Source organism: Phytophthora cinnamomi (genome assembly GCF_018691715.1).
Source record: "Phytophthora cinnamomi strain GKB4 chromosome Unknown Contig44, whole genome shotgun sequence".
Taxonomy (NCBI): Eukaryota; Oomycota; class Peronosporomycetes; order Peronosporales; family Peronosporaceae; genus Phytophthora; species Phytophthora cinnamomi.
In genome coordinates, this window is record NW_027150977.1 from 25,325 (window position 1) to 86,272 (window position 60,948).

Sequence of the window (60,948 nt, forward strand, 5' to 3'; positions counted from 1 at the left end):
AGGATAGGATGAAGCTGCAGCTGGGGAGGATAGGATGAAGCTGCAGCTCAGCACTTGTACGCTCCCTCCTCGCCTCCTCTCTCGGCGGCTTTGGTGTCGGCGTCTTCCTGGCGACTGGCCGCCAGCAGCGCCGGGTGACGGTGATGATTGCAACCCTGCTCAAGCTGCCGGTGTCCACGACACACTGCCAAGTTGGATTAGTGGTGTTCGTGAGTCTTGCCAACTCAAGCTGGAGGAGAATGAATGTCGTTCCCCACGGTGGGGAAATCCTCCTGAGCTGGTTGCTCACGGTGCCCACTGCCGGCGCTGTCGCTGCGTTCTTGACGATGGTCTTCCGCTCCTACCTCCACAACTAGCTTGCCTTGTACATTCCCGTCAGACATACTGTACCGAATTCTGTCACCCGTGGTAATCGGCGGCGGCATGAACCAGACCCCTAAGCTCCCATGAGTCGCCTCCGCTTGCGAGGAAGACCACTGCTGGGTCCTGGGTTTGCAGCCGCGTGCTGCTGTCAAACCACAGCAATAAATATCCTTCCTCCACGATTGCACGGCGTTATTCTCGAAGTCAACACTCAATCAAAAAATGCGGACTTTGAGATTTGAATGCTCGTGGCAGCAAAATCCGGAGGAGCTCCGACGGCGAAAGATATTTTTTACTTGGAAAATGTATCGAACGGATCGTCAAAGAGACCTGATGAAGGACCAGCATTCGTATCCCGACAGGCGATGGTCGGAAACTACATCTATTTACCCAATTGCAGCTAGCTGGAGCCAGCTGACACCCAACTTGGACGTACACCCAACCTTGGGTGCGAACCCAGTCAAGGAGGCGGCCCCAGGAGCTCCCTAGTGCATGCACGCAGTCAGTGTAGCGTTAGGATCACGGAGCGCAGCTAACTTTCAATTCTCAGTTTCCAATTTGCCCTATTCCTCGCATCACCGGTTCACAACCCGGGAGCTACGGCATTTGAATTCAATCCAACTCGGCATGTGGCATGGCGACGGCTTCAACGCACGCGGCACGCACGCAGCCAGAGCAGTTGGCGTACTATGTGACCTTTGGTTCAAATTTACTTAGACAAGACTCCAAGTAGCTAGTTTAAGGTAAAATGAGAACTGTATTGTTTGTAAATCGGTCTTCCTCCTAAATCTGCTAAAAACTGTTTATCATCTATGAATGGGGTTGACAGCGGCTGGCTGTCAGAGCCCCGCCAATATGCACGTCTCTAATTGGTAGAAAGATGCTGCTTTCTACCAATAGGATCTTTGGGTAGGTGTGGACCACTCATTGTGGTGGCCCACTTCAATGTATCCATTGATGTGACTTACACCAAGGCGAGGAAGTATCTAAAACCTATAACAGATATTTATCTGTTAATCCATAAGTGACAAAGTCACTTGTGTGTGTGTAACCCCGTTACACCATCCCCCCGTTAAGCTTAGACGTGTCGATATCGACACGTCAAGTAATATTGACTGCTGGTCAATTGTTTGTGCTGGAGGTTTCCGTGCTCATCCGCAATGAGCACGACCAAGCTGATGACTGTCATTGCAACAGAGTGTAAGCTCTCCGCTGCTGAGTACCATGCACTGTAGGGCGAGGTGCGCCGCTACCACAGGAACAGACAACGCAGTGTCTGTGTACGATTCTTCGATGTCGACCGCGTCTGTGCGTCGACATCTCTAAGCGAATTTCTGTTGCTTACCGTGGCCGGGTAAGCAAGCGCCAAAGCACTTCGAGTCCTTCTCGAGGTGAGGCAAGTATTAGCAACTCCACGCTGTTGCGGTGGAGGCTGGTGTCCGTGCGCACTGTCCGTCCAGGTGGCGGTGCGTATTAGCAACCGCGACCACAACATATATACTATATGTATACCTAAAGCTTCAATGGTCTCCGTGCTAATTATCTAGCACGCGAGTCGTCAGGCGTTGTAGATTACTACAGCGCTCGCACTACCTTCTTGCTGGTAGTGCGTGTTGGGCTTCGTATTGCTTCACCATGTCCGGAACGTCTTCCATCAGGACGTTCCGTGGTTCCCATGTGTCGTGCTGGGGAGGGAAACCTCTCCAGCGAATGCGAAAACAATCCGGACCTCGTATTGTTTTCCTATGATCAACAATTCGCTGGACGATCCAGCGAATTTCTCATGCGTGCATCTCGCAGCGATGGCGGAGGTGGTGGAAACACGCCCCGATGGTCAACGCCGTGTTGACCTTCATCTCGTGTTGCTCCACGACCAGGTGACGGTTGTGGAGTACCTTCAGAGCGCGGCGGTTGCCGCTCTGTACCTTCGTGTCCCGGCTGTGGCGGTCTCCCAGACCGCCTTGAACGTGCCGGCCGGGTTGTAGGCCCGACTGTATTAACTGCTCCAGCGCGACTACGCGCTGGAGAGGAGGGTTTCCCCTGCCGAGTCTGTCTCTTCGGGTCAGACGAGCCATTTGGCTCGTGCTGGAGGTATGGCTTTAACCGCCCGACGTAAAATGTCGGGTGGAGCCGCATGCTAGATGGTATGGCTAGCGTGTATGCGTTACCGTGGCGTGCCATCACCGTGAATGGCTCGATGAAGCACGGAACAAGCTTACTTGCTCCGAAATCGGAAACTGCATGTTTCGGCAGATTTTGCGTAGATAACAAAACCAATGAATCCACATTGAATTCATTTGTGTTGCCCCTGCCAATATTATCGGCGTTCTGCTTCTGTCTATCCACAGAAGCTGCAATCGTGTCCTGGACAAACCGAATTACGGTGTGTCTTTTATTGATGAAGTCAATCGCATCCGAGCTGAACTCGTTCAGCTCGCTCTCTGCAAGAGGCTCGGCCTCTGCGTGGTTCTTCGCGGTGTCTGCGCCCTGCGCAGACCCGTGGTCCTTGTTCCTTGTGGAGTCTGTGCTCTGCACAGACTCGTTTTTCTTGTTCTGGGGGGCGGCGCCCTGCGCGGACCCTTGGTTCTTCCTGCCAAGGTCTGCGCCCCGCGCAGACCTGGTTGTCTTGTTCGTTGTTTCATTCTTTGCGGAGTATAACTTCCGGGTCGAATACAAACCCGGAAGATTGAATGTGGTGGCCGACGCGTTATCACGTCGGCCGGACTACGCGGAAGCTGCTGACGTCAATGCCATTGATGTCATGCGATCGAGCACACCCACGTCATCCCTGTTGGATGATGTGAAGGCCGCGTACGCGCACGACGCGGACGCGAAACTCTTGTTGGCCTATGGCACAACACCTTCTGACGAGGTTCGTCAGAAGTTGCCCAAACACCTTCGTGCGCGTGCACACCGATATCGAGTGCACGACGGACTGTTTCTTTACAATGCGGTTGACGACAACGCGGTCCGCGTTGTCGTGCGAAATGACCATGACCTGCGACTCAGGATCATGTACGAGTATCATGATGCCCCGTCTGCGGGACATCTCGGACATGAGAAGACATATGTCCTTCTCACGCGTGACTTCTACTGGCACCACCAGTACAAGTGGGTGCGCAAGCACGTCCGTGCTTGCGAGGTATGCCAACGCGTAAAGCCTGCGCCGTTTGCGCAGTCTCCATTGCAATCACTACCGACTCCGTCGGAGTGTTGGAAGTCCATGTCTTTGGACTTCATCTTTGGTCTTCCCCCGGACAGCGGAGGGAATACCGGTGTTGTGGTCTTCGTCGACCGCTTCAGCAAGATGGTACATCTTGCTGCGGTGCCAGCAGAAGTGACTGCGAAGCAGACGGCCCGTCTGTTCGTCGACATGATGTTCAAACACCATGGCATGCCGACCGACATTGTGTCGGACAGAGACCCGCGCTTCACAGCGCACCTGTGGCAAGAAGTGTTTTCACTTCTTGGGAGCCAACTTTCAATGTCGACTGCGGACCATCCGCGGACGGACGGCCGAACCGAGCGCGTGAACCGCGTGCTCGTCGACATCCTGAAGAGCTACGCTCACTCGTTCCAATACTGGAGCGAGTGTTTATCGATGGCAGAGTTTGCCATCAATAACACAGTGCATGCCTCGACCGGGCATACACCGGTTTATGGGAATGCCATGCGACATCCACGTCTACCGAGCTTACTCGGAGTGATGGCTCCCACTTTAAATGAAGGAGGATCTACGACTGCAATACAGCAGCCGCGAAAAGCCGCTGACACCTGCACATTGTCAGCCACGACATGAAGTCGCCACACATATCACAAAGAATGGCGAGATGGCCATTCGTTGTGATATGTGTGGCGACTTCACTGCGGTGCGCAGTGAAGCGTGGTCGGTGTAGACCACAAATGGTCTACTTCCAAGCAAATACACTCGGAACTTTGCGAGTGCGTATTGCATGACAAGGAGTTCCTTGTCATGTACCGGATAATTACGCTCAGCTGCTTTCAGCTGACGCGACTGGTAATAGACGACACGATCACGGCCCTCGTGATCGTGCTGCATCAACGCGCATCCAATCGCGAAATCCGATGCGTCACGCACTACGTGAAATGAGCGATCTTGGTCAGCCACTGCCAAGATCGGCGCCTCAGTCAAGCCCCGCTTGACTGTATCGAATGCCTTTTGGCAATCGGGTGTCCAATTCCACACAGCTTCTTTCTTAAGAAGCTGTGACAGCGGGCGGATCTTGCCCGCATAGTCCTCCACGTACTTGCACAAGTACGTGGCCAAGCCAAGGAACTGCCTCAGTTCCTTGACACTTGAAGGCGTTGGCCATTCGTTAATCACTCTGACCTTTTCTGGGTCAGGGCGAACATCATTCTTTCCTACGAGACACCCGAGGACGGGTATCTCGCTCGCCCCGAAGATACACTTCTTCAGGTTCGCGTAGAGCTTATGCTTTCGCATAAGCTCAAGTAGCTTCCGGAGATGCACCCTGTGCATTTCAATGTCGGTCTTCCCGTCCACAGCCCGGCTGTGGATGAATACATCATCGAAGTAGCTCGGTGCGAAGTCGCGCACCGAGCGCAACAAGTGCGTCACGCACCTGTTGAAAGTCGCAGGGGCGTTCTTAAGCCCCTGCGGCATTACTAGCCATTCCCAGAGCATGCCGCTTGGCGTGCTCACTGCCGTGAGAGGGATATCGCTCTCACGCATTAGGATTTGATAAAATCCATCTCGCAAGTCGAGAGCACTGTAAACGGTGCTCCCGGCCATCGAATCGATGATAACATCTTTTCGCGGTATCGGCGTTTGCGCCGGTACCGCTGCATCGTTCAGCTTGTTGTAGGCATGAACGATGCGCCATCCGCCATATGGCGTTTTGGCACAGAACGTCGGAGCACTGTGCGGGGACTTTGATTCCCGCACTTGTCCTGCTTTACGACGACTTTCAAAGAAGTCGTCGATCGCTTTCACTTGCTCTCGCGGCAGTGGCCACTGCCGCGTGACACAGTACTTCGTGCCCGGCACGAGATCAATCTCGTGCTGGACGCCTTTATCCTGCGGAAGCTCCGCAGGAATCTCTTCCGGGAGTACGTCCTAGTACTCCCTTAATAATTCGTAATAGGGACTCGACTGCAGCGAGTTCCAACCTTATTCCTCGAAGCGCTCTCGCTTCGTCTTCGCACTGAGAATGTCTTCACTCACAGTGGTACTTCCCATGAAGAGCTGTCTCAGCTCTTCGCTCTCGCTCTCCGTTCTTTCGCTGTTCGAAAGTACGCAGACCTGCTCGATGCGTCCATCGTGCAAGTCGCGCGTGAAGCGCTTCCAGCTCATGACTGGGAGCGAAGTCAACTCCGACGCCGTCGTCGGAGGATTAGCAAGTTCCATTTCACGATACTGGAATCCAGTATCGGTGCGCGTCAAGACGCTTAGCGTATCGACGTCCGGCGTCACCGCCTCAGTCTGCCCAGCAGACGGTTCTCGTGGTGGCTCGGTCTCTGACCGAGGCTTGCGCAGCGTTCTTCGCATGCGCCGTCTTATTGTTGTGTGGAGCTTGGCTCCGCACAGTGGTTCTTCTAGTCTAGGCCCGGTCATGGACGGTTGTTCGCCGGCGGACCCTGTCCGCGGGCGCGCGATATCAAGCCCGGCTTGATCGCATGGCGCTTCGCCGTGCAGCCCGGCTGCACGACAGCATGCAAATTGCGTCAGTACGGGACGTTTGCAACCGTCCGCACTATTTGCAGCGTCAACTCCCGGAGTTGACACGCCTTCGTCACCTCGACGCCATTCATTGGCGGAGCCCCTCATGACCGAGGGTGCGTCGGCTCCCGGAGCCGACGCGTCGTTGTCGACCTGACCTCTTCGGGTCAGGGACTGTCCCTTAGACGCTTGAACGTTACCGGAACCAGTACGTCTTTTTCTCCTGACGACGGCAGCCTTGCCGACGTTGGTCTCACTTGTGCGCGCCCTCGCGCACTTCTTGGGCACTCCGGGACAGCAACATGAAGCGCTGTCTCGACTGGTGAGCCGCGCGCACCTGCTGGTGCGTGCGCTGCGGTAACAGGGTCATCGCTCTCTGTTCCGCTGTCGCGGCTGAAGCGCACGAGCGTGCGCTTCTTCTAATCTACTACCGGATCATGCCGTGCAAGCCACGACATGCCCATAACAACGTCGAACTTATCGTCCAGGTCCAGGACGATAAAGTGTTCGACAAACACCCGTTGTTTGTACGAGAAGCGCACGTTCACGACGCGCTTCTCAGTCTTCACGATGGCGCCTGTTGCCAATCGAACGTCCAGAAGACTCGGTAAACTCCGCAGTCGAACAAAGTTGTTCGACGCGCCCGAATCTACCTGAGCTCGGAGAGAGCCGCTCGCTCTCTTCGACGTTACCTTCAAGATGACCGGGTTCGGCCTGTCATCTTGTTTCTTGCAGAGAGAGCTAGTTTCACTGGGGGCTGCAGTCCTCAGTGTCGCGTGCCCAACGTCGGCACGCGTGACTGCATTACCAGTAGGGCGCCCCGCGCCTACTGGATGTTCACGTTTTTTGTTTGTTCGCGGCGATGGGCATGCCCGGCATCGCCACGACGGCCACCATTGTAGTGCACGGGAGCCGTGCACTCTCTGTCAAAGTGACCGATCCTTCCGCAACGGAAGCATCGCACATTGCTTCCGTGCTGCTGGTGACCAGCAGCCGTTGCATTCGAGAGGTCCATTGGTTCCGGACCTCCCGTGCTCACTACCGGGCGCGGTTGCGGCCTCGGTACATTTACATGGAGTTTAGCCTGCCGCAGGCTAAACTCTTCTTGCATGGCAAGGGTGATTGCAGCTTCGAGAGTACTCGGGTACTCTCGGAAGAGACAGGTCTTCACAGGCCCATCTCTCAGTCCCTTCATGAACGTGACGACTTTAGTCGCCTCGTCTATCGGGTTGGTCACGATGTTCGAGACCAAGTACCGTGCACGCTGCGCGTAAGCATTAACGTCATGCTTACCCTGCTACAGGTCGAGGAATTCCGCCCTCGACCGGAACTCGTTTTGCGGGGGCTCAAACGCTTGTCTGAGCTCCTCTTTGAATATCTCGTACGTGCTAAAGCACGTAGGATCTAAGAGTCGGCGTCCGTACGCCCAGCTCCTTGCGCGTCCGCCAAGGCAGGACATGGCGAACGCGACCTTCGACAGCGGGTCGACGATGCGTCGAGCCGCTATGGCTGTGTCGAGCTCGACAAGCCACCGAAGGAGAGGCTCGCCCTCTCTTCCCACATAATTGCTTACGCTCAACTTTAATGGTTGAGCACGCGGTGTCGTCCCGGACGACGCCGTCACTGAGGAAGCAGCATCACACTGCTCCTTCATGATGAACCCCAGAGCAACACCATGTTGCTCCGTCGGCGACAGCGTACGCAGCATCACGCTGCTCCTTCATGATGAACCCCAGAGCAACACCATGTTGCTCCGTCGGCGATAGCGTACGCAGCATCGTACTATCGCCGCTTCTCCAATGACTGTTGACAGTCGTTGGAGGGCTTCCCACTCTGGGTCAGACAGGTGGGGGCAGTCAGCGCGTGCAACATGCGTTGCAGGCGTGTTGGAGCTCTCCATGGGCACCTCCGTGTTCATGGGGTTCTCGGCTCCGCGTTCGTACACCCTGTACGAACGTCAAGCAGTCGGTCGTTGGACGGACTACAAAGTGCTACCAGGTGTAGTGGGTCTAACTTGACTCACTACTTTAGCTTACACGTCGCTCTACGTGTATGAGGAAGCGTATGTACTTCATAATAACTTGCGTTAATTATACTTGAGTACACAAGTATAATATAAATCAAATAAAGACTCCAAGTGACTTTAATTAGGCAAACTGAGAACTGTATTGTTTGTAAATTGATCTTCCTCCTCAATCTGCTATAACTGTTTATCGTCTATGAAAGGGGTTGACAGTGGCAGGCTGTCAGAACCCCGCCAATATGCACGTCTCTAATTGGTAGAAAGATGCTGCCTTCTACCAATAGGATCTTTGAGTAGGTGTGGACCACTCATTGTGGTGGTCCACTTCAATGTATCCATTGGTGTGACTTACACCAAGGTGAGGAAGTATCTAAACCGTTTTAACAGATACTTTATCCATTAAAATCACAAGTGGCTTGCAGCCACTTGTACGTGTAACCCCGTTACAATTCCCGACCGTACCCAATTCCTCACAGCCAGCTATCCATTGTGAAGAAGGGGATCCACCGCCTGGAAGGACTAAAGATCATCACCAGGTGCACAGCCAGCCCGTGGGGCAGTCCAACTTTCATTTTACCGGAGAAGGATCGCAGCTCACGCCTTCTCAACGATCTCCGGCGTTGAATGTGCAACTACAGCGTATCCCGTGGCCTTTACCAACGATCAACGACATGATGCGCAGTATACCGCACTACATCTACGTGACGGTGATCGATCTTACCATGGGGTACTACACGACCGAGCTCACATATCGTTTGTCACTGCAGACAGCCTTTGTCCTACCTTTGGGCAAATTTCGTTGCTTACGATTGCCAATGGGGATCTCAACAGTATCTGATCGCTTTCAAGCACGCATTGATGCTTTGCTCGGGGTTTTGGAATGCGTTCGTTGTTACTTGGACGATGTAATGATTGTGACGACTACAACCTTCGAGGACCATCTCCGTGACCTCAAGTTGGTGTTCGATCGACTACGTGACGTAGGCCTCACTGTAATCGTCAAAAAGTACCGTTTTGCAGCGAAGGAAGCAGACGATTTGGGCTATAAGTTGACCCCAGAAGGCATCATGCCACAACCTGTCAAAGTCGCTGCTATTCAACGCATCGCTACACCGCGCCACCGCAAGGTGCTTCGTCACTTTCTCGGAATGGTGAACTATTATCGAGATGTGTGGCTAAGACGAGCACATTTGGTTGCATCACTCTCTGCCCTGACATTAACCAAAGTATCCTTGGTCTGGCTCCCTGAACACCAGAGTGCTTTTGACAAGATCACGGCGATCATGGAGCGAGAAACACTCCTACACTACCCTGACTACACTAAAGGATTTGATGTGCACAACATTGTCGCTGACGCACTTTCGCGACTTCCGTACACAGAGAACACCGAAGAGCTTTGCGTTGTTTTAGCGGAAGAGTATTATCCTCTGAGCTACGAGCGACTGCCTGAAGCACAACAAGAGGATGCTAAACTCCAAGCAACCGTGCAGAAATATCCCCGCAAGTTTGTGAAGAAGGGGTTGGGCAACAGGACCATAATTGCCACGCAGAAGCAGCAACTCGTGATCCCAAGTGCCCTTCAAGACACTGTGCTGTCATTTTACCACAGTGTTTTGTTGCACTCAGGCATGACCAGAATGTACTTGACGATGGCTGCAGCGGTATATTGGCCTGGAATGAAACGCGCGGTCGAACAACTAATGAAATCCTGCAGCACCTGCCAGCTTTGGAACCGGTCGCAAAAACGTTACGGCAAACTACCTGTCAAGAAGCGCCAACAGGAAGCATGGACGGAAATCGCTGTTGATCAGATTGGGCCGTACACGTGCGCTGATGAACCCGACGCTCCGACATTTTACGCGCTAACGATGATGGATATGGCAACACATTGGATCGAGATTGCACCGCTTGATTACAAGACATCGGTTCTGACTGCTAAACAATTAGATGAATACTGGCTGTGTCGCTACCCGCGTCCTCTGCGTGTAATTCATGACGAGGGACCGGAGTTTACAGGTCGTGATTCCAGGAAATGCTAGAGTCCTACGGAATCCAGTCGAAGCCTACGTCCGTGGAGAACCCCCAAGCCAATGGTGTGCTAGAGCGTGTTCACCAAGTCGTCGGCAATATGATACGAACTACTCGTATTGACCAACAAGCCTGGATCGAGCTTCTGCCTGCACTAGCCTACGCAATTCGAGCCACCCACCACACGACACTGGACGCCTCGCCAGCACAACTCGTCTTCGGCAGGGACATGATGTCCGCCGTAACGTTCACTGCTAATTGGGCACGAATATTAACTCGCCGCGAGCGCCAAACCCGTCGTGAAAATATTCGTGAGAATGCAGCACGCATCGACCACGGCTACAACCCTGGAGATCAAGTACTCATTGTTCGCAAAAGTCGCAATCCGGCTAAACTTGCGCAACCTACTGATGGACCCGTTCCTGTCACCGCAGTCGGGACGAAGGGAACGGTTACCGTCGACCGTGGTCGCTATACAACGACTACCAACATGAGACACATCAAGCCCTACTTCACGCCTACGACCAACGAGTAACCTGGGGGCGGATGTCGTATCCCGACAGGCGATGGTCGGAAACAACATCTATTCACCCAATTGCAGCTAGCCGGAGCCAGCTGACACCCAACTTGGATGTACACCCAGTCAAGGAGGCGGCCCCAGGAGCTCCCTAGTGCATGCACGCAGTTAGTATAGCGTTAGGATCACGGAACGCAGCTAACTTTCAATTCTCAGTTTCCAATTTGCTCTATTCCTCGCATCACCGGCTCACAACACGGGAGCTACGGCACCAGCAGCATGGACGAGCTGTGGGCGCGTGGCGAGACGGAGTCGAGGAGCCGCAGCGGCTGGAGCCGGAGCAGCATGGCCGTCATGCGAACGCGGGGGAAGACCGAATGGAGGAACAACAACATGAACAAGCGGCGCGGCGACACACAGTGATGAGAAGGCGCAGATAATGGAGAAGCGTTTGGAGGCGATTACAGAGGAGGCCGCAACAAGAGTAGCGGCGGGGAAGCTAGTCCAGTTGCGCGCGGAGGCACTGTCGGAGATGCGAATGAGAGTTCTGGTGGAGGAGGCCACGACATGGACGGCAAAACATTTGACCGAGCTGCGTGCGAAAGCACGGCCGGAGATCATGACAATGGAAGAACTGTGAAGGACAAGAACGATGACAACGACCTCCCATGGCCGCATTTTTCACTACCCGTGTACCACCCTGACCGGAACTTTTACCCGGACGTTTTTTCGGGGTAAAAGCCCAAACGTCCGGGAAACCGAGAAAACGTGTCATGAGCAATTTGTTTTAGCGAGTTCAATGCAAGTTTTGTTGTCTTAAGGTATACGTACCGCGCTACGTGTTTACGTGTGCACCACCGACTAGAATGACCACTCTTCCACGTCGCTATCGTCGTCGAAACCGGTATCACCCTCCCGATGAAGGGAAAAGGCATCCGTATTTGCGATATCCTCAATTTCCTCGTGCACGTCTTCAGCAGCCTGCTCGTTTTTTGGAGTATCTTCATCTTCTGAAGAGAGGTGATCTTCGCCACCGCGATCAGATTCAATAGAGTTGACAGAATATACGGCTTCTTCACCAGCATCGACATCGTCTTCCGAATCAGGGGGGACTTCAAACAATGTCAAGTCGGGGGCAGTCGGTAAATTAATACGGGGAGGACGATATTTCTTTTCGCGGAGACTGCGTATGATACTGGTGTGACGCTGCGCATGCGCCGTGGACATCTTCGCAGTTGTTGAAACAAATTGTCGTAGTTAGGGTGAGGCTTCTTGAACGCCGCGTTCATCTCTCTGTTGGACTTCTATATGGGATTGTGCGTGCCACTGGAGTGTTTGTTAGGCCAAACCTGTTCCACTCACTGACAAAACACCGCTCGATCCAGGATGTTTTTGTTTGAGTAGGCTTTGGGCCTACTTAACAAAAACATCCCACCGCTTTGGTTTTTGGGAACCGAGTTTGTACAGTCGGGTGAGACTAAACTCAAAATCGCACGCAGGATTCAGCTTTTTGCCAGTGTGTAGTACATCGTCATACATTCCCTCAGTCTGAGATGCCTACAGCACGAAATACACCGGCGTGAATTGGTTGCGGGCTGGATCATCGAGCGCCATAATATTGGCACCACACACAACGGACACGCCTGACTACTCCTATGTCAATCCGTCTACCAGCTTATCTCTTTCTGCCATATAAATCAACTCAAACTTTCTCCTAGATTTCACTCTCCGGTACAGCGGGGAGCTCTGTAGCTAGCCGATCGGTAGTTCATTTCATCGCGTCGGCCTCGTCGGTCAAATGGTCATTAAAAACCAGACCTCGACGGCAACTGTGCTCAACCTATATACGCCATTCAGTACTTAGGCTTATCTTGAGTGTAGCTTTACACCTAGTAGACGTGGAAGTACTGCTGCGATAGACAATGTTCTTGATGAGGACTATGACCAGCAGTACCTAAATCCTTTGCAATTCTTGGTCGTTGCGGACCCTATTGTTTGCAGTGCTCAAGGAATGGAGTTTGGACGATATGAGATGTCATTGCGCCGTCACTGGTAACTTTGAGTTTGCTCGCACGATCTGGAAGCACCAGAAACTCAAGTTGAACAGCAATCTCATGCGCGTCGTCCACCGCCTTGCGGCGCACGGTGCGCTTCTTCTTCGTCTTCATGCGAGCGCTCTGCCAAGTCATTTTTAGCGCAAAGGGTGGCTTGAGGTCGCCCTGTCAGACAAAGGTGGGGGGAATCGTGTGCTTGGGGAGGATGAAGGAAATTGGTGTGCTTGTGCCGAGCTGGTACTGCGGCCAGGCGACGCCATGAGACTATGTCATGGGCTAGAATAGCTTTACAAAAATAGTTTTGCGATAATGAAGATGATATCCGTATTGTGCAAGATATATTACATCAAGCACAATACGGATATCATATTCATTATCGCAAAACAATTTTGTTCATGGGAGGGGTAAGCTTTTTCACTTCCCGTATACCACTCTTACCGAAACTTTTACCCAGACAAATTTTGGGCATGTTTTGGCGATGTTTTTATTGACCCCGAAGGTTATACATAATATGTATAATATGTATAATATTATGTATAACCTCCGGGTACTCCTCCGGTCGATAAAAACATCGCCAAACCATTCCGAAAATTTGTCCGGTTAAAAGTTACGGTAAGAGTGGTGTACGGGTAGTGAAAAAGCTTACCCCTCCCATGAACTATTAAGTCGGGGGCGTTTGCTTCTGACACACCTGCACGCCAGTCGTCTCCCATCGTAGCGTTGCGGTGATGACAAGTGCTCGGAGCATTGCCGTCGCCCCTCACTCACCAGCCCAGACAGGCCCGGACGCACCTCGACGGAGCAGTGTGTTAAAAACCATTCGAGTTGTTGCGGTATCTCCTCGAATTTCGGAGGCACAGCGTCAACATGGTAGCAGTGTACTGAGTACCCCTCCTGTGACTGCAGTGGCGACGCTGTGTACTATAGTATCGCTGTGTTGGTTTTGAATCACAACTTTGATAGGAGTTCGATAGGGGAATGTCAATTCACATGTCAAGAACGCTCAGGTGTGAGTGACTTTTCATACGATAAGAATGTTGCGTCAATATATATGTTATTGTTAATTTTAATAATACATTATTCTATTTACTTGACCCCGATGCATTCCTCTCGAGTATCAGTACGAAAGTCGTGCATCAGCCTCCTCCTTGGTGTCTTCTTTTGCACCAGGAAATCATCCAACTCGGCACAGAATTCAATCGGTAGCAAAGGGTTGAACATAAAATTCATCTACGGTTCTGACGCCTGACCGAAAGCGGTGGAGGACGTCTCGTTCACAATAATTTTTTCATCAGCAGCCACCAGGGTCCTCGCAAATACGCAAGCTGCATCCTTCAGACTACCCAATAACTTTATCATCGCCATCGCCATGTCGCCTGTGGACTCCAGTCTCGCTACACAGGCAGCGTCGGCGTCCCAGTCGAAGCGCACAGACCCGGGCACCTCGAGGCGTTGGTTTACCAGTCTCTCCGCGAGTGGCGAAAATACTTGCACTCCGTTTTCGCTGTGAACAAGGTGTGGATACACGTGATGAATCTGATGGTAAGACTGGTTGTTGTTATCGTGGTCATGGATCCGCCATCGTCCTGCTCCAAACACTTTACCTCGACGCTTACGTCGTCGTGGTAGCGTGAGAACAATCGCCAATTCTCCAGTAGCTGCTCTACACCAAACAGAGTTCCGTCCGTGACGTCGGCCACCGTGGTCGTCCGAATAAACGCCATGACGAAGTCTTCATATGGATATGAGGGTGATTGCCACGTGCACGACATGCACAATGTGCGGATGTGCAGTGATGCTGGTGGCTACCACCGTGTCGCATAAGAACGGAGCCGAATACTTGAAAAGCTGGCTTTGTACGCTCGGTCATCGGAGATCGCGAACGTGCCAAACAGTAGCAACAAATGATGTCAAACGTTTAGCACAAATTTGCATGACTAAAAATTTACTCATAAAACTACAGTTTAATTACTTGTTGCCGCTAGCACTATCGGTGGCGGTAAACCTGCCCTCGGGAGTCATCAGAGCCTTTTCGAAGACAGCAGCGACGTTTTCAAGATTGCCCAGTAGTTTCAGCATTGGCGTCAGAGCGTCCACCTTGGACTCCACTCGCACCACTCGGCCGCTAGCGTTGTCCCAGTCGAAGCGCACCGTTCCGCGCATGACCAGCCGCTGGTTCAGCAACTTTGCAGCAAGTGTCGAATGCTCAACGTCCAGGTGGGGGTACACATGGCGCAGTGTGTTCTCAGTCATAGTGACGCTGGTTGTCGTGACGGCGCAAAGAGAGTCCTCGCTAAGCTGCTCCAGGCGCTTGAGCTGGTAGTGCACGTCGCCGTGGTAGCGCGACAGGAGTCTCCAGTTCTCCATCAAAGCCTCCGCGCCACACGACGCCGTCGGTCACTTCTTCGGCCATGCTCTCCTTCAGAAACTCCAGCTGCACATTCAACTGCTTCAGCGTCAGTGGGTCCTGCTTCTTGGTGGTGGTGAGAAGAGAGAACGAGGACTTGGAGGAGGGCGACTCGGGCACCATCACGGGCGCCATGAACCCGTACCGGAACAGCCGGAAGTACTCCGTCGCCACGACCCACACGCTCTCGTTCGTCGGAGAGCAGCGCAGAATGTCCTGCCGCCGCGTCTCGTGGTCCTGGATCTGCTCCTGCACCTGGCGGATGCTCTTGTCGAGATCTTCCTCGTGCTGTCGCTGCCTCAGCCTGTATCTCGCCTGGTTGATCCGACATCGCTCGCGTCGAGAAGCGGAGACCTTCATCTTGCGTCTAGTCGACTGCGGCTTCCACTCCTCAGTAGTGTTTGAGTTCATGCTGTATGTTGTGCGCTTCGAGGTCATTTCCGGAAGTGATTCGAGTTGAAGCTGGCGCTTGTGGTCGATCGAAGTGGTAGTGTCTAGCTGATGGAACGTTTGCCTCGGTCTGGCGTACTCGCCATCGCCTCCGAATCGACCGCGAATGGAGCTGACACGCTGCACGACGCCACCAATGACGTCGTCACTGAACAAATAATGGTTCGGCGGGGCCAAGAAGCTGCTGGCCATGGCTGTTCGGGCTTGTGGTTTTGTGGCTCTTGAGTCGAATAGGAAAATGAACAGTGCAAGTCTAACCTCAGCCCAGCTGAGCGAGAGAATGCTGGTGCACGTAATCGCTGATTCCCACAACTTGTCGTAATCGGCGCTAACATAGTGTCAACAGCAATCGTACGCAGAAATAGTACGGTCCATATGATCAACTGAATTCGAGTGGTCAACCGAGGTTGCGTGAGCTATTTGCCTCGTCGCTCTTCGGGCGTAAGTGACAAGTACAATATCTAGCACGGTGTCATCTTATCTTGAGTGCTGGTAGGCTGTAACTGATACTATGCGAGGTCAAAGATATTTGGAGGTAAGAGCGTTCCATCGCGATGTCATGTAGGGGGTCTATTGCCCTGCAAACTTCACCTGTCGGTACGTTTTCCCTGTTTGTGGTTCTAAAACGCTGCGGGGATTGGGATCGGTGGGATCGCCATCGCGATGCATCGCGAAGCCGAACCAGTGCTTCCCAAAGTCCACGGGGCGTTATTCTCCAAGTCAACACTCAAATTCAAAAAGTGCGCGCTCAAACTCTCATAACCTACACTACCGCATAGTTTTCATATGTATGCCACTATGAAGTTCGTTATTTGTGACAAAGAATGGAGTACGTATCATTACCGTACTCCATATTACCATATGAGACAACGAAGAACATTTTCGGTGTTAACGCCTAAGTACGGAATCCAGTTTTTATATATTCACCTAGCCCTGTGTCTTAGCGTCATTTTGAGCTATCGAACGACCCAGACTACCAGTGTGTCGCTCAGGGTGCCGTTTGGCGCAAAGCGAGCATGTTCAGAATTCAAAAAATGTTTTTTTGTTTTGCTATGGTTGTTATTAGGATGCTTTTTAACACGTAGATTCAGATTCTGCATTCCATTTGACTGAACCCGAGCTAGAACCATATCAAAAGTAAAAATATACGGAGCAAAATGTTCAGTGGCGTTTTCTGTGATCTGTCAGCAATTGGGGGCGCAGTCAAGTCATGTTGAAGTGTTAGCTAGGCCGGCTCGGAAGCGTTGAGCTGGCCGAAGCCCCTATGCGTGTGGAGCGGCGGGTTATCTGACTGCTTCGCCAGTGGGCGCCTTCCATAACCATTCTAAAAGTGTGTTATGGAATCAATTTTAATGCTGGGATTAGGTGACGTAGATTAGCCGATCTCACACTCTGTGCGAAAACGAACTTCCAAAACCTGACTAAAATCGTTTAATCTGGTCGTGTTCAAATGCCTCATATTAGTACAAGAGCAGATGTAAATGTACCATGTAACTCGGACAAAATTTCGAATTCGTCAACAGATTTTGAGATCTTCAGAAGACGCGATGCTCGCGTGTCATTTGGCCTTCAGGCGGGGAGCGCACCATGCGTGGGGCGGGGCGTTGCTAGCCATATCGGCGCACATGCGAACGCGAGACCGCCTAGCTGCGGCTCTCAAAGAGCGCCGGAGAAGGCTTCATGAGCAATTGGTGCTCCATGAGCGACGCCGGTTGCTGTGGGTGCGTCACTATGCCACGCTGAACTGCATTCCAGATCCAAGTGAGTCGGATTGGATGAAGCTGTGGCAGCACGGCTCTGATGACAACTTTACAAGTTTAGATCGGTTTGTAATTTTCGCCCTGGTTCCTGATTTCACGCTGAATTTCCTCTGTAATCGTTTCTAGAACCTCATTTCGTGCCCTGTTAAGGCAGTTTTCAGGGGTTTACAACTTGCCAGGGTTCAGTCCAAAGGGAGGACGCCCTCCCGGCTTAAGTTCAAGCACCAAGCTCTTGCTGTAATACTCGTCTTCTATGTTGACTCTCTTCATGCAAAGATGGCGTGCATGTTTTTTGGGTATCCAAGTACTCGTGTTACCCTAAATGGATGCCATTTATGGAGCACATGACGGTAAACACCGTCCTCCAGTCCATTCCTGCTGAAGTTCGAGGTCTCTTTGGAGTAGGGAAGCTGTGGAACGCTTTCCCACTTTTGAAATTTGCAAGCTAAATCTTAACATGATGAATGCATATTTGCCTTTTTGGCACGCCTGCAAACGGTAAGAAGAGCGCCAAACGTGCGGCACCCGAAGCATTCTTTCTGTGAGGTACGGTATAACATTTTACATGACAATTATTATATGAAGGTATCATATATAGAAGGTATTTTAAATTTGAGTGGGCATTTTTTTTAATTTGATTTGGTTTGATTACGGTTTGGACGGTCAACTACACTCGAAGCCGCGCTCAGAGTAGCAACGCCTACGGGTATACCCTCGGTAGTAGCCCAGCAAAGAAAATATGCAAGCTATGCAACACCCTACCCGTGACACGCGACGAATTCCGTCCCGACTTAACAGTTCATGGGAGGTCTTTGTCATCGTTCTTGTCCTTCACAGTTCTTCCATTGTCATGATCTCCGGCCGTGCTTTCGCACGCAGCTCGGTCAAATGTTTTGCCGTCCATGTCGTGGCCTCCTCCACCAGAACTCTCATTCGCATCTCCGACAGTGCCTCCGCGCGCAACTGGACTAGCTTCCCCGCCGCTACTCTTGTTGCGGCCTCCTCTGTAATCGCCTCCAAACGCTTCTCCATTATCTGCGCCTTCTCATCACTGTGTGACACAGTGTGTCGCCGCGCCGCTTGTTCATGTTGTTGTTCCTCCATTCGGTCTTCCCCCGCGTTCGCATGACGGCCATGCTGCTCCTGCTCCAGCCGCTGCGGCTCCTCGACTCGGTCTCGCCACGCTCTCACAGCTCGTCCATGCTGCTGGTCCTCCATCAGATCTCTTTGACGATCCGTCCAATACATTTCCCAAGTAAAAAATATCTTTCACCGTCGAAGAGGCGAGGCTCCTCCGATTTTGCTGCCACGAGCATTCAAATCTCAAAGTCCGCATTTTTTGATTGAGTGTTGACTTCGAGAATAACGCCGTGCAATCGTGGAGGAAGGATATTTATTGCTGTGGTTTGACAGCAGCACGCGGCTGCAAACCTAGGACCCAGCAGTGGTAAGTTTTTGACTACCCGCATACCACTCTTACCGGATCTTTTACCCGGACAAATTTTGGGCATGTTTTGGCGATGTTTTTATTGACCCCGGAGGTTATACATGTACATAATATGTATAATATGTATAATATTATGTATAACCTTCGGGTACTCATCCGGTCGATAAAAACATCGCCAAACCATTCCGAAAATTTGTCCGGTTAAAAGTTCCGGTAACGGTGGTATACGGGTAGTGCAAAAGCTTACCCCTCCCATAAACTGATAATTTCTTCAAGTCGTTCTGGGGGATCGGCCACACGGTGGCCCGACGGTAAACTTGATTAGCAGCGCCTCGCTGCCAGGGAGTGGCGTGGAGGGTTAAATGCTTTCCGGCGAGGCGACGAATCGAGGAATGAGCCTCTTCGTCGGCCGGCTACCTTCCTGCTTCGGGGAGTTGCACTCCTACGGCTTGTTCTACGACTTTAGACATGGGGAAACTACCCACGCCTTTTAGAAACCTATTTTAATCTGCCCTGCATCTCACAAATCCCCAGTCGGGGGAGGTTGCTTCTGACACACCTGCACGCCAGTCGTCTCCCATCGTAGCGTTGCGGTGATGACAAGTGCTCGGAGCATTGCCGTCGCCCCTCACTCACCAGCCCAGACAGGCCCGGACGCACCTCGACGGAGCAGTGTGTTAAAAACCATTCGAGTTGTTGCGGTATCTCCTCGAATTTCGGAGGCACAGCGTCAACATGGTAGCAGTGCACTGAGTACCCCTCCTGTGACTGCAGTGGCGACGCTGTGTACTATAGTATCGCTGTGTTGGTTTTGAATCACAACTTTGATAGGAGTTCGATAGGGGAATGTCAATTCACATGTCAAGAACGCTCAGGTGTGAGTGACTTTTCGTCTGCATGAGTTTTCATATGAGAAGAATGTTGCGTCAATATATATGTTATTGTTAATTTTAATAATACATCATTCTATTTACTTGACCCCGATGCATTCCTCTCGAGTATTAGTACGAAAGTCGTGCATCAGCCTCCTCCTTGGTGTCTTCTTTTGCACCAGGAAATCATCCAACTCGGCACAGAATTCAATCGGTAGCAAAGGGTTGAACATAAAATTCATCTACGGTTCTGACGCCTGACCGAAAGCGGTGGAGGACGTCTCGTTCACAATAATTTTTTCATCAGCAGCCACCAGGGTCCTCGCAAATACGCAGGCTGCATCCTGAGACTACCCAATTACTTGATCATCGCCATCACCATGTCAACCTGTGGACTCCAGTCTCACCACACAGGCAGCGTCGGCGTCCCAGTTGAAGCGCACAGACCCGGGCACCTCGAGGCGTTGGTTTACCAGTCTCTCCGCGAGTGGCGAAAATACTTGCACTCCGTTTTCGCTGTGAACAAGGTGTGGATACACGTGATGAATCTGATGGTAAGACTGGTTGTTGTTATCGTGGTTATGGATCCGCCATCGTCCTGCTCCAAACACTTTACCTCGACGCTTACGTCGTCGTGGTAGCGTGAGAACAATCGCCAATTCTCCAGTAGCTGCTCTACACCAAACAAAGTTCCGTCCGTGACGTCGGCCATCGTGGTCGTCCGAATAAACGCCATGACGAAGTCTTCATATGGATATGAGGGTGATTGCCACGTGCACGACATGCACAATGTGCGGATGTGCAGTGATGCTGGTGGCTACCACCGTGTCGCATAAGAACGGAGCCGAATACTTGAAAAGCTGGCTTTGTACGCTCGGTCATCGGAGATCGCGAACGTGCCAAACAGTAGCAACAAATGATGTCAAACGTTTAGCACAAATTTGCATGACTAAAAATTTACTCATAAAACTACAGTTTAATTACTTGTTGCCGCTAGCACTATCGGTGGCGGTAAACCTGCCCTCGGGAGTCATCAGAGCCTTTTCGAAGACAGCAGCGACGTTTTCAAGATTGCCCAGTAGTTTCAGCATTGGCGTCAGAGCGTCCACCTTGGACTCCACTCGCACCACTCGGCCGCTAGCGTTGTCCCAGTCGAAGCGCACCGTTCCGCGCATGACCAGCCGCTGGTTCAGCAACTTTGCAGCAAGTGTCGAATGCTCAACGTCCAGGTGGGGGTACACATGGCGCAGTGTGTTCTCAGTCATAGTGACGCTGGTTGTCGTGACGGCGCAAAGAGAGTCCTCGCTAAGCTGCTCCAGGCGCTTGAGCTGGTAGTGCACGTCGCCGTGGTAGCGCGACAGGAGTCTCCAGTTCTCCATCAAAGCCTCCGCGCCACACACGACGCCGTCGGTCACTTCTTCGGCCATGCTCTCCTTCAGAAACTCCAGCTGCACATTCAACTGCTTCAGCGTCAGTGGGTCCTGCTTCTTGGTGGTGGTGAGAAGAGAGAACGAGGACTTGGAGGAGGGCGACTCGGGCACCATCATGGGCGCCATGAACCCGTACCGGAACAGCCGGAAGTACTCCGTCGCCACGACCCACACGCTCTCGTTCGTCGGAGAGCAGCGCAGAATGTCCTGCCGCCGCGTCTCGTGGTCCTGGATCTGCTCCTGCACCTGGCGGATGCTCTTGTCGAGATCTTCCTCGTGCTGTCGCTGCCTCAGCCTGTATCTCGCCTGGTTGATCCGACATCGCTCGCGTCGAGAAGCGGAGACCTTCATCTTGCGTCTAGTCGACTGCGGCTTCCACTCCTCAGTAGTGTTTGAGTTCATGCTGTATGTTGTGCGCTTCGAGGTCATTTCCGGAAGTGATTCGAGTTGAAGCTGGCGCTTGTGGTCGATCGAAGTGGTAGTGTCTAGCTGATGGAACGTTTGCCTCGGTCTGGCGTACTCGCCATCGCCTCCGAATCGACCGCGAATGGAGCTGACACGCTGCACGACGCCACCAATGACGTCGTCACTGAACAAATAATGGTTCGGCGGGGCCAAGAAGCTGCTGGCCATGGCTGTTCGGGCTTGTGGTTTTGTGGCTCTTGAGTCGAATAGGAAAATGAACAGTGCAAGTCTAACCTCAGCCCAGCTGAGCGAGAGAATGCTGGTGCACGTAATCGCTGATTCCCACAACTTGTCGTAATCGGCGCTAACATAGTGTCAACAGCAATCGTACGCAGAAATAGTACGGTCCATATGATCAACTGAATTCGAGTGGTCAACCGAGATTGCGTGAGCTATTTGGCTCGTCGCTCTTCGGGCGTAAGTGACAAGTACAATATCTAGCACGGTGTCATCTTATCTTGAGTGCTGGTAGGCTGTAACTGATACTATGCGAGGTCAAAGATATTTGGAGGTAAGAGCGTGCCATCGCGGTGTCATGTAGGGGGTCCATTGCCCTGCAAACTTCACCTGTCGGTACGTTTTCCCTGTTTGTGGTTCTAAAACGCTGCGGGGATTGGGATCGGTGGGATCGCCATCGCGATACATCGCGAAGCCGAACCAGTGCTTCCCAAAGTCCACGGGGCGTTATTCTCCAAGTCAACACTCAAATTCAAAAAGTGCGCGCTCAAACTCTCATGACCTACATTACCGCATAGTTTTCATATGTATGCCACTGAAGTTCGTTATTTGTGACAAAGAATGGAGTACGTATCATTACCGTACTCCATATTACCATATGAGACAACGAAGAACATTTTCGGTGTTAACGCCTAAGTACGGAATCCAGTTTTTATATATTCACCTAGCCCTGTGTCTTAGCGTCATTTTGAGCTATCGAACGACCCAGACTACCAGTGTGTCGCTCAGGGTGCCGTTTGGCGCAAAGCGAGCATGTTCAGAATTCAAAAAATGTTTTTTTGTTTTGCTATGGTTGTTATTAGGATGCTTTTTAACACGTAGATTCAGATTCTGCATTCCATTTGACTGAACCCGAGCTAGAACCATATCAAAAGTAAAAATATACGGAGCAAAATGTTCAGTGGCGTTTTCTGTGATCTGTCAGCAATTGGGGGCGCAGTCAAGTCATGTTGAAGTGTTAGCTAGGCCGGCTCGGAAGCGTTGAGCTGGCCGAAGCCCCTATGCGTGTGGAGCGGCGGGTTATCTGACTGCTTCGCCAGTGGGCGCCTTCCATAACCATTCTAAAAGTGTGTTATGGAATCAATTTTAATGCTGGGATTAGGTGACGTAGATTAGCCGATCTCACACTCTGTGCGAAAACGAACTTCCAAAACCTGACTAAAATCGTTTAATCTGGTCGTGTTCAAATGCCTCATATTAGTACAAGAGCAGATGTAAATGTACCATGTAACTCGGACAAAATTTCGAATTCGTCAACAGATTTTGAGATCTTCAGAAGACGCGATGCTCGCGTGTCATTTGGCCTTCAGGCGGGGAGCGCACCATGCGTGGGGCGGGGGCGTTGCTAGCCATATCGGCGCACATGCGAACGCGAGACCGCCTAGCTGCGGCTCTCAAAGAGCGCCGGAGAAGGCTTCATGAGCAATTGGTGCTCCATGAGCGACGCCGGTTGCTGTGGGTGCGTCACTATGCCACGCTGAACTGCATTCCAGATCCAAGTGAGTCGGATTGGATGAAGCTGTGGCAGCACGGCTCTGATGACAACTTTACAAGTTTAGATCGGTTTGTAATTTTCGCCCTGGTTCCTGATTTCACGCTGAATTTCCTCTGTAATCGTTTCTAGAACCTCATTTCGTGCCCTGTTAAGGCAGTTTTCAGGGGTTTACAACTTGCCAGGGTTCAGTCCAAAGGGAGGACGCCCTCCCCGGCTTAAGTTCAAGCACCAAGCTCTTGCTGTAATACTCGTCTTCTATGTTGACTCTCTTCATGCAAAGATGGCGTGCATGTTTTTTGGGTATCCAAGTACTCGTGTTACCCTAAATGGATGCCATTTATGGAGCACATGACGGTAAACACCGTCCTCCAGTCCATTCCTGCTGAAGTTCGAGGTCTCTTTGGAGTAGGGAAGCTGTGGAACGCTTTCCCACTTTTGAAATTTGCAAGCTAAATCTTAACATGATGAATGCATATTTGCCTTTTTGGCACGCCTGCAAACGGTAAGAAGAGCGCCAAACGTGCGGCACCCGAAGCATTCTTTCTGTGAGGTACGGTATAACATTTTACATGACAATTATTATATGAAGGTATCATATATAGAAGGTATTTTAAATTTGAGTGGGCATTTTTTTTAATTTGATTTGGTTTGATTACGGTTTGGACGGTCAACTACACTCGAAGCCGCGCTCAGAGTAGCAACGCCTACGGGTATACCCTCGGTAGTAGCCCAGCAAAGAAAATATGCAAGCTATGCAACACCCTACCCGTGACACGCGACGAATTCCGTCCCGACTTAACAGTTCATGGGAGGTCTTTGTCATCGTTCTTGTCCTTCACAGTTCTTCCATTGTCATGATCTCCGGCCGTGCTTTCGCACGCAGCTCGGTCAAATGTTTTGCCGTCCATGTCGTGGCCTCCTCCACCAGAACTCTCATTCGCATCTCCGACAGTGCCTCCGCGCGCAACTGGACTAGCTTCCCCGCCGCTACTCTTGTTGCGGCCTCCTCTGTAATCGCCTCCAAACGCTTCTCCATTATCTGCGCCTTCTCATCACTGTGTGACACAGTGTGTCGCCGCGCCGCTTGTTCATGTTGTTGTTCCTCCATTCGGTCTTCCCCCGCGTTCGCATGACGGCCATGCTGCTCCTGCTCCAGCCGCTGCGGCTCCTCGACTCGGTCTCGCCACGCTCTCACAGCTCGTCCATGCTGCTGGTCCTCCATCAGATCTCTTTGACGATCCGTCCAATACATTTCCCAAGTAAAAAATATCTTTCACCGTCGAAGAGGCGAGGCTCCTCCGGATTTTGCTGCCACGAGCATTCAAATCTCAAAGTCCGCATTTTTTGATTGAGTGTTGACTTCGAGAATAACGCCGTGCAATCGTGGAGGAAGGATATTTACTGCTATGGGTTGACAGCAGCACGCGGCCGCAAACCCAGGACCCAGCAAGACGACTCATGCGAGCATAGGGGTTTGGTTCACAACGCCGCCGATTACCAAGGGTGACAGAATTCGGTACAGTATGTCTGACGGGAATGCACAAGGCAAGCTAGTTGTGGAGGTAGGAGCGGAAGACCATCGTCAAGAACGCAGCGACAGCGCCGGCAGTGGGCACCGTGAGCAACCAGCTCAGGAGGATTTCCCCACCGTGGGGAACGACATTCATTCTCCTCCAGCTTGAGTTGGCAAGACTCACGAACACCACTAATCCAACTTGGCAGTGTGTCGTGGACACCGGCAGCTTGAGCAGGGTTGCAATCATCACCGTCACCCGGCGCTGCTGGCGGCCAGTCGCCAGGAAGACGCCGACACCAAAGCCGCCGAGAGAGGAGGCGAGGAGGGAGCGTACAAGTGCTGAGCTGCAGCTTCATCCTATCCTCCCCAGCTGCAGCTTCATCCTATCCTCCCCGAGTGATCTATTGCGTGTAGCCGTGTAGTAGTTCTAGACCACAATGTTTCCTATCCTCAATGCAAATGTACGTCCGTGCACTCAAGTGCCGATTCTACAATATACATGCACGCAAGCAAAAGCGTTGGCTTTCTCACTGCTGGGGATCAGCTGATCATTGATAACGGTGATTCTTGCTGGATCGAGCTTAATACATGTACATGTACGTTCGTCCACATAACGTCAGTATTTGTTGTAACTTACAACTTGTAAGTCCATCGTTGCGTTGGATAACTACCTAAAAGAATAAAATACATGTACAGACTGTACAGTACAGTATCAGTTTTAGTTATGCTGGAAGACAAACCTGCACGCCAGTCGTCTCCCATCGTTGCGTTGCGGTGATGACAAGTGCTCGGAGCATTGCCGTCGCCCCTCACTCATCAGCCCAGACAGGCCCGGACGCACCTCGACGGAGCAGTATGTTCAAAAACATTCGAGTTGTTGCGGTATCTCCTCGAATTTCGGAGGCACAGCGTCAACATGGTAGCAGTGTACTGAGCACCCATCCTGTGACTGCAGTGGCGACGCTGTGTACTATAGTATCGCTGTGTTGGTTTTGAATCACAACTTTGATAGGAGTTCGATAGGGGAATGTCAATTCACATGTCAAGAACGCTCAGGTGTGAGTGACTTTTCGTCTGCATGAGTTTTCATATGAGAAGAATGTTGCGTCAATATATATGCTATTGATAAATTTAATAATACATCATTCTATTTACTTGACCCCGATGCATTCCTCTCGAGTATTAGTACGAAAGTCGTGCATCAGCCTCCTCCTTGGTGTCTTCTTTTGCACCAGGAAATCATCCAACTCGGCACAGAATTCAATCGGTAGCAAAGGGTTGAACATAAAATTCATCTACGGTTCTGACGCCTGACCGAAAGCGGTGGAGGACGTCTCGCTCACAATAATTTTTCCATCAGCAGCCACCAGGGCCCTCGCAAATACGCAAGCTGCATCCTTCAGACTACCCAATAACTTTATCATCGCCATCACCATGTCACCTGTGGACTCCAGTCTCGCTACACAGGCAGCGTCGGCGTCCCAGTCGAAGCGCACAGACCCGGGCACCTCGAGGCGTTGGTTTACCAGTCTCTCCGCGAGTGGCGAAAATACTTGCACTCCGTTTTCGCTGTGAACAAGGTGTGGATACACGTGATGAATCTGATGGTAAGACTGGTTGTTGTTATCGTGGTCATGGATCCGCCATCGTCCTGCTCCAAACACTTTACCTCGACGCTTACGTCGTCGTGGTAGCGTGAGAACAATCGCCAATTCTCCAGTAGCTGCTCTACACCAAACAAAGTTCCGTCCGTGACGTCGGCCACCGTGGTCGTCCGAATAAACGCCATGACGAAGTCTTCATATGGATATGAGGGTGATTGCCACGTGCACGACATGCACAATGTGCGGATGTGCAGTGATGCTGGTGGCTACCACCGTGTCGCATAAGAACGGAGCCGAATACTTGAAAAGCTGGCTTTGTACGCTCGGTCATCGGAGATCGCGAACGTGCCAAACAGTAGCAACAAATGATGTCAAACGTTTAGCACAAATTTGCATGACTAAAATTTACTCATAAAACTACAGTTTAATTACTTGTTGCCGCTAGCACTATCGGTGGCGGTAAACCTGCCCTCGGGAGTCATCAGAGCCTTTTCGAAGACGGCAGCGACGTTTTCAAGATTGCCCAGTAGTTTCAGCATTGGCGTCAGAGCGTCCACCTTGGACTCCACTCGCACCACTCGGCCGCTAGCGTTGTCCCAGTCGAAGCGCACCGTTCCGCGCATGACCAGCCGCTGGTTCAGCAACTTTGCAGCAAGTGTCGAATGCTCAACGTCCAGGTGGGGGTACACATGGCGCAGTGTGTTCTCAGTCATAGTGACGCTGGTTGTCGTGACGGCGCAAAGAGAGTCCTCGCTAAGCTGCTCCAGGCGCTTGAGCTGGTAGTGCACGTCGCCGTGGTAGCGCGACAGGAGTCTCCAGTTCTCCATCAAAGCCTCCGCGCCACACACGACGCCGTCGGTCACTTCTTCGGCCATGCTCTCCTTCAGAAACTCCAGCTGCACATTCAACTGCTTCAGCGTCAGTGGGTCCTGCTTCTTGGTGGTGGTGAGAAGAGAGAACGAGGACTTGGAGGAGGGCGACTCGGGCACCATCATGGGCGCCATGAACCCGTACCGGAACAGCCGGAAGTACTCCGTCGCCACGACCCACACGCTCTCGTTCGTCGGAGAGCAGCGCAGAATGTCCTGCCGCCGCGTCTCGTGGTCCTGGATCTGCTCCTGCACCTGGCGGATGCTCTTGTCGAGATCTTCCTCGTGCTGTCGCTGCCTCAGCCTGTATCTCGCCTGGTTGATCCGACATCGCTCGCGTCGAGAAGCGGAGACCTTCATCTTGCGTCTAGTCGACTGCGGCTTCCACTCCTCAGTAGTGTTTGAGTTCATGCTGTATGTTGTGCGCTTCGAGGTCATTTCCGGAAGTGATTCGAGTTGAAGCTGGCGCTTGTGGTCGATCGAAGTGGTAGTGTCTAGCTGATGGAACGTTTGCCTCGGTCTGGCGTACTCGCCATCGCCTCCGAATCGACCGCGAATGGAGCTGACACGCTGCACGACGCCACCAATGACGTCGTCACTGAACAAATAGTGGTTCGGCGGGGCCAAGAAGCTGCTGGCCATGGCTGTTCGGGCTTGTGGTTTTGTGGCTCTTGAGTCGAATAGGAAAATGAACAGTGCAAGTCTAACCTCAGCCCAGCTGAGCGAGAGAATGCTGGTGCACGTAATCGCTGATTCCCACAACTTGTCGTAATCGGCGCTAACATAGTGTCAACAGCAATCGTACGCAGAAATAGTACGGTCCATATGATCAACTGAATTCGAGTGGTCAACCGAGATTGCGTGAGCTATTTGGCTCGTCGCTCTTCGGGCGTAAGTGACAAGTACAATATCTAGCACGGTGTCATCTTATCTTGAGTGCTGGTAGGCTGTAACTGATACTATGCGAGGTCAAAGATATTTGGAGGTAAGAGCGTGCCATCGCGGTGTCATGTAGGGGTCCATTGCCCTGCAAACTTCACCTGTCGGTACGTTTTCCCTGTTTGTGGTTCTAAAACGCTGCGGGGATTGGGATCGGTGGGATCGCCATCGCGATGCATCGCGAAGCCGAACCAGTGCTTCCCAAAGTCCACGGGGCGTTATTCTCCAAGTCAACACTCAAATTCAAAAAGTGCGCGCTCAAACTCTCATGACCTACATTACCGCATAGTTTTCATATGTATGCCACTGAAGTTCGTTATTTGTGACAAAGAATGGAGTACGTATCATTACCGTACTCCATATTACCATATGAGACAACGAAGAACATTTTCGGTGTTAACGCCTAAGTACGGAATCCAGTTTTTATATATTCACCTAGCCCTGTGTCTTAGCGTCATTTTGAGCTATCGAACGACCCAGACTACCAGTGTGTCGCTCAGGGTGCCGTTTGGCGCAAAGCGAGCATGTTCAGAATTCAAAAAATGTTTTTTTGTTTTGCTATGGTTGTTATTAGGATGCTTTTTAACACGTAGATTCAGATTCTGCATTCCATTTGACTGAACCCGAGCTAGAACCATATCAAAAGTAAAAAATATACGGAGCAAAATGTTCAGTGGCGTTTTCTGTGATCTGTCAGCAATTGGGGGCGCAGTCAAGTCATGTTGAAGTGTTAGCTAGGCCGGCTCGGAAGCGTTGAGCTGGCCGAAGCCCCTATGCGTGTGGAGCGGCGGGTTATCTGACTGCTTCGCCAGTGGGCGCCTTCCATAACCATTCTAAAAGTGTGTTATGGAATCAATTTTAATGCTGGGATTAGGTGACGTAGATTAGCCGATCTCACACTCTGTGCGAAAACGAACTTCCAAAACCTGACTAAAATCGTTTAATCTGGTCGTGTTCAAATGCCTCATATTAGTACAAGAGCAGATGTAAATGTACCATGTAACTCGGACAAAATTTCGAATTCGTCAACAGATTTTGAGATCTTCAGAAGACGCGATGCTCGCGTGTCATTTGGCCTTCAGGCGGGGAGCGCACCATGCGTGGGGCGGGGCGTTGCTAGCCATATCGGCGCACATGCGAACGCGAGACCGCCTAGCTGCGGCTCTCAAAGAGCGCCGGAGAAGGCTTCATGAGCAATTGGTGCTCCATGAGCGACGCCGGTTGCTGTGGGTGCGTCACTATGCCACGCTGAACTGCATTCCAGATCCAAGTGAGTCGGATTGGATGAAGCTGTGGCAGCACGGCTCTGATGACAACTTTACAAGTTTAGATCGGTTTGTAATTTTCGCCCTGGTTCCTGATTTCACGCTGAATTTCCTCTGTAATCGTTTCTAGAACCTCATTTCGTGCCCTGTTAAGGCAGTTTTCAGGGGTTTACAACTTGCCAGGGTTCAGTCCAAAGGGAGGACGCCCTCCCCGGCTTAAGTTCAAGCACCAAGCTCTTGCTGTAATACTCGTCTTCTATGTTGACTCTCTTCATGCAAAGATGGCGTGCATGTTTTTTGGGTATCCAAGTACTCGTGTTACCCTAAATGGATGCCATTTATGGAGCACATGACGGTAAACACCGTCCTCCAGTCCATTCCTGCTGAAGTTCGAGGTCTCTTTGGAGTAGGGAAGCTGTGGAACGCTTTCCCACTTTTGAAATTTGCAAGCTAAATCTTAACATGATGAATGCATATTTGCCTTTTTGGCACGCCTGCAAACGGTAAGAAGAGCGCCAAACGTGCGGCACCCGAAGCATTCTTTCTGTGAGGTACGGTATAACATTTTACATGACAATTATTATATGAAGGTATCATATATAGAAGGTATTTTAAATTTGAGTGGGCATTTTTTTAATTTGATTTGGTTTGATTACGGTTTGGACGGTCAACTACACTCGAAGCCGCGCTCAGAGTAGCAACGCCTACGGGTATACCCTCGGTAGTAGCCCAGCAAAGAAAATATGCAAGCTATGCAACACCCTACCCGTGACACGCGACGAATTCCGTCCCGACTTAACAGTTCATGGGAGGTCTTTGTCATCGTTCTTGTCCTTCACAGTTCTTCCATTGTCATGATCTCCGGCCGTGCTTTCGCACGCAGCTCGGTCAAATGTTTTGCCGTCCATGTCGTGGCCTCCTCCACCAGAACTCTCATTCGCATCTCCGACAGTGCCTCCGCGCGCAACTGGACTAGCTTCCCCGCCGCTACTCTTGTTGCGGCCTCCTCTGTAATCGCCTCCAAACGCTTCTCCATTATCTGCGCCTTCTCATCACTGTGTGACACAGTGTGTCGCCGCGCCGCTTGTTCATGTTGTTGTTCCTCCATTCGGTCTTCCCCGCGTTCGCATGACGGCCATGCTGCTCCTGCTCCAGCCGCTGCGGCTCCTCGACTCGGTCTCGCCACGCTCTCACAGCTCGTCCATGCTGCTGGTCCTCCATCAGATCTCTTTGACGATCCGTCCAATACATTTCCCAAGTAAAAAATATCTTTCACCGTCGAAGAGGCGAGGCTCCTCCGGATTTTGCTGCCACGAGCATTCAAATCTCAAAGTCCGCATTTTTTGATTGAGTGTTGACTTCGAGAATAACGCCGTGCAATCGTGGAGGAAGGATATTTACTGCTATGGGTTGACAGCAGCACGCGGCCGCAAACCCAGGACCCAGCAAGACGACTCATGCGAGCATAGGGGTTTGGTTCACAACGCCGCCGATTACCAAGGGTGACAGAATTCGGTACAGTATGTCTGACGGGAATGCACAAGGCAAGCTAGTTGTGGAGGTAGGAGCGGAAGACCATCGTCAAGAACGCAGCGACAGCGCCGGCAGTGGGCACCGTGAGCAACCAGCTCAGGAGGATTTCCCCACCGTGGGGAACGACATTCATTCTCCTCCAGCTTGAGTTGGCAAGACTCACGAACACCACTAATCCAACTTGGCAGTGTGTCGTGGACACCGGCAGCTTGAGCAGGGTTGCAATCATCACCGTCACCCGGCGCTGCTGGCGGCCAGTCGCCAGGAAGACGCCGACACCAAAGCCGCCGAGAGAGGAGGCGAGGAGGGAGCGTACAAGTGCTGAGCTGCAGCTTCATCCTATCCTCCCCGAGTGATCTATTGCGTGTAGCCGTGTAGTAGTTCTAGACCACAATGTTTCCTACCCTCAATGCAAATGTACGTCCGTGCACTCAAGTGCCGATTCTACAATATACATGCACGCAAGCAAAAGCGTTGGCTTTCTCACTGCTGGGGATCAGCTGATCATTGATAACGGTGATTCTTGCTGGATCGAGCTTAATACATGTACATGTACGTTCGTCCACATAACGTCAGTATTTGTTGTAACTTACAACTTGTAAGTCCATCGTTGCGTTGGATAACTACCTAAAAGAATAAAATACATGTACAGACTGTACAGTACAGTATCAGTTTTAGTTATGCTGGAAGACAAACCTGCACGCCAGTCGTCTCCCATCGTTGCGTTGCGGTGATGACAAGTGCTCGGAGCATTGCCGTCGCCCCTCACTCATCAGCCCAGACAGGCCCGGACGCACCTCGACGGAGCAGTATGTTCAAAAACATTCGAGTTGTTGCGGTATCTCCTCGAATTTCGGAGGCACAGCGTCAACATGGTAGCAGTGTACTGAGCACCCATCCTGTGACTGCAGTGGCGACGCTGTGTACTATAGTATCGCTGTGTTGGTTTTGAATCACAACTTTGATAGGAGTTCGATAGGGGAATGTCAATTCACATGTCAAGAACGCTCAGGTGTGAGTGACTTTTCGTCTGCATGAGTTTTCATATGAGAAGAATGTTGCGTCAATATATATGTTATTGATAAATTTAATAATACATCATTCTATTTACTTGACCCCGATGCATTCCTCTCGAGTATTAGTACGAAAGTCGTGCATCAGCCTCCTCCTTGGTGTCTTCTTTGCACCAGGAAATCATCCAACTCGGCACAGAATTCAATCGGTAGCAAAGGGTTGAACATAAAATTCATCTACGGTTCTGACGCCTGACCGAAAGCGGTGGAGGACGTCTCGCTCACAATAATTTTTCCATCAGCAGCCACCAGGGCCCTCGCAAATACGCAAGCTGCATCCTTCAGACTACCCAATAACTTTATCATCGCCATCACCATGTCACCTGTGGACTCCAGTCTCGCTACACAGGCAGCGTCGGCGTCCCAGTCGAAGCGCACAGACCCGGGCACCTCGAGGCGTTGGTTTACCAGTCTCTCCGCGAGTGGCGAAAATACTTGCACTCCGTTTTCGCTGTGAACAAGGTGTGGATACACGTGATGAATCTGATGGTAAGACTGGTTGTTGTTATCGTGGTCATGGATCCGCCATCGTCCTGCTCCAAACACTTTACCTCGACGCTTACGTCGTCGTGGTAGCGTGAGAACAATCGCCAATTCTCCAGTAGCTGCTCTACACCAAACAAAGTTCCGTCCGTGACGTCGGCCATCGTGGTCGTCCGAATAAACGCCATGACGAAGTCTTCATATGGATATGAGGGTGATTGCCACGTGCACGACATGCACAATGTGCGGATGTGCAGTGATGCTGGTGGCTACCACCGTGTCGCATAAGAACGGAGCCGAATACTTGAACAGCTGGCTTTGTACGCTCGGTCATCGGAGATCGCGAACGTGCCAAACAGTAGCAACAAATGATGTCAAACGTTTAGCACAAATTTGCATGACTAAAAATTTACTCATAAAACTACAGTTTAATTACTTGTTGCCGCTAGCACTATCGGTGGCGGTAAACCTGCCCTCGGGAGTCATCAGAGCCTTTTCGAAGACAGCAGCGACGTTTTCAAGATTGCCCAGTAGTTTCAGCATTGGCGTCAGAGCGTCCACCTTGGACTCCACTCGCACCACTCGGCCGCTAGCGTTGTCCCAGTCGAAGCGCACCGTTCCGCGCATGACCAGCCGCTGGTTCAGCAACTTTGCAGCAAGTGTCGAATGCTCAACGTCCAGGTGGGGGTACACATGGCGCAGTGTGTTCTCAGTCATAGTGACGCTGGTTGTCGTGACGGCGCAAAGAGAGTCCTCGCTAAGCTGCTCCAGGCGCTTGAGCTGGTAGTGCACGTCGCCGTGGTAGCGCGACAGGAGTCTCCAGTTCTCCATCAAAGCCTCCGCGCCACACACGACGCCGTCGGTCACTTCTTCGGCCATGCTCTCCTTCAGAAACTCCAGCTGCACATTCAACTGCTTCAGCGTCAGTGGGTCCTGCTTCTTGGTGGTGGTGAGAAGAGAGAACGAGGACTTGGAGGAGGGCGACTCGGGCACCATCATGGGCGCCATGAACCCGTACCGGAACAGCCGGAAGTACTCCGTCGCCACGACCCACACGCTCTCGTTCGTCGGAGAGCAGCGCAGAATGTCCTGCCGCCGCGTCTCGTGGTCCTGGATCTGCTCCTGCACCTGGCGGATGCTCTTGTCGAGATCTTCCTCGTGCTGTCGCTGCCTCAGCCTGTATCTCGCCTGGTTGATCCGACATCGCTCGCGTCGAGAAGCGGAGACCTTCATCTTGCGTCTAGTCGACTGCGGCTTCCACTCCTCAGTAGTGTTTGAGTTCATGCTGTATGTTGTGCGCTTCGAGGTCATTTCCGGAAGTGATTCGAGTTGAAGCTGGCGCTTGTGGTCGATCGAAGTGGTAGTGTCTAGCTGATGGAACGTTTGCCTCGGTCTGGCGTACTCGCCATCGCCTCCGAATCGACCGCGAATGGAGCTGACACGCTGCACGACGCCACCAATGACGTCGTCACTGAACAAATAGTGGTTCGGCGGGGCCAAGAAGCTGCTGGCCATGGCTGTTCGGGCTTGTGGTTTTGTGGCTCTTGAGTCGAATAGGAAAATGAACAGTGCAAGTCTAACCTCAGCCCAGCTGAGCGAGAGAATGCTGGTGCACGTAATCGCTGATTCCCACAACTTGTCGTAATCGGCGCTAACATAGTGTCAACAGCAATCGTACGCAGAAATAGTACGGTCCATATGATCAACTGAATTCGAGTGGTCAACCGAGATTGCGTGAGCTATTTGGCTCGTCGCTCTTCGGGCGTAAGTGACAAGTACAATATCTAGCACGGTGTCATCTTATCTTGAGTGCTGGTAGGCTGTAACTGATACTATGCGAGGTCAAAGATATTTGGAGGTAAGAGCGTGCCATCGCGGTGTCATGTAGGGGGTCCATTGCCCTGCAAACTTCACCTGTCGGTACGTTTTCCCTGTTTGTGGTTCTAAAACGCTGCGGGGATTGGGATCGGTGGGATCGCCATCGCGATGAATCGCGAAGCCGAACCAGTGCTTCCCAAAGTCCACGGGGCGTTATTCTCCAAGTCAACACTCAAATTCAAAAAGTGCGCGCTCAAACTCTCATGACCTACATTACCGCATAGTTTTCATATGTATGCCACTGAAGTTCGTTATTTGTGACAAAGAATGGAGTACGTATCATTACCGTACTCCATATTACCATATGAGACAACGAAGAACATTTTCGGTGTTAACGCCTAAGTACGGAATCCAGTTTTTATATATTCACCTAGCCCTGTGTCTTAGCGTCATTTTGAGCTATCGAACGACCCAGACTACCAGTGTGTCGCTCAGGGTGCCGTTTGGCGCAAAGCGAGCATGTTCAGAATTCAAAAAATGTTTTTTTGTTTTGCTATGGTTGTTATTAGGATGCGTTTTAACACGTAGATTCGGATTCTGCACTCCATTTGACTGAACCCGAGCTGGAACCACATCAAAAGTAAAAACAAATATACGGAGCAAAATGTTCAGAAGGCGTTTTCCGTGGTCTATCAGCAATTGGGGGCGCAGTCAAGTCATGTTGAAGTGTTAGCTAGTCCGGCTCGGAAGCGTTGCGCTGGCCGAAGCCCCTATGCGTGTGGAGCGGCGGGTTATCTGACTGCTTCGCCAGTGGAAAATTGTGAAATGACTGCTTTACCTACTTCTTCGCACGCCCCTCGTGGAAGAGAGCTCGGTGCCAGCACTCCTTCTGCTTGAACTTGCCTACCGATCCCGGAAAAATTGCCTTCCTTCGCATACCGTCAAAATTGCAACGGGTCTGACCCGCGTCCAACCCGGACTGGTAGAAATGCAAAATCAGTTTTATGACAATTATTTTCCTTTAGTGACATCACACCACACTAAACCACCAATCTGGTGCCGCGTGCCCTCATTCATCAATCAGTCAGACAAGAAGCGACGGGCGAGCCTCTACACCGCCAGCAGAAGCCCCACCAGCCACCACGCACCGCCGCACCGCGCTGCGCTGATGTTGTGCCGCCGCCTGCGAAGCTGCTGGTCGCCGTGTTCACCCTGTGCCGTCGCCCCAGGAGTTACTGTTTGCGCAGCCCCGCACCATGCTGACCTGGTACCGTCGCCCCTGGAGCTGCTGCTTGCACCTCCACGCGCTACGCTGAGCTTGCGCCACTGCCCGAGGAGACGCTGGTTCCGCTGTCGTCCGAGGAGCTGCTGGTCGCCCAGCGCCGCGCTACGCCTCCGCCTCCGGCCAATGAGCTGCTGGTTGCCCAAGTCCCGAGACGGTGCGGCACCGCCTGCAACTGTCGTGAGTGTAAGTCTGAGTGCCCACCGATGTGTGCGCTACTGCTGCTGGTGTTATCGTTCGCCGAGCAACAGTTCTTTTTGTGCTTACTCCGTGACGGTGCCTCTGGGTAGGGGGGAGCATTTACTGAGGCCAGTTCTGTAACGGGGTTACACGCACAAGTGGCTACAAGCCACTGCTGTATTCCATGGCAGATCCAGGGAATTGTGTTTTCCACTTCAGAATTGTGCTTCCGGTATACTGGTGCATACCGGTACATTGGGGGTGACTACACCGCAGACCAACCGATGGACGCGTGGCGTTTTCCCTCACTTTGTCTACAGGCCAACAAGCAAGCAACGAAGAAGGGGTTACTTTACCCAGCTACGCCATGATCACCCGCGGGACCACCGACCAAGCCCCCCCCCCCCCAGCTCCCCGTCATCCAGGGCCGTGACGGCTCCATCGGATAGCGAGCTCCCTGCGGCTGCTGCTGGCGTCGCTCCTCCTGACGTCGTGGACGTCACGGGTGCGGACGAGCCGTGGACGACGGCGCCTGCGAGGCACACGTCCAAGCCCGCACCGTTACGCACGAGCAAGCGGGCGACATCGAAGCCGGATTCTGGTGAAGCTGTGGTCGACGCCCGCACGGGCAAGAAGAAGGTGTCGAAGCGCGCCGCGGTGGCATCTGTGGTATCGGGAAATGAAGCCAAGGCCAAAACCCAAAGGCGGGACGAGGGGCGAAGAAGACTCGAGGCGCCGGCGCTAACTGGCAAGTCACAACCCATCGCCAGTCATTGGACTAAACTCCCTGATCGCTGATTGGCCTAAATAGGCCGGTGACGATGACTCGTCGACGGTCCCAAGTCAAGCGCGGGCGGTTGCAGCTCGCTAAGTACGGTGCGAACCTACTGGCAAGATCCGAACCTATGAGTCGTCGGCGCCTGTCTCGAGTCGTCGGTGGCGTTTCAGCGGCCGTTTGAGTCGTCGGTAACGCCGCCACGTCGCAGAGAAAGCACCGAGGAGTCGTGAGTTACAACTGGCGGTCCAAAAACGGACGCGTTTATACTTGATATTTGTATTGATCGATAGGAAACTTAAGAGAAGACCAGATAAGCCTTCGGGCAACAATAACAGAACAGCTTTTCCTCCCAACCACGCAAGGGCGACACCGGTGCCTGCAGTGAACGACCTGCAGCTCAAGGTAAACCTGGTAGGTAGGATTATGACTGTCGGTGGGCACATCTACTAGTGTAGCGTGTGTTCATCCCTGGCAGGGCCAAGAGTTAGTGGCCGGTGTATTGGTAGCGACGAGTCGTCGCCAGGAACTGGAGGAGCGAGAGCGCACTCCATTTATTTCTTCCCGCCGGAGTATAGCTCCGGCACCCTCGTATCACGCCGTAAAAGGCCGGGACCCTACCTTCTGAGGGCCTGCGAGGTATATTTTGTGTGTGAGAGCGTGCTAGCCTTTGCTCGTGGCTAGTGACGCTGAGTCTTCCGTCGGTCGACTAGCGGAAGCTCGGTACACAGGGGAAACATCAACCCGGTGCAAGGGAAAGTTCTTGGGCCTACAGGTTCTAACCCTAACAAGCCCATTGAGTCTTCGGTGACTCGGTGGGTGTTGTTGGTGGGGAAAGTGTGCCATATATAATTTAGCGCGTGTTCCTACACGACAACTGGTGCCGCGACCCGGGATTGGTGTGACCTTCTGTGTCTCGTGCTACTGCAGGTCGATCGACTTTACGAGCAACCAAGAAGAAGAAGAAGAACAAGAACAAGAAAAAGAAGAAAAAGACGAAGAAAGAAGGATGGCGAAAGGATCACGTTCAGCGGTACCAGCAACCCCAATGAAGACTGGCGGAACGCGTGGCGACGACTCGACTGCGGCCCTGATCACGCCGCACCTCGACCCGATTGCTGAGCGGACCGTCAGCTTCGACGACTCGATGACTGGATCCGACGCCAAGGACGAAGAAATGGATGAAGACTACGACGATTACCTGGAGGAGAAGGCGCCTGCGCTAGCGGTGGTGACACCCGAGACTCCGGAAGATGCAGTGCTGTCTGCGGGACGCAGCGTGGGCACGCGCTCGTTGTCGCGAAACCTCGCGGTTGAGCTTGACGATGACACGCGTTCTGTGACGCGCAACCTCGCGGATGAACTGGATGATGTGGATGGCCCAGGGCCTGCATATGACGACTTGGAAGACTTTGAAGACGCCGCCGACGACTCGAGGTCACCAGTCCTGACGACTCAAGTGACCGAGCAAACCTCCGGTAACCGGCCGCCACTCAACGGTGACACGCCGGCGGCCAACAAGGTTCTCGGTCGACTATACGAAGAGATGAAGAAGAGCGACTGGGGTGAGCTATTCGAGCCAACGATGACTCGCCAGGCGGTTTGGGCCGATTTGTGTCACGAGTTGGCTCGCCCAGTGAGTTCGGTAACAATCGAACAAGTGGTGAAGGAAACCGAACGATTTCTGAAAGCATTGGGTCTTCGGCCTCTGGAGTACCCTTCGCCGTCGACTCTGGAGTGCTGGGTGCCGGCCGAAGCAGGCGCGGAGCTCTGGAAATGGAAGAAGCGACTCCGCACAGCCTTCGGCGTGAACTCGTTCACTCTGGACGACTCGCGGAAGACTCGTGCGACTCGCGAAGTGGTCGACCCGGCTAGCGTACCGCTGCCGACGACTCCGAAGAGGACAATCCGCGAAAACCCCAGCCGAAAACCCATCGGAGGGGTGTTTAGCGCGTCAGGAGAGCGATCCCCGTACTTTCAAGACTCCCACATGGTGACTCCACCAACTACGGGCTACTCAGACCGCGCTGGACGCACCACCGATGACTCAAAATCGGCCAGGGGCATGAAAAGCAACTCAAGACGGAGCTCGAACCTCCGCAACGGGCCCACCGACGACTCGTCGGAGGAAGAAGCGGACTTTACCGGCGATGGAGGAGCGCAGATGGGCGAGTACCTGCGCCAAATCCGTGAGGTGACCGAATCCGAGTTGCTTAACGCGACTCCGAGGATCGAGGTGGCAACGCATCGCCCACTGGGGCAGATCAAGGCGTTTTCGGGCACCAGAAACAAGAGCGAGAACTCGATGCAATGGCCTCGCGCCTTTGTCTACGAGATGAAAGGAACACGAGCATCGCCCAACGATTGGTGCATGCCTTTCGAGCTGAGTCTTCGGGACGGCGCTCTACATTGGTACCGACAACTACCCAAGAAGACCAAGCGAACGTGGAGCCTCTTAAGCGAAGCTTTCATCAAGTACTATTGCTCCCAGTTCAGCCAGTCAGCGGAGACTCGCTACTACTCAGCCAAGCGCGAAGACAAGGAACATGTTTGCGACTACCTAAACCGGCTCAATGGCTATGCCAGGAACGCCGGAATTCGGTTTGAGAGCAACGGCCGCAAGGCACGCGACCACGTCAAGCGGTTCCTCGAGACTTGCGGCGACCGAGGACTCGAACGGCGCCTGTGCCACCTGCGCATCTCAGACATACATGAGTTGGAAGAGATGATCCAAGAGATACTGAAGATTGACGAGCGTAGTTCGTCCCGCGAGTCGTCGCTGCCTCACTCTCGAGCTCGGGATGCCTCCCGACGACGTGATGACAGACGTCGCGATGACTTGCGCCGCCACGAGCGCTCGGAGGACGCTCGCCGACGTGATGACCGCCGCCGCGACGACTCGCGGGATGCTTACAACCGTCGCGACCGACGCGAACGAGATTATGAGCGTCGTCACGACGATTCACGCAATATGCCTCGCGTGAGCCTAGCTGAAGCATCTGTCGCTGACATCGTCGCCGAACTTCATGGACGGGACACGCGAGACACGCGGAGCGAGCTGCAGCAACAACGCCACAGATATGATGGCGACAGCAACAGTGAAGATGGAAGTGAACACGGCAGCGACGACTCACAACGTTTCGGCGAAGACTGGGGTGATAGCTATTCGTCAGACGAAAACGACCACTACCTTGCGGCAGCCAATGACAACGAACGACGAGTCGCCGCCGAAGGCACGTACGCCCGGTCCGCCAACCGACAACCCTGGGGTGACTCAGCGGGGCGCAGCCAAGGCCGGGACAATCGGCTCCAGAACCGCAGTCACCGCGACGAGAGACCTCGCCAGTATGGACCGTGCGCGGCCTGCGGGGTCTCTATCACTCGGCGCACTACTGCCGACGTCGGTGCAAGCTGTGCAAACAAGTACACGACTCAGGAAAATGTGAAGTGTTCCAAGAAATCACCAAGATCATCAAGTCCAAGGTGGACAAGCAAGACCTCACACCCGAGCTCCAAGAACTCCTGTTTTCGGACCATTTAAACTAGGCAGCCCGCCAACTACGACTGGGTTGGTCCCAATCGGGCTGCCACAGTTAGCCGAGCCCGCAATTGAAGCCGAGTGCATCTTTGCATTTGTGGGCGAGTGCGAATGGACGAAGACTGAGCAAAACAACGACATGAAAACGACGGAATTGGAAAAGGAGAGAGGCGATTGCCTCGGTGGAGGTATATGGTGTGAAGAAGACGATAACGAAGAGGTGGGAGATACCGCCGAAGACTGGCTGACAAGCGCAATACAAGAAGACTCGCGCCGACGACTCGTTCCAGAAGTGCGACTCTTAGCTGGAGAACGGATGGGATGGTGGTCGGCGCAGAAATTTGACAAGCGTGTAAGGATGCGGACACTGGTGAACGGAGCCGTGAACGACTCGCGCACGAGGATATTGCTGGACACCGGGGCAAACGTCAGTGTCATCTCGGAAAAACTTGCCAAGCGACTGAAACTCCGCGAAGTAGTGGGGCATGGACGTTGCATGGATGTACAAGGGATCACCAAGGGCAAGATGACGACGACTCGCCGAGCGAAGGTGAAAGTCACCCTTGGATGGGAGCGCGTTTATGTTTTTGAAGTCTGGATAATGGATCACTGCGCCGGGGTAGAAGTGGTGCTTGGCACCGATTTTATGATCCCGGCCGGTATCCGACTGGACCTCCTAAACGCAACGGCCAAGCTCCCCGACGAGGTAATGATCCCGCTGATCAAGACTCAAAACATGATGGACGAGGCCGAAGGAAGCCACATCGCGTACGGTCCGACGAAACCAATGCAAATACCGGGCCATGAATGGGACGAGTTCAAACTACAACGGCGACAACCCGAGCCGACGACTCACGTGCCGTGGATCCGCCGAACTGAGACGTTCATCCCGACTGTCACCAGGTTCTACAAGGGACGTCCGGTCAGGATTCGACTTACCAACGCCACGGATAGACTGGCGAGTTGTCCGGTACACTTCCCGGTGATAGTCTGGGTTCCGATTGGGTCGTTGCCGAAGACTGAAGGCTACGTGCGGCTAGAATCCGCAAAGTACAAGGAGTGGCAGGTACTCGCATACGCTGCCGCACGAGACAAGACACTACTCAAGTGGGAAGCTGAACTCTACCAACAATGGTTGGCCAAGCAGCCTCCAGCGGTGGAACAAGTGCGTTACCCGACACCCAAAGGTATCTTGCAGCGACCGGACAAAGACTCGGCCGAGAAACCACCCGTCAACAATGAACGTGACAGTGCCGACGACTCGTCGGTGACGGATGACTCAGAATGGATAGCGGAAGAACATCACCGACGACTCGACGCTACTGCCGGCGACTCGACGGGGGTGACGACGACTAACGATGAAGCCATGACTCCAGAAGCAGCTGGATCAGGACTGGAGACTGCTGAGTCGACGGTGCGCCGCGACGAAGACCGAGGACTAGAGTGCAGTCCGAAGAGGCATCCACCGATGACTCAGACTGCACCCAGCCGAGAAGCCGGAGACATCTCAACGACACTCGACCAGACGTTCATAGCAGTAATGCGTGTACTGGTCACGGAAGGTACCGTCGACAGTAGCGACGAGACGGCGGAACACCCGGCAGCGGACATCGAACTGGAAGACTACGCGCATGAATTAGCGTTCCTCCCCGATTTATCGGAGCCGGAGCCGACTACACTCAACTACTCGGCGGCGAACGTCAAGAATCCCGAGTTGTCGGCAGACCAACAAGGGAGCCTGATCGAAGTACCCGACGCCATGAAAGTATCATGATTGCAAGCGGAATGCACTCCCACCGCCGGCATATGGCGTTGTCTGCGACATAGATGTGCAGGGCATGCGCCGATCAAACAGCGGGCCCGACGGATCCCATTCAAGCATCTCAAGAAATTGTACGAACTCCTCAAAGGACTGCTCAAGGCAGGGCTCATCGCGTTCTCGGACAGCCCGTGGGCCTCGCCAATCGTCATTGTCCTCAAGAAGAATGGCCAAGACATCCGCCTCTGCATCGACTACAAGATGGTCAACGCGGTAACGGCAATCCTGAGTACGCCATGCCGCTCGTCGACGACTTGCTCACAGACTTGGAGACTTATCTTTGGTTCTGCTCGCTCGACGCGGCCAGCGGATTCTGGGCCATCCTGATGACTCTACGTGCGCGCAAGATTTCGGCATTTGTGTGTCCTCTGGGGCATTTCGAGTGGCTACGAATGCCTTTCGGCCTCAAGAACGCGCCGATGATCTACCAACGGATGATAGACAACGCATTGTGGGGATTTGTGCAACCTAAGGGCGGCTGGAACGCCTTTGCAGCAAAAAATGAAGGCCGCCGAAGACTCGGCAGAACACTGCCGGCGACTCGAGTCGTCGCCTCGCCTACCAGGCACTACAGCGACGACTCGAACCAAGTTTGCAGCTGCCCGCGATGACTCGAAGACAGCTGAACCCATTACTCGACTCATTAACAGCCCCGAAGCCGATATGTTTACGACCAACGAAGCCGACGAGTCGTCGCTGGTACCTGTGTTCGACCGGCGATCCTTCGTGGACGATATCTGTTTCGGTGGCGAAGACTTCGACAGTTGTTTGGCGACGCTGGATCGGCTCCTCAGTCGTTTTGAAGAGTGCCGGATCAGCGTCAGCTTTACCAAGAGTACTTTCGTGCAAGGACGCGTTGACTTTCTGTCCCATGAAGTGTCAAAAGACGGCATTCGGCCCGATCCGAAGAAGCTGGACGCGATCACTAAGCTGTCTTTCCCACGAACGAAGAAGGGAATGCAGTCTTCCTAGGTGCGCTGAATTATTACAGCCGCTTCATCCAAGACTTCGCTGTCTACGGCGCGGCGCTGTACCAGCTGAAGGAAGACGATTTCGCGCCGGAGGGTGACCTCACAGTTGCCCGCCGGAGTTTCCAAGCTCTCCAAGACAAGGTTACGGCAGCGCCGATACTCCGCCACTTCGACCGCACCAAGGACGTGCACATCATGCTGTTCGCAAACGAGTGGGCATTAAGCTCCACGCTGCTACAGCTGCATGATGACAAGTTGCACCCTGTTCGCTTCTGCGGACGTGTATTGAAGAAGGCCGAGATGAACTATCATGCGGCGGAAAAAGAGGTGCTAGCACTGTTGCTACTGCTGAAGACTTGCTACACTCAGTTGGCGGGACGGACAATACGAGTTTACACTCGCTTCTCCACCTTGGAGTGGATTACCAAGTCAAAGTCACTCTTTGGGAGAGCTGTACAATTCGCGGTATTGCTCTCCCGTGGCACCTGATCGTCCAACGAGTCAAGGAGAAGGACTGTGCCTTCACCCAGCTGCTCCAGTCGACGGTGACCAACTTCGTGGACCTCGATGACTCATTAGAACTGGTTGCCCCACCGACTAAAGGCTCACCGACGACTCGCATGGACCCAAACTTGCTCTATGCACGCCTACCGACGACTCATACAGGCTTCGTGGTCTCTTTCGATGGGTCAGCGAAGACTGAGAAGTACGGTGGTTACGGCAGTTGCTCATGGATCGTGTGGAGCCTTCCGGAGTGGAAAATAGTTATTGCAGCGAACGCTTACCTCGAGAAAACCACGGTCAATATCGCCGAGTACACCGGCATGAACAACGGCGTTCTCGCCGCGATTGAACACGGCGCCGAAGACTTAGTGATCGTGGGAGACTCGAGACTCGCGATCCAGCAATCCCTAGGGGTGATAGCTTGCCGGAAGGAATCACTGATGGCACAGCTGAATCATCACAAGGAGATCACAGCACGGTTGCGGTCAGTCAAATACCTGCACGTGGTACGCGAATACAATGCTGCCGCGGACTCGTTGGCAACAGAAGCCTTGGAGTCAAAAGTTTCCAAGGTCATTCTGAGTGAGACCCGGAAAGCAGAGTTGGCCGGACTCAATCGGATACAAGAAGTGATCTACGAGTCGCCGCCGCAAGGATCAGAAGCACAAAACCTGGTTCCAGGAGGCTCTCTTCAAACTCTGAGCGGCGTCTCGACCGTGAAACGCAAGACATTTGCTGATTTCGTACGTCCAGAACCTGGAATGCTACTGGCGATGACTCGGGCGCAGACCAAGAGCAAGAAAAAAACATGTCCGATTCACACACGATAAGCCGAAGTCACCGCCGAAGACTCGACCTAATCGGAAACCTCCTGAAATTCAACCCCGGAAACGACCCAAGCTCCACCAGCAGCTCCTAACGCACAAGACATTGATCCTGTGGAAGTCCAAGAAGAAAGACGACGACGAATAGCTGCCGCTCAGGACGAAGAATTGCGATGGGCTAACCTGAAGACCCTGTTACGCGGAGATGTGGAGAAACTTGGATACCGAGCCGCCAGAGATGCATGGAAAATCGCAGATAAGTTCGTATTGTCGGAAGACAATTTGCTACACTACATGGGAACGAGTCGTCGGCGTGAAGCTGAGTCGCAAGAGGAGATCTCGTTGCGTCTGGTGGTACCCACCACGATGATTCAAGAAGTGCTCCAGAATTGCCATGACTCGCTGGAAGGCGGCCATCAGGGTGTGGTGAGAACCTACCAGCGAGTCAAGCGAGATTACTACTGGTTGGGACTCTACACCGATGTGGAGAAGCACGTGAGATCGTGCCCCGATTGCAACACCAGCAAGAGCCGCCCCCAATTGAAGGGATACTCTCCTGGCAACGTGCTGGCGGAACGACCTTCCAGTTAGTGTCTATGGATTTTGTGATACCACTGCCGAAGACTCGGAGGGGCAACACAGCCCTGCTACTCTTCCAATGTTCCTTTACGGGTTTCATCATTGCGAAAGCCATGGCGGATACGAGCGCACTCAAGGTGGCACAAGCATTCGAAGAATGCATATACCGACGATTCGGTGCGCCATCACTTATCCGTCATGACCGCGACCCACGGTTCATGAGCGAAGTGTTCCAAGCGTTTGCAGAAATGATGCAGTCAAGGTCACGAGCAACGCTGAGTTACCGGCCGCAAGCCAACGGACAGCAAGAACGGTCAGTCAAGACTGTAATGCAATCCGTCAAGGTATACGCCGAAGACCCGCTCCAACAAGACTGGGATGAAATCGTGGAGCGCTTAGTCTTCGCCATCAACAACTCACAAGACACGACTCGGAAGGAAACACCATTCTACTTGGTGCACGGGTGGGATGCCCAGTCAACGCTGAAAGCCATGTCATCCTCGCTCCGACACGGCACGCCGAAGCAGTCAGACGCACTGGCGTGGCGCCGCGAAGTCAACAGACAACAGCAGATTGCTATGGAAATGGCCAAGGAATACCAGGCCACCGAGAAGACTCGCAGAGCCCGGGAACACAACGCCAAACTCAGTAGGAAAGAGAAGACAATACTGGCGAAGACTCGGGATCACGAGTCGTCGGCGGCGGCACAAGACCAACCGTCTACGGGACAAGACACCCCGTCCCAAATCACCTGTCGCTCAAACCAAGTACGCATGTGCCACCGACGACTCGCGAGTCGTCGGCGGGTGCCCCGCACCAACCGTTTGTGGGACAGGGGGACATGTCTCGGGACAGGGTGGGTCCACCGAAGACTGGCGGAAATGAGCCGATTGCAGGCCGAAAATCAATGCTACCGGTCCCGTTCGATGTCGGCAGCAGGGTCTGGTTGTACATGGAGAGAGTCAAGCCCGGCCTTACCAAGAAACTGGCACACCGTTGGCATGGACCCTTCCGGATAAAGAAGATCGAAGACTACGCCTTCGAACTCGAGTTACCGGACCGCAGTGGATACCGATTTTACCCAGTCGTCCATATATCCCGACTAAAGCTGGTTGATGAGTTTGGAGATCGACCGAAGACTCGCCTCGCGCCCGGACTCGTCGACGACACGCGACTAGACTTTGACGAAGAACTGCTCCCTGAAGATAGTTGGGAGCCAGACCACGTGGCAGGAGAGTATGAAGTTGAAGCCATCCTCGACGACCGTGTGCCGTTGTCCACGGGAACTGAAAGAGCAGTGCGCGAGTTTAGAGTCAAATGGGTCGGCTACGATGAGCCGACGTGGGAGCCAGCCGCTAACCTTTCTTGCGGAGGGCTCCTCTATGATTACCTGCGGCGAAAACGAAGTGAACAGCGCCTGCAGATGGTTCAAGTCGCCGACGAAGACTAGGTGGCTATGAGTCACCGCCATGACGACCTGTACTTGGGGCAACGCAGCCCAAGACCACAGACGAAAACAGCTACTGCAGTACTACTTTTTTTGCATTTGAAAATTAAACGCTACCAAGATGGACAGCCAAACTCAACGGCAACTCAGAAGCGGAATTGGAAACGAAAACCAAATGGATAGAAGACGCTGCCGACGACTCGCTTGAACCCGACTTCAACTCAATCAGGATCGGAGGCAACGGCTGCCCGAGCCAAGACACCAAGCAAGCTCGAGTCATCGGAACCACCAGCAGCATCCAGAACTGGTCCTCCCGGAACAGACGCAGCAGTCGGCGAAGACTCAGACGCAGCAGGAACGCGAGCACCACCAAACTCGGCCACCCATTCTGAGCTCAATTCACCCGGCTGCAGCGACGAACTTGGAACAACTCGACGACCAACATCGACGCGCGAAGAACCAGCCGGGACAAAGAGCGGAGCCGACGGGTTGCATGGGACGAACGTGGTGTTGTAGGGGTGCTGCTCCGGCACATCGATCCAGCCGTTCCGCCAAGGCTCCGCAGCATCCAGGGCAGCGACCTCGCTCAACCAGTCGGCAGTCTTGGGCTCCCAAGGCAAGTACTCCAGAGAATACCCAGGCATGGTCGGCTCAAGCATGAACTCGGGCTTCACCTCCGAGAAACTAGGATCCTGGCTGCTGCCCCACTTCCAGATGTAGGGGACCACCTTGGCGCGGAGACGGTCACTGCGTTTGTTGCGCTCGACCACGTACCTCGACCAGGCGGCTTTCAAAGTATCCAAGTCCTTCCTCGTCCGAGTCTTCCGCGCGGCAGTCCAGTCCATCATGTCCAAGTCAGCGGCAACTGCGGAGAACGTAGTCTCCACTGCCTTCGGAAGGATCCAGTGATCACGTTCCCAAAGCGAGAAGCCAAGGTCGACGTTGTCCGAGTCGCCGCTCCCACGAAAATTGCTCCAGTACCCCATCACTCGAGTCATCGGCGAAGCCCGCTGGGATACCTTGGAGTCGGGATCAAACTCTGAAGTGTCAAAAGACACGCTTGAGACGGGAGTCGCCGGCGAGGCGTCTGCCACGGATGATCAGGGTTTTGTAGTCCGCGAATGCCGCGATGCCTTCGGGACTGGAAATAATTCGGAGATCCCGGGCACCGGTGCAGGCAACCGAGCATTTAGCATCTGGGTCCAGCACTTGAGAGCCCCAGGACGCGTAAAAGGCGGCTCGATGTACGGCACAGCCCACTTAGCCACTTGCTTGGAAAATCGGACGAGGGGTAACTGACCCCGCGCCGGCGACGGCACCATCGGATGACGCCGGGGCTGGAATCTGACCCAGGGGTGGACGACGAAGTGGCGACGACTCGGCTGCTTCCGGAAGACGCAGACTGGCGTGGAACGGAAGAACGACGGGGTTGTCGACGGTGACTCGTGTGAGTCTTCGGGGGGACAGGAGGTGTTTTCTTAGGCTCCACACCAGCACCTGAGATAGCTCCCGACGACTCAGAACCTGGGAGCTCCAAGAGAGAAGAGGATTGAGGGACGCCCACCGATAACTCAATCACTGATCCAACGACCAAATTCTCCGCCTCCGAACCAGTGTCCGGAAACCACTCGAGAGAAGCGCCAGAATCAACGTGAACTTGCTCGGAAGGAGGAGAAATAGTGCTCGACGAAACAGCATCTTCATCCGATGACTCCACCACACAAGACGGCTTGCGGGAAGGAACAACGGGTGAGCTGTCCGACGAAGACTTGGCAGCGGCCCCGGAGAAGGCGGCACGAGCGGGCGGACCAGTAGATCGCTGAGAACGAGCCCATCGCCCCTGGGGTTTCCGCCTCGACTTGCCCTTGGACGACGAAACCCTGGAAGCACTCGGGGCTTGCACTGCCAACGCGGGCGGAGACTCTGCGGCCGCAGGAACACTTCCGGAAGACTCGACAACCTCCACCTCCAATTCCAAGCGCTCACCATCTTGAGAAGGAGCCCGAGAACCACCAGGAGCTGTCACCGAAGAGTCACGGCTACCACCTCGACGGGAAGAAGACGTACGAGAGCCACGGACAGCGGAAGCTGAGTCTTCGGCGGGGCAGCGAGGTCTCTTGCCCGGGCGACTGGCGGACGGACTGCGACGGAGTGACGAGGAACGAACCCGCTTTTGCGACGCCGGACGAGAAACAGAGCTTGACCGACGACGAACATGATGAGAACCGGCTTCCCTTTGCGAGGAACGCTTGCGTGAGCAACCAATCTGCGCAGCGCGCACAGCCCGGTCCGCTTCGATATCGGCAGCACGAGTTCCCGGCGTTGTCTTGTTCGCCTCAGCCGACCGCTCCTCCGACGACAACTCAACATGAGAGTCCGATTCCAGGAAAGCGGCACGGGCCAAGTCAACGGCAATGGCATCCTCGGTTCGAGACGGATCCGCATTGGCCAGCATGTCCTTGAGGACCCGCCGAGTCTCGTGGCTAATGTCCAGCAGGTCCCAGTTCAACTCGCCAGTCGACAAACCTGTAAAACATGAGTCATCGGCAGAATCAGAACACAAGCCAGCACATCCAGCAACACAACGACCAGTACGAACCTTCAGAGATCAGCACGAGGACGTCTGGATCCATGTCTTCAAACTTGACATGCGCCCGAAGAGTCCTGTTGGCGCGCGTGAGCCGCTTCACCTGCTCTTGAAGGTCTTCATTTCGGCGCTGGAGGCGAGTCGACGACGAGTCATCGCCGGCATCCAAGCGAGCCAGAAGATCGTGAAGACGCTTGCTCTGTGCAGTCGACGCCGCCACAGCAGCCTTGAACACCGTCTGCTCGCGAGTGAGCTGGAGAGCCATACGCTTGCACTCGTCGTCAGCAACTCTAACGCGGTTCTCCAAGCGGGTGGCCGTCTCGGTGTGCGCATCCACGGCTCCACGAAGACCCTCCATCTCCTGGAGGTAGTGAGCCTCCAGGACCCGCAGACGCTTGACCTCTTTCTTGAGTGCTCGAGTTCCGCGCGCGCTTGCGTGAGGAACACCATGGTGTTCTCGTGCTTGAACGACTCCTTCATCGCCGAGTTTTCGGCGGCAGCACGCGCAGCTTCAGCGGAGTGCAACTGACCTCGCATCACGGCCAAATCCAGATTGACGTCATCGTGGACCCCCATGTTGGGCTGAGCCGCCGCCACCACGTCTTCCAGCGAGCGAGCAGCGGCCAAGCGAGAGCCCACGTGGCGGTCCCCACGAATATTGGGACCCTGGTGCAGAGTGACATTGAGACGACCGATGAGATCCAACCGAGGACCCAACACCGCGATCACGCGCTCCGACGCCTCAGCACTGGCTTCCATGACGATTTGCTCAAGGGCCTCACGCGACACCGTGATCAGCGAGTCGTCGGTGGTGGAACGACTGGCCTCAGCGCTCGAAGTAGAGCACCGAGCAGCTAGCTCCGACGACTGGATCGAAACTGAGTCGCCGGCAGCACTACCAACAGGCACATCAACCAGGGAAGTATCCTGAGTGACAAGAAACGAAGGCAATAACTGTGAAGGTAAGCGAGAGCAGCTCAAGATCAAGGTGCCAGTCAACGAGACGTACCGAAGGAAGAGCCGGAGAGGTAGCCAGAGACGCGGACGACTCAGCGGAAGCGTCCAGCGAAGCTTGGCTCGGCGCATCGCCAACAGCGAGTGAGCCCAACTCCGGAGATGACAAGACAACCTGGGAAGCAGACGCACAAGCCACCAGGCATCAGCATCCCACGTGAAGCTAACAAGAAAGCGTGAAGACGACAGGAAACTCACCGTGGCCGAACTGGCCGTCGACTCAGCAGCGCTCTCATCCTCAGACACCGCCGACTGCGAGGGAGCAGGAGCAGTAGGCGAACTACCAGCACCGAGCGAGCTTCCTCGACCTGGTGAAGACTGACCAAGATACGAAGATCCGGGTTAGGAGCGAAGACGGCAAGAGAACGAGAAGAAGACGGCTTACCTGGAGCGAAGACCGAGATACACCGAGAGCCCTGAGGGCCGAGTTCACGGCGGACTGGGCAGCGCGCGAAGAACCAACCATGGCACAGGAGCACCCCGACGCTCACCAGTACGCGGCTCGAGTCGCGGTGGGGGCAGTTGTGGTATCGGGAAATGAAGCCAAGGCCAAAACCCAAAGGCGGGACGAGGGGCGAAGAAGACTCGAGGCGCCGGCGCTAACTGGCAAGTCACAACCCATCGCCAGTCATTGGACTAAACTCCCTGATCGCTGATTGGCCTAAATAGGCCGGTGACGATGACTCGTCGACGGTCCCAAGTCAAGCGCGGGCGGTTGCAGCTCGCTAAGTACGGTGCGAACCTACTGGCAAGATCCGAACCTATGAGTCGTCGGCGCCTGTCTCGAGTCGTCGGTGGCGTTTCAGCGGCCGTTTGAGTCGTCGGTAACGCCGCCACGTCGCAGAGAAAGCACCGAGGAGTCGTGAGTTACAACTGGCGGTCCAAAAACGGACGCGTTTATACTTGATATTTGTATTGATCGATAGGAAACTTAAGAGAAGACCAGATAAGCCTTCGGGCAACAATAACAGAACAGCTTTTCCTCCCAACCACGCAAGGGCGACACCGGTGCCTGCAGTGAACGACCTGCAGCTCAAGGTAAACCTGGTAGGTAGGATTATGACTGTCGGTGGGCACATCTACTAGTGTAGCGTGTGTTCATCCCTGGCAGGGCCAAGAGTTAGCGGCCGGTGTATTGGTAGCGACGAGTCGTCGCCAGGAACTGGAGGAGCGAGAGCGCACTCCATTTATTTCTTCCCGCCGGAGTATAGCTCCGGCACCCTCGTATCACGCCGTAAAAGGCCGGGACCCTTCCTTCTGAGGGCCTGCGAGGTATATTTTGTGTGTGAGAGCGTGCTAGCCTTTGCTCGTGGCTAGTGACGCTGAGTCTTCCGTCGGTCGACTAGCGGAAGCTCGGTACACAGGGGAAACATCAACCCGGTGCAAGGGAAAGTTCCTGGGCCTTCAGGTTCTAACCCTAACAAGCCCATTGAGTCTTCGGTGACTCGGTGGGTGTTGTTGGTGGGGAAAGTGTGCCATATATAATTTAGCGCGTGTTCCTACACGACACATCGACTGCGGGGACACCAAGGAAGCCCACGGGTGACAGCGGCCGCGACTCCGCCTCCGACCTGGAGGACAAACCGCCGGTTCCACCTGCGAAGAGGCCGAAGAAGACGGTGATCTCGGTGAAGACCAAGCAAGCCAAAGCGGTGGCGGTCGCGACACGTCCGGCGGCTACGTCGAGGTCCGGCGGCGGGTTCGACCTACACGAGTTCATGGCATCGTTTTCGCCCGGTGCCGCAGTCGAAGAGAGTGCCGCGACCGAGGACCCCGCGGCCCAGGCCAGTGCAACCACGCAGGGAGTAGTAGGCCAGGACCACCATGCTGTTCCCGCTCAAGTGCAAGCCCTGCAAGCCGAGATCGAACGGCTCCGTGCGCTGGTAGCCCGGCAGGGCGTTGGCCAGTTACCAGTGGTCCCCGCCCCAGCCATGCATTCAAGTCCGGCGGCTCCCACTGCCCCGAACAGCAAGGGCGAGATGCCGCCCGCGGAGGTATGCTACCTCACGACGGCAAGCTTCCCGGACGGGGCGAAGAAGACCAAGGGCGACTATCATCCTCCGCAAGCCCACCTGCTGGCCGCGAGTCGTATGTTCCGTGCCTTTGACACGGAGACAGGTAAGCCCCTGTCTGCGATGTCGTGTGTGTTGTGGTTGCGGGAGATCGAGTCGACCAAGTTCCGAAGGGAAATCGGCGCGCGAGCGGGAAATTTTCCGCGAGACCGTCTGCTTTCCTAATCGCTCAGCCCCGCCCGACGCCAAAACACCGTGTCTACCGGGGAGTCAGGAGGACTGTACCGGCACCGACACCGGCACCGTCCAGACGGGTATTTTGACCTTACGGCCCGGGTTAGCCATACAGCCACCCACACCTCAGACTATACAGTCCGGGTTGACCATACAGTCACCCACGGCCATACAGCCAGTACCGGCCATACAGTCGGTACATTCAATTAAGCATATGCGTAGAGCGTCAGCTCTGACTACATTGCAAGATGTCTCGTGTGTATCACTTCATGAAAGCGAGCTGAACTCTGCTACAGAATCAGTATCACGGACAGTCACGTCGCCGGGATCGGTGTACCAGTCTTCGAGCCGCGGCGTCAAGTTCCCCATCGAAGAAGAAGACCGGTTGCGTACTGGAACTGCACCGCGACCAAGCCACCTGCGCCCGGTCATTAGCGTCAAGGCCGCAGCAGCGATGCACTCGAACGCTCGTGAAAGAAGCAATCTATTGCGTGTTACTCGCAGAGCTACTCTGGCTCAGGCTATGGCGAAATTGGGCGTTACGCTGCCTCCGGACAACTACCCGCCGTCGCGACCGGGAGTGACAGGGCCCAAGTTTCTTCTTGATACTCCGCTGCGGAAGGCACTATCGGAGTATGCACGGCGGTCGGGCGCCTCCCTTCCGATTTTTGTCGAAATGGTGCGTGGGCAGACGGTTAATGACTACCGACCAAACAAAAGCTTGGTGCCAGCTGTGCTGAACGAAGTGTGCAGGGGCTACGAACATTTGGAAGAGCTCTAGAATATCGTTCATGGTGGTGTTGAAGTCCGGTTAAGTAAGACGCCTCCGCGGCAGGTACAACGGCCACCAAACCACGTGTCGGCGAGAGACCGTCTCAATGTGCTCCGCAAGAACATCCGCAAGGAGCAGGACGCAGGGCGATGCCTGGTGCTCGATCGGGACCTCCTCAAGCAATGGCCCGAGATAATCATCAGCCCATTCGAAGTCGTCGACAAGGGTGTTGAGGACACCAATGTTACAGGTCGAACGATTCACGATCTGTCGCACCCCGAAGGTACCTCCATGAACGACTGTACGAACCAGGACAGCATCGCTAAGCCGGAGTATACACATTGCGACGCTGTGGTAACCGAGATCCTGAAGTCCAAGCGCGCCCACCCGAATGCTCGTGTCTGTGTGATGGCTGGTGACGTAGCCTCTGCTTTTCGAAACATCAGCATCCACAGCAACAGCGTGTATCTTTTCGCCGGGCACATCGAGGAGGACGATGTCAGCGTGATCGAGCTCGCAGCGCCATTTGGCTGGACCGGGTCCCCCGGGTTTTACGAATTTACTGGTGGTGCCGTCGCTTATGTGCACGGTTCTCACACCACTGACACGTTCCCGGACGGTTTCTTCATTTATCACTGGGTTGACGATCACATCAATGTGGCTGCGGACATTGGAACATCCTGTGTTGACGCGAATCGGTCGCTAAGGTATGCCATGGTAGCGGTCCTGGGTGCTGACGCTATTAACGCTAAGAAGTTCACCGATTGGAACACACGACAACGCGTACTGGGCCTCGTATTCGACTCTGTGGCGGAAACGGTGTCTATGGCACCAGAGAAGATACTCAAGGCACGGGAAATTATGGCGGACGCTTTCTCCGCTTCGTCGCTCTCAAGGTAGGTCTATCGGTCGCTGATGGGTAGTCTTCGGCATGTGGCAACATGCATCCGTGCTGCACGGTCGTTTCTCCAGCGCCTGCGCCAGCACGAAAGTCATCTACATCGTTTTCAGCGCGTCCCAGTTACACCTGACATGCGACAGGATTTGCTATGGTGGTGGTGTGTGCTCCACACACCCAGTTGAACGGTGTGTCGCTGGAATACTTCAACTCTCTCCCGGCACCGGATATTGAAGTTGAAATGGACGCGTCAGATTACGGGCTCTGTGCGTTGGACGTCTCCTCGCAGATGGCTCTCACTTACCAGTTCACGGACAGCGAACGTGAGCTGATCGCAGCATTCAAGGATGGAGCGCCGAACGAGTTCGATATCAACTTCCGCGAATTACTTTCTTGCGCTTTCGCGGTCCACGCGTGGGGACGCCGTTGGAGCTGCGGGGTTCCTCGCAACGGACGCCCTTGCCACGTCCTGTTTCGTATCGACAACACCTCTGCCGTCGCTTGGCAAAACAAGCTCGCCTCGCGAAACCCACGCGCCCAAGTGATTATCCGGCTCCTAAGCTGGTGGGAAACTTTGTTCCAGCTCCGGTTTTCAGGATCTCACGTGGCCGGGACCGACAACGAACGCGCAGACGCTGGCTCCCGCATCGCCGCTAACCCATCGTATGCAGCCAAATTTTCATCACTAACTCCCGGCTGGTCTCAGGCATCACCGACGGTGGATATTCACGGTCTGACCGACATTTGGCTGCGTATCTCCGAGCGCACTCCGTTGCCGACTCCACGTTCGATCAATAAAGGCGAGCGCTGACCAAGTGGACGACCTGGACGTCCCACCATGGTATAGCCCCCTCGCTTGCGGGCATGCCTCTCGCTGTCCAAGTACAGCGCATCTCGGATTTTATTCTCCACGGCTTCCAGTACGGCTTCGGATCCGGGGGGGGGGGGGGCTATTCGCAGCGACTCGGTAATGGCGGTCCTCCTCGGTGTTCGCCACTTCTTTGCGGCATCCGGTCATGACTTCCCAATTTCACACCCGCACATCCGTATGCTGCTCAAAAGAATCAGCCGCCTCGACTCACCACCGCACCGAAAAGCACCAGTGTCGATCAAGCTTCTTGAAGCGTGCTTCCGCAGCCTCGCAATAACTGAACCATTTGAGCAAGCCCTATGGGGGTCATGTGCTTGGCGTTCTTCTTCCTCCTGAGGCGATCGGAAATCGTAACAATTGCCGGAGGTTCCTTCAAGTGGTTTGCCGTTCGAGCTCAAGACATCGCAGTTCTAGATGTGGAAGGTCGGCCAACATTGACTCCTTCGAAGGCACAATCGGTGTGTACACGCTTGATCGGTTCCAAGACCAATCAAGGCGGCTCCTCCACAACACGCATGCTGTCGAGTTCTAGGCACCCATTCCTGTGTCCCGTGTTTGGTGCCCTGATCCTGCTCCGAGTCCGTAAAAACCTGCCCACCGACATACCGGCCGCAGTGTACCTGGACCGCCGCGGAAAGCCAGCCTGCATTGCAACGGCCGACATGGCAGAAGCTATAAAGCGAGCGGCTACGAGCACAGGTCAAGATCCGCGATGTTTCAGCTCGCATTCTCTTCGGTCCGGCGGGGCAACTCACATGTACTGATCTGGCACGGACGCCCTCACAATCCAGTTTCACGGCCGTTGGGTCTCCGATGCGTTCAAGACCTACACTAGGCTCTGCAAGGAGTCGGTGGTTACCCTGGCGGCAAGCATGGTAGCAAGCCCATGGGGCGATTCGTTGCATTAGAGGGTCTGACTGCATGACCATTTGGGGGCACCGCTCTCCTCGTCCCTTATCGGGCTGAGCTGATGGTCATTGCATAAGCTCCCATTAATGAAACGTTGTTGAACCCCCAATGTGGTGGAAATGTGATTTTAACAGATAAAATATCTCTTCGAAGTTTTAGATACTTCTTCATCTTGGTGTAAGTCACACCAATGGATACGTTGAAGTGGGCCACCACAATGAGTGGTCTACAGCTACCCAAAGATCCTAATGGTAGAAAGCAGCATCTTTTTACCAAATTAGAGACGTGCATATTGGCGGGGCTCTGACAGCCAGCCGCTGTTAACCCCTTTCATAGATGATAAACAGTTTGAGCAGATTTAGGAGGAAGATCAATTTACAAACAATACAGTTCTCATTTTACCTGAACAAAGTCACTTGGAGTCTTTATTTGATTTATATTATGCTTGTGTACTCAAGTATAATTACCGCAAGTTATTATGAAGTACTTCCGCTTCCTCATTCACGTAGCGCGACGCGTAAGCAAAAGTAGTGAGTCAAGTTAGACCCATTACAGACTCGTTTTCCTGTTCTGGGTGTCGGCGCCTTACACCGACCTTTGGTTTTTGTCGTTGTTGTTGGAGGAGTCTGCGCCCTGCACACACTCATGCGTTTTTTTGTTGTTGCGGCTGACACTGTACAGGTGTCAGCGATTTTCTGCGGCTGCTGTATTGCAGTCGTAGATCCTCCCCCACTTAAAGTGTAATTAACTCAAGTTATTACTAAATACTTACGCTTCCTCATACACATAGCGCAACGTGTAAGTAAAAGTAGTGAGTCAAGTTAGACCCACTACAGGTTCGAATCCGGTCATCGTCTCCATTTAACTATGCTTGTATTGTTTTGCATTATGGTTAGTGAAGTATTTAGTTTGGTACAGGCGAATGAAGATAGGAAGCGTAGCAGGAGGCGTTGGATCAACTATGGCTCCGTTGGTGACGCGCTCATGGAATTGGGTGATTTGAGCATCGAGCTTTCCGCCCTTGTGTAGCTTGCGCAGCGCCTTCAACGCAGTACCGGCTGCGAGTGCTGATGATCCGTTTGCTTTCAAGAAGGTGAGCGCGTTCTCTTGTGGCTGCTGTCCAACGTTGAGAACCTCGCTTTTGAACGCAGAGGAGGCTTCGTCGAGTGCTAACCCCAATAAGAACAACATCATGTAACCTACGGCGTGTCTAAACTCGTACCGTGTTGTCTTTTTCACAGAGCGTGAGGCATATACACGGTGTTCGGCAGTAAACCACTCATACCAGAGTGCAGATAATGATTATGAGCCCTTCTTCTTCGGGCGGACAGATTTGGAAGGCACCTGCACGCTCAATCCTCCAGCCGATGGCGCTGCGTTTTCACGCACGTGCGGTGCTGTTGCTACTGCATGTGAGCAGATGTGTTCTTCCACAGTTAACAACCGTTTCTCGAGCCACTTGTTCCGCAGGATGAGAAGATCGATCTGTTCCGACTGGCGCTTCAAGAGTTCGACTACGGCTGCAGATTGGGCATCGTTGTCTCGCGGCTCCACGTTTGCCGGCAGAGGGGTGAAAGCGCGTCGGATTGCTTCGCTCCATGTCAGAACTTCAGTCTCTCCAATGGCTCGAGCTGCCATGGCTTCCCGCATCCGAGTGACGAAGGTGCTCTGGCTAGCTAGAAGAAGCATGTCGGGATAATGCATGGCGAGTGTGGCTGTCAAGGCGTCAGCCACGGTATCATCCAGATTGAGGGCTGAGTCAGCAAACGCCAGCGTGTTGGAGAAGACAAGAGCCTGTAGGGTTCGAGCGCGCTCACGGATCTGTGCTTCGAGAGCACATAGCGATGGGAGCCGGGCGCCTTTCTTCGGCTTCCAGCCGCTGAGAAAGCGCGCGACTTTTTGGTCTGCTTGCGTCGTGCCCAGCATATACCCGAATGCTTTGTTGACGCGATCCAACGGCCAGCCGCCCCGCTCGATAATCCAGTTTTCAGCCAGAGTTCCGTCGTTGACATGCATGGCGGCACCGCGACGGAACGAGTGCGAGGTAAGTGCTGGTGTCAGCCGAACCTGTGTTACTGCTGCAATATCCTTTACTCTAACAAGTAACCTGTTTACATAGGCTTGTGCACCAGGGACTTTAGGTTTGTCTGGACCTTGATTGGCGTCCTGCAACGCTGTCTGCTCTTATTTGACTTCAAGCAGCTCGACAAGACTCAACTCTTCGACATCGTCCACGTCTTCTGCACAACGTATTTTATTCAGGAATTGAGGGAACGATCGCTTGCATGGAGCCTTTTGCATTAGGAGAGCGACAGCTATAGCGAACAGAGGGCAAGTTAAAAAGTTGGTGGGCTCTGTGAACAACGAAATACCTTGTAGCAGAGCTGTTTGACCCTTTTGAAGCGGGGAAAGAGCACTCCTCCTTTTGAAAACAATTATTATTAGTTCAACATAATAAAGTATCATAGCTACAACGCGATACGTGCTAGGTAGCATAGAGAGCTGCTGTTTCTCTAACTGCTCGGCATCAGACCTACGACCGTACAGGTACCACATCATAACGACTAGGGCAGCGTCGAGGTAGGTTTCATCGGTTGATTCCAACGTATACAGGAGTCGAACAATGTTTTCTAAGTCTTGTTTGGAGCACGGTGGGGCCTTCTTTTCCAGCCCACCTTCATCCCGGTTACGGCAATACTTTCCAAGCCCAGATAGAATATTTTGTAGTTGTGACTTTACTATTCCTCCGTGTTGTGGATACTTATCCACCAACCAGTTTTTCACGTTTCCAAAGTATGCAAGACACATGTTTGTCGAGAGAACCTTGTCTGTCGATCTCGCTAGGGAATATGCATATTTGTCTAACATGATTCGCAACACCTTACCGGTCTTGTCAGCGTCGATAAGTTGATATGCAACGTTAAGGGTTACTTTCTCTGACGTAAGAAATGCAGTGAATGAGTTCATCGCTGTCGTCCTTGCCTTCTTGCTATTAGCGGGAGCGAGGAAAGCGATCGACATGACCACTGCACCTTACGTTCTTCTCTAGTAGTGAACACGCAGCTTCGCCTTGGTCAGAAACTTCATGATAGTTTTAGGATATGCAGTTGTATGAGACTTTGTATAGCATAAAACATATTCTCAAAAAATTGCAACTAAATATGGTCGGAACGGTCGGAAACTGTCTGTATTATGAAAGACCGATCATTGGCCAAATGTTAATCATCCTGTACTCTTATTGGTGAATTTAACCTCCACCCAACATCATGGACGAGCCTTGGTTGGAATAGAGTGGGTATTATACCATACCATCAGGAAACCGACTATTTCTGTGGTCTGTCAGCAATTGGGGGCGCAGTCAAGTCATGTTGAAGTGTTAACTAGGCCGGCTCGGAAGAGTTGAGCTGGCCGAAGCCCCCTTCGGCGGAGCCGGGCTAACACGAGACTTTGCGCCCTCTGTCGTTTGCTGAGCCAGGGATCTGGAGAGTGTGTCGTTCATTCTTGTATACACTTCGAACGCATCTGAGGACCATCGCCCGAAGAGCTTTATCGTGAGCTTGTCGATACCGGCCGCGAACATTGCCGTTGCCCCACCACTTCGCATTGAGTGGGTGCCGAACCGTGTTGGATCTGCTCCGATTGCAGTTGCTGCACTTTTGATTGCATTGCCCAATGTGTTTGCAGTGAGGATGTTTCCGGGGCTGGTAGAACAGAGCCCTGCGTTGCTTTCGAAGCGCCGAGAGATCTCAACGAGCTCCGATAAAGCTAGTACCGGGCAGAGCCACGATGAACCGGACCTGTGCAGTGTGCGTGTGGTTCCCGCGCAGGCTTGGTCAGTTTGCTGCCCCGGAAGTGAACTGAGACGGCCGCCGCTGTGTTGAGGACCTTTGTTGTGACCTATTGGCTGGTAATGAACTTGATGTCGTTTGTGCGGATAATATATGGTTTGGTTCTTTTTCCGTCGGCGAGATACTCGGATCGTCTGAGTAAACAGAAAAAGCCCACGACCGCAGCCCCCACAGTACGCGGTCGTGGGTTTTTGTGAAATTGCATCTAGCGCGGATTTCGCGGAGGATTGCAAGCGTGATCGGTTGTTTCTGTTTGGAGGGTGGCGACATCCGTTGCATCCCACGCACGGCCAGCTTGTGACCGGCGTGGAGGCTAACTGTGTAGCCGCGTTCTAGCATATGATGCCATGAGATGTGGCTAATCGCAGACAGAACGGTCTTCGTTGAAAGTGGTTTGCCTGTCGATGTTGTAGCTGACTGCCATCAGTGGACGGCGAACAATGCAACTTGGAGAGAGTGTTGTTGGACTTCTGCCGGCAGCCACTTGTCGTATCCGAGAGACACCATGCTGTCCAACGTTTCCAGGTGGCTGCATATTTCCGTCTTGATGCTGTGGCCAATGCTTGCGATTGAAGTTGGTCGAGAAGATCATGTAGAGTTTCCGCAGTTTGTGGGGGACAGGAATCTGTTGCCATGCATGAGAAAAGTTTGATCATAATTGTCTATGAGGTGGTGTCCACGCGCGTGACCCAGCGTCGGTCATAAAGTTGATCGACCCAGGAAGGTGGCTACACGTCATACGAAGATGGCTTCAGCCAGCCCGATTGCGCGATTAACCTCTTGTGCCATCGGATTTGAGCTCGATAGTTTGTTCGTCCATGATATCGCGGACGTGTTGTCCGACCACGCTCTAACCAAAACCGCCGGTGTAGTCGTTTTCGAGGCCCAAGTCAGCCCAAAAATCCACGCAGCTAGTGCGACGCAGAGCTGCCCTCGGACATTGATATTGAAGCCCTCACACCCTGTTGATGAGCGTATCAGCTGACGTTCATAGTCGTCGAATTGAATTTGAATGTACTGTTTGGCGGTTGGATCCAGCACGACCAGACCCAGATTGCTTGGATTCGTGTACAGATGCACGTCGGCCGGATGATCCTTCGTAAATATGGCAAAAGACAATTTTTGAAGGTGGTCATCGCTCAGAATCGCCTCGAACCATATTAAGTCTTAGTGAATGTTGTTATCGACAGGTATTTTGCCTTATCGTGGAGCTCGCACGCTCGCAGCTTGAAGACGCTAGTAGAAAGGTTTTGCCGTCCGTAAACACGAACTCACATGGCGTTAGCTACCGAGAAGCTGCCGAAGCCGGGTGCATGTTGTAAATTGTCGATGTTGCATCAAACGGATCCTTCCAAGCGCTTTGGCTATCTTATCACCTGGCATCGAGACGGTGCACTCTGCGGTGTCGAATTCTAGGCCAAGTACTTGGAGGTGTGTTTCCCAACCGGAACATTTTTTCTTCGTTGATTGACTTGGGACCAAGGACCGCCATCATAGCAAGGCGTAGTGTTTCATTCTCCAAGAGTTGTCGATTG

General features: G+C 53.4%; 2 protein-coding genes across 2 annotated transcripts; one reads left to right on the top strand and one right to left on the bottom strand.

Moving 5' to 3' along the window:
- Window positions 1-32,963: 32,963 nt before the first annotated feature.
- On the bottom strand, window positions 32,964-34,046 carry IUM83_13660 (BZIP transcription factor; the record flags this gene model as incomplete). Its single annotated transcript, XM_067938354.1, has 1 exon — window positions 32,964-34,046. The coding sequence occupies one exon, from the start codon at window positions 34,044-34,046 to the stop codon at window positions 32,964-32,966; it is 1,083 nt and encodes a 360-aa protein (XP_067790746.1).
- Window positions 34,047-51,440: 17,394 nt separating this feature from the next.
- Window positions 51,441-57,005, top strand: IUM83_13661 (Serine/threonine-protein kinase Nek2; the record flags this gene model as incomplete). Its single annotated transcript, XM_067938355.1, has 2 exons — window positions 51,441-51,987; window positions 56,986-57,005. 2 exons carry the CDS (start codon window positions 51,441-51,443, stop codon window positions 57,003-57,005), a joined length of 567 nt encoding a protein of 188 aa, XP_067790724.1.
- Window positions 57,006-60,948: the final 3,943 nt, after the last annotated feature.